The sequence below is a fragment of the Coffea arabica genome, chromosome 3c (assembly GCF_036785885.1).
Source record: "Coffea arabica cultivar ET-39 chromosome 3c, Coffea Arabica ET-39 HiFi, whole genome shotgun sequence".
Taxonomy (NCBI): domain Eukaryota; kingdom Viridiplantae; phylum Streptophyta; class Magnoliopsida; order Gentianales; family Rubiaceae; genus Coffea; species Coffea arabica.
In genome coordinates this window covers 19744543-19816631 of record NC_092314.1, presented here as the reverse complement: position 1 = coordinate 19816631, position 72089 = coordinate 19744543, and the positions used below count along the sequence as shown (strand labels likewise).

Genomic DNA, 72089 nt, shown 5'->3' with positions numbered 1-72089 from the left:
AAGATTGAAGTAAGAAATTGGAGTGAAAGATGAAGGTTTTTCTCTCTCTCTTGCTCTCCAAGTTTCAGCCATGAGAAGGAAGAAATGGCTTGATTTTTGGTCAAATTTTGGTTTTAGTAAAGTTAAGGTAAGATGGTCAAAAGTCCAAGAGTGAATAGGATAGTGACACTTGTCACCTTTAGGTGTAAAACTTATCTTTTTGTCTCTCCAATACAAATATCTTAACACTTTGTAAAATAATATCACTCAATACAAAATTCCTACAAGTTGTCAAAAATATAATGCATTTTCCGCACTAGCGGGTCCCACGTCCAAAATACGCTCTTAATTTCTCAAAAACTAACCGATACTAGAAAAATCATTTTAAAACTATCTTTGCTCATAAACTTTATCTGGGGAATTTTTCTAATCAAGAAAATGTAGAAAAGGCGGGCGATTAAAAAAAATAAACCCTAGAAAATTAGAAAATTTCCGGATTCTCAAACTCATTTTTTTCGGGGCGTCACAATTTCAACCTTTTAAATGATATTGTATGGCAGATTTGGACTCCAACCAAGGAGTTACCCCTGAACGTGATTTTGACAAGTACTAAATCTTTGGTGAGTGCTTCCAAATACATGATTGAACTTGACACTTGTTTTCAATACTTGACCAATATGATCGAATGATATTTGATTGGTTTGGTCGGGCAATGGTGTACATTATCGCACTTGCCCTAACATGATATATACTTGTTTATTGTTACAATTGATTTGATATACTTGTATTTGACTTGTAAGTACTAAGCGTCAGCATATACCACACTCAATTCGAGTGGGAGGTGCCTCTCATTCCTGTCTCCGTACTTTTATCTTGATTCAGTCGATTGGAAATGTTATCTCATCGACTTCTTGGGGATCCAAACCCCACTAGCTAGTTAATCGAGTCGAGCCGGCAAGAACTTGGTCGATTAGAGGCCGAACCATGGGTATCTAGTGTTGTCGAGTGGAGTGTTATCTCCTCGACTAATCAGTATGCTCGAGTATTACCACCAGTGTTTATTGAGGATTTTGGACCCAGTAAGGGGTTTGGATGGTGAATGGGGATTGTAGCTAAGTGGTGCTCTACTAGACTGATTACTTTACTTGAAAGTTGACGAAGTGTCAACTACTACTTGATCAAGCTCTGGTGAAACAATGGGAACTTGGCTCTTGAGAGCCATCCGTATCCTTATACTTTGACATGATTATTACTTATCAGGTTATTGTTTCTTTTAAAAAACTTTACACTCGCCCATTTTGAGATTTGCTACTTGAAGTGTTATTGCTCACTTTTATGAACTTGTTATGCTCGCTATTTTGCTACATTGAGACTTGTACTTTTAAATAGTGTCAACTTGCTATTTGGAACCTCATTAGCCTTTTAGCTCATTCCACGCCATTTGTTTTCCTTACAGGGGATACGAGCGAGGCGTGAGACTGGTACAAGCTAGCGTAGTTTAGTTTTTAGAAATTTTGTAATTGTACTTGTACTAGTCGCTCGATTAGAGTTGAATGCATTGAGAACTTAAATCTTTTGATATATTTGGGATTTTATGGATGTTTGAGATAGAAATTAATGTATTTGTATGTTCCAAACTTGGGAACTGGTATTTCCTTTACTCTTGAGGTTGCACCCTATTTTCTTGACGTGAGTGAATGAGTTATGGCGAGAGTTGGATAGACGGTCCGCTAAACCCTGGGGTACGCCCTAGGCGGAGGTGGGGTCGTCACACTTAGGGTTTGTAATACCATTCTCAAATGCTATTCATGTTCCTCTCTAGTTCTCGAATAAATAAATAATATCATCAATGAATACCACTACAAACTGATCCAAATAAGGCATAAAAATTTGATGCATTAGATCTATGAATGCTGTTAGGGTGTTAGTTAATCCAAAAGACATCACTGTAAACTCATAATGTCTATATCTAAAGTTAAAAGCAGTTGTTGGCACATCTTTGTTCTTGATTCTTAATTGATAGTACCCATACCTAGGATCTAACTTAAATAACACAACGGCTTCTTGCAATTAGTCAGACAATTCATAAATATGGGATAAAGAATATTTATTTTTAACTGTAACCGTATTTAAACCTTGATAATCGATACATAATCTTAAAATCCCATCCTTCTTCTTAACAAAAAGTGCTGGAACTTTCCATGGGGATTCACTCTCCTAGATAAACCCTCGCTCTAATAAATTCTGCAGTTGTAACCTCAATTCCTTAAGTTCAACAGGTGCTATCCGATAAAGAGTTTTCGAGATGAGTGTGATTTTAGGTGCCAAATCAATCTTAAATTCTATCTCTTTTTCAGGAGGCAATGACACTAACTTATTAGAAAAAATATAGGGATACTTGTTTACCACCAGTATATCTTCTAGTTTCACCTTATTTCCCAGGGTATTTACTACAAAGGTTAGATATCCCTGTGCTCTCTTACTCAATAATTTGCTAGTCTAAATCCTCGAAATAAGAGCAGACGAAGTTAAGATATCCCTTGTATCCAGTTTTAAGGTCACCTTTTCTGGTATGCAAATGTCAACCACTTTCATTCTACAATCTAATCGTGTATGATATCTGACTTACCAATCCATTTCTATAATGGTATCATATCCATTGATAGCTAAATTTATAAGGTCTACTACCAATTTTCACTCTCCAATCCAAACCTCACAGTTTTTTTATACCATGTTAGTGATTAAACATTAGTCACCTATGGGTGTTCTAACTTCCAAATCCTATGGGAGCCTCTCAACTTTCACATCAATTCCACACATAAAATTAAAATTTATAAAGGAATAGGTTACACCAGAATCTATCAAAATCTTAGGCAGACGATGAAATACAGGGATCATACCTTCCACCATTTTAGACGAGTCGGGTACTTGTTAATCTAACGCAGATACCCTGACTGGCATCTCGGTCTGTTCCCTCCTACATTTGTTTGCCTAGGGGTTGACCTGTTTGAGCGTTAGGCATCACCTCCATCTCGAAATATATATCGGTAGTTAGCAATTTAATGTTCGGTACTCTTGCAATGCAAGCATTTTTGTGCCTTTCACCAACAAACATCCTCGGAGTGATTCGGCTTCTTATAGTATCCACAAGTTACACGAGAAACCGATACTTGGCCTCCTTGTGAGACACCTTTTTATTGTCTTCTCCTACTGTGGGCTCCTCTCGGCGAACCTCCTCTTGGTGTCCCTGAAAGTCTTATTCCACCTGCCTCTCTTCCAACTTTGGGAGGCGGTACACTTCTATTAACTTTTCCATGACTACTACGAGACAAAACCTTTTCCTTGTTTGGAAAACCTTTACCTGCGATCTCATATTCTCAATATTTTGGGGTTGCTCAAGAGTTTTTATAAAAGTATTTATTTGATTTGCCGCCAAAACTTCATGGATTTTCACATTTAACCATTGCACAAACCGTCTTACTCTTTTCTGTTCTGTATCTACTAGTTCAGGGGTAAATTTGGACAATTTAGTGAGTTATGTTTCAAACTCGACAACACTTAGAGTTCCCTGATGCGGTCTTATAAAATCATCTTCTCTCTTCTCTCGGATCAGAGGTGGGAGAAATTTTTCATTAAATTCCCGTGCAAAATTTATTCAAATCCATAGGGTTTGTTCTCTTTTCCACTTAGCTCTGATAACGTTCCACTATGCCCGGATTGATCCCTCAAATAGGAGACAACAAATGTCACCGTCTTTCCTCCGTATAGTTCAGAGCAGCAAAAATGTTAATCATTTTCTCTAACCTATTCTAGTCTATATCAGGGTCAAGTCCTCCGAAAAATTTAGGTAGAGAGAACTTTAGAAGGTGCTCTAGGGTTCTATCTTCCCTTGCCTCAGGGTTCCTAGGTTGGTTTACAAGCGCTTGACTCTGTTGATCTACTAAGTGTGCTAAGAGATTTGTCATTCGCTAGATGGCCGTAGCTATTTAATCTCCTGTTTCGATTCTCGGTTCACGATTTTAATCAGCCGCAGATTCTCTATCATCCCTTTGTTCCTGTTGTTGCCTGGGTCTACGTCTGCGACGTCGACTACCATCCATACCTCTCACAATATGGTTATATATACATAAGCAAGAATAAATTTCCAAATCAGAAAGTAAATAACAACCAAACACACTTAGTACATATAGCACAACAAGTTCATCTCATAACTATTCAAACCAATTTACAAAACAAGACAGGTTACAAAACAACATCAAGTACTGTACATATCAACCTTAACATGTCAATAACAAAAGCACATGAAGCGGTAAAATAAGGAAAACGATGTGTCATCCCAACCACCTTATATTACGTCCTAACTACCTTGTACAAAAGTTTCAATTTTCTAAGTTTCTAACTTAGTTCATCATTGATCCAGCCGATTCTACCTCTTTCTTGGGTTCAGTTTCGTATTTAACATTAGGGGCTACATTCCTTTGACCTTCCTCAGTTAGGTTCACTTGTACCACTTCTTCAACTAGCACTACACACTCAATCAAGATGTTCTCTATTTGATCCCTAACTTCTCTCACCTCCCTTATGAGGCGATCATTGACTTCTTGAAACTACTCTTGGAATGCATTGGTCCGCTCCTACTCCTCTAAAATAATAGTCTCAAACTCTCGGATTTTAACATTTTGCATTCTTATTATCGCCCTCATTCTTTGCATTTCAGCATGGGTCATATTATTTGTATTGGCCAATCTCTGTCTCTCGTCCTCTACTGCTAGAACCACCCGGTCAGGGTAAGAGTAGATTCACCAACAATCACAATGCCTAACTCAGCACCCCGGAGTCCAATGGTGAATAGGCCACCCTGGACGTTCTTCTTACGTATCTTGACCAAACCTTCTTGTCTTCATCATTTTCTTCTTCTTTCACATATGGTGGATGAAATTTGAGAGGGAAAAGAGGGATAGAAATCACAAAATTCTAGCCTTGATTTCTTGCTAATTAGTGAACAAACAAGAGGGAAACTCGAATCTTCTCCGACACATCTTGCAACGAGCTTGGAAGGAAGCCTTAGTGAAGTTTTGGTGAGAAGAAATATCTTGATTTGCAATCCATCTTAGGGTTTTGAGGTAAAATTTTCTAGGAAACATCTCTTTTTACTTGTTTCTTGAGACTCATCCAAGATATGTCATCATTGAAACTAAAGGAAGCATGTTTATAGAAAATTTTACGATTTCGTTAGGTTTTAGTGAATTTTTCAGTTTTGATTTCCAGAAATTTATGGTGATTTTGGTAAGGTTTTTGCCGAAGATACTTTCTTAAACCTTAATCTTCACATGTATGTTGAATTTGAGCCAAGGGAGTAAGATTTTGTTAAGAAAAGTTTCATTTTCTCAAGTTTTGAGAAATCTGAAAATTTTCGCAGGAAACTCTGTGCAGTTTTGGGAATTGGCTATAATTTCGTATAGAAAAATTAGAATTGAGTTTCATTTGTTGTGTTTGAAACTAAACTCATAGAACTTCCAACAGTATAAAATTCAAGATTTGGTTCAATTTCTAGAAATACTAGCAAATCTGCAAAGTTTCTTGAAAATCATGACTATTCTGTTTCTGCACTTGTGATAGCAGTGAGTTTTAAACTTAAATTTGACTAATCTATGGGCTAAATTTCATGAAGATGTCTTCTAAAGCCTATTAGTGCTTGGAGTCTATTTTCTAACATGTAAGTTTTGTGATTTTTTGACCTACGAAACTCATGTTATACCTTTTCAAAGAATATCACCAAAGTTAGGAATTTTATTAAATGGATTGAGTGGGACTTGAAAAAACTTTAGAAAACTTTTCTTGATTTTAAACCTAATTTTCTTTGGTTAAATACTATATATTTTAATTTGAAATACTTAATGAAGTGTTAACCTTAGCATGCATGAAATATTTCACTTGATTTGAACTTGATAAGAATTTGATTTAAACAAGGAACCATGGCCCTTTTGGTCTTCTAATATTTGGGTTAAACCTGTAGTTTCTGTGGTTACTAAGTGAAGTTTTGAATCTCATATTTTCTCTTCATCTTAGCTTTAAGTGGCTAGGCACTTGATGGATTACATGATCGCCGGACTTGAGAATGTTCTAGAGGAAGAACCAGGGTGACCAATTGGTGAGATTAAGTGGTGAGTGTTCTAACTACATGTTCCATATTACTTGATCAAATGTGACTTGTTGCTAGAAATAATTAAAGATTCCAAACTATTATTTCATAGGTGAGTGTGTACTTTATCGTACTCAAACTTTATAAAGTAAATTACATGATCCTGCATATGGATTTGAATATACATGTGCATGAATGTAGGTCGGCTGTATATCTTCTTGCAGCAACTGAACTAGACTCTTCGCTGGCACTCTTATCCGAGACATCGGGTAAGTTAGATAGCCTTGAGTTACTCATGCGTATGCATGAATATAAACTGATAACGGCTGAACTAGGCTCTTCGTTGGAGCTCTTACTTGAGACCAGTCTAAACACAGTCGGGCAAGTTGTACAGCCTTGAATAAAGGAAGAATTTCCTAACCTATTTACTCGTGATTTGAACTCGTGACATGCTTAAATACCAGAGCATTAGGTGATAGCTAATGTCTCTAATTGTGACATGCTTGAGTGTTGGGTGACAGCCAACGACTCCACTCGTGAACACTTGAACACTTGGGATTTCTAGTTCAGATCATGAATATTTGAACACTTAGGGCTCTAAATCTAACCCCATAACTAGTTGGTCGAATTGAGCCGACAAGGAATTAATTGAGGAGATTGACAAACCATGGATACTTGATTGACGTGCGTGCTTGGTAGAGAGGGATGATCGTAGAAATGGGACTGGAGACAAGTGGTGGCCTACGGACATTATAATTGGTTAACGTAGTGTCAATGAACCCTGGACATGCTACTGTGGAGCTTGCTCCTGAAAACAGACTATATCCTGTGAGAACCCGCAAAACCCTAATTATTTTCCTAGGGTTTTAGTTCCCTTAATTGCATGTTTTCTGCATTTTCTGACTTAGAAATATTTTCTTGGTGGATTTTATGAGCAGTTATAGTTTTTAGATGATTTTTCTAGTATTGGTGAGTTTTTGAAAAATTAAGGATAAATAACGGACGTGGGACCCACTAGTGCGAAAAGTTCGGAAAAATTCGGCCAATAAGGTTAAATTCCGGATACTGTGTAAAATTTATCGGGTGTTAAGAGATAAGTAGAGTGTGAGATATGATTGATGTGAGAGAGAAAAGAAAGGATAGGAATGCATTTATTGTAATGCCACATGTCCCCATGTTATTGGTTAGGACTTAAGACAACTATTCATACTTTTGACTATTTTTGACTAAGTGTTAATATCTTCAAAATTCACTAAAATTCCCTCATTCTTTCTTCACCATAGCCGGCCCTCTCAAGCTTAAGAAAGGAAGAAACCTCTTCAACTTCTTGATTTCTTCTTGCTTCAATCCAACAACTCAACCATTTACACTTGTTTTACTCCATAAAATCCTCCTAGTTGGTGCTAGTAAGTGGCCTAGTGAAGTTTGTTTGAAGAGCTAAGGTGTCCAACATCTTCCTTTCTCTTGTTTACTTGGTAAGTGGTGATTGACTACCCTCCTATACCTTATGAAGCTTAAGTTATGCTTATTAGTGATTAAAGTGCTGAAATTTCTGGTTTTTATCTTGGTTTGAAGTGATTTGGTGAAGTTTTTATTTTATTGATGATTTTTCTGGTTTAATTGGATTATGATGGTGTGGTTGTTTATGATGATTGGTAATGGTCTATATAGACTCTAGTAGGTGCAAATTATGGGTAATTGCAATCAATTTTGAGTTTTGATTGAATTGTGAAAAGTTAGGGTTCATAAACCCCTAATTCTGTCCGGTTTTAGATCATAGGGTTAGAGGCCGAATTGGACTTTTCTCAAAACATGAAAGTTGTAGGTATTGATGAGTTTGAAGTGCCTACAAAATTTCAGATCATTTGGATTTGTGTAGAGTGAGTTATGTCGATTTTACTGTTGCTGGTTTGGGTTGCTCAGAATGTGAAAACTGCGCTTGTAATCGTTTGTTGTGACTGGAATTGGTTTGGATTTTGAAGTTGGTGTCTTCTGATGAAATGTATCTGGATGTCTTAGCTAACATATGCCTTTGGAATTTCGGCATTTGGACCTGTATAGACTGAGTTGTGTTCATTACAGCATAGTACGATTTGGGAACCTGCAATTACGGTTCAGGTTGTGGTATTCTGCATTTTTGGCCTAGTTGTGCTAGGATTCGGACTGAGTGGCCTTCTACATTGTTGTAGCCCTGTTCCATAGCTTCGAAACGGCGGGCCTTACACCCCTATCCGATAATCGTAGTGAAATTGACGCCATTACCGCACAATAAGGGCAAAACAGTTTTTCTATTCGGGGCCAAGACTAATGCTATTTTTAATTTCTGGTTTGCTATCATGCTTATTTATGCATATGAAACCCTATTGGGGTTGTGTTCAGCATTGTTTTGTGACTCGTTATCGAGTCTCATTGTATTTGTTTGCTTGTTCTAGGAGGAAACGGTGGTGCACGACGTTCGTTTAACGACGGTGCATGAAACATCATTTTCTCACTTGGTGAGTATACTACTCACTTAATTGTTACTATGTGGCTTTGCTAAATGTATATGTGATGCCTTGAAGGCTTACTTGGATATTGGAATTGATTAAGGTGAGGGTGTACTTGACCGCCCTCACCCCTTTTGATAGTATCACTGATTAGCTACCGTTTTACTGCATTACTGAACTTGATATATTGGTTGGTGAATTCCATTTCATGGAAACTGCTTTGGTGTCGTTTGGACGAATGTCCAACGGCCTTACTGTATTACTGAGCTCAACCCCGTTTGGTAGTCAATTGGATCGAGCCGGCGAGGGCTTGGTCGTGAAAATTGTCATGCCACGGGGACTGTACTGAGGAACCTTGTAGTAATGAGACTCTTGGTTCCGGTATACTCGAGTATTACCAAAAGCTACTGAATTGGAGTGCGGGCCCGGTTGGGGTATGTTGGGTGGAAGGAATGGAAGTGAATTGAGGTCTACGGTCGTGTATTCCTAAACATTGACGGAGGGTCAATGAGGTTGGATCAACATTGCAAGCGTGGAAATGGGCTCTTGAGAGCCAACCGTATCCTTTCACTGATTTGATTTACTTTCTAATTGCATACTTGAATTGAATGGTTATGCTTATGTGATCATAGCTGCTATTGTGATAGTTGCTCACTGGGCATTTAGCTCACCCCGTTTCTTTTGTTTTCCTTACAGGAATATGACTATTTTGGAATGAATTTTGGTAAATGGTTGCCGAATGAACTAGATGAATGCCTCTTTTGTATTGTATATAAAATGGGACCCTAAATGTATCATTAGGGCCGTTTTCACTTTTGTTTTGGCAACCCACATATGTAGTGACTTTTGTATCACTTTTAAAGGCCATTGTGGCTTGTAAATGGTTAATGTTATGTTGCATATGTATTTCGATGTTTGGTTGGGTTTCGGACGGGTCGGTTACCATTCAGGGCCGACTCTGGATTTCATTTCTTTTATTTTGGGTTATTTTGCCCTTTTGCTTTGTTTGCGCGCATTATAAGTTTCAGAACGTGATAGATCGCTTTATATTGCACCGTTAGTCCTGGCGAGAGCTGGGCAGGCAGTCCGCTAACCTCTTTGGTTCGCCTTAGGGGAAGGTGGGGCTGTCACATATCCTTTGACATGAATGTGTTTTTTATTGTATATTATTGCATGATCTATCTGGATTTGACCTGGTTCTTGATATCCTATGTATTGTATCGTGTTTACTAGTTTACTTGAATGATTCTTGGAACCTCATTGGACAAAAGTTCATTCCTTTAGTTTATTCTCCTTACAGGGGGAGAGAACGTGAGAGTAGGAGTTGGAGAAAACAGGGCCTTTGTCTAAGTTTTGTTAATTGCTCATGTGGGCACTTCTTAATTCTATATCGGACCTGTTTGATTTTATTTTGTAAGTTTGAATTCTTGGCCATATTTAGGAAATTGTCTAGGCATTCAATGTCCATGAATATGTATATATAAGGTTGAAAGTGTTATTGCTCTTGTTATTGAGATTACTATTATTATTATTTTTGTGGTGCATAAGTGAGTTCTGACGAGAGTTAGGCAGGCGGTCCACCAAACCCTTGAGTACATCCTAGGGGGAGTTGGGGTCGTCATAGGTGGTATCAGAACCACCTCGCATGGTCTTTGTGCGGGATGAGTTTGTTCAACTGATATTATGGTTCCGATTACGTGAATGAGTGTGCGCTCTTCTTGAGCTTAACCTATAAATTATTAATGTCATAGGTATAAAACCTTTATCATGATACTTGAGAAAGATAGATATGTACGTTAGGTTAGAATCTCAAATATAGGTGATTTATTCTTGGGACCGGTCGGATCGAATTGTGAATTATCTTATTTCAGATTTTTGTACTCGAGTACCAAAAAGGAGAGTACTAGGATGAGGGTCGATATTTCAATTACACTTAAGATAAGTTTTGATGGAAAAAATCAAGGCGTGGAAGATTCTAATATTTAATCCAAGAATTGAACCGATCGAGAAGATTGGATCGAGGAGTGCTATCATGGACTAATCTAGTAAATGCCTGACTAGGGTTTCTATAGACGGTAGCTAGATTGTCGTGTATGTTGAGAAGTTCGCAATGAATGTGAGGACTTGATAAGTGTTTACTTGATTTTGAGGCGGTTTAACTGCAACTATATAGGTATTTCTACCCCTCTTGTGATATTAGATACCCGTAGTTTGGTTCATGAAGAACTTTCCTTGCCTATACTTCCTTGATACCTATCATTCGATGTTAAAGTATGGACTTGGATTTGATTATTATCATGCCGAGGTTAGAGTTTTGAAATTTTATATGGAGATTTTGAGAAAAAAGGATTTGAATTCTATACCTGTATGCAAAAGCTTGAGGTAGGACATGGAACTTTTAATGTACGAAATATGTTTTAGGATTTCGTTATGTGCATAAGTGATAATGGTACCCCTTGTGTTAAGACTCCAGAATAGGAATAAGTAGCATAGTATCTTGAGATATTGCCCTACTTGTGTTTCACTTTCTCGTCTATCTCATTTGAGAGTAGTTAAGTTTAACCTTTCGTGGTTGGATTGGAAGTGAATGAATTTAGAAGTTATATGGCTAGAGTTTCCAATTATAATTAGTTACTTATTTCAATCCCTTGATTTGCCAGCAGGCTATCATTTGAGTTTAAGTGAAATTGGGAAAGATGATGGAAACAAGAATATATAGAGAAAACTAAATTATGGAACAAGAATATGAAAATGCGAAGGAAATACGAAAGGAGATTGGAGGAGTTGCGAAAGAAATGTGAATTGGTGCAGCCAACCATTCAACTTATCCCTCAAGACATTCCTAACAACCCAGTTAAAAGTGGTGAAGAAAGCTCTTGTGATGCCAAAGGGATATGTAAAGAGATTTGTGGAGATGAATTTGCTATGAAGGACAGTAGAAAGAAAAAAAGAACGAATAGACACTGCAAGAGGAAAGATGTAACTGCTCAGTGTGACATCTGTGGCAAAACCCATACCGGAGTGTGTTATCGGATAATTGGTGCATGCTTGAAATGTGGCAACTTCGACATCAAGTGAAGAACTGTCCAAATATATGGATGAAGTCACGGTGAATCTGCTGTAATCATCAAAGTTGGCAACTAGTGATATTCCACTTGAAATCAGTGTATTTGCTGGGCTATGTGTAGTAAAAGATTTATGTAGTAAGTTATGTAGTAGGTTGTATCTCCATTTATAAACCTTGAACTTGAAACCAGATGTTTACATTAGTAATATTAAATGTCTGTGTTTGGTTGGCATTAAATCCTTATCCATGAGTTAATTGCTGCAATCTAGTCTTGAATTTAAGCGAGAATTCTTCATTTATGATTAGTAAGGAAGGAATTTTGATTGGAGAGGGCAATACATGGTTAGTAATTTAATTGTACACATGAGAGGAGATGTATAGTATGGATTTTTTGTCAATGCATACAGAATGATTTCAAGATCTAGTAAGAGTAGTTAAGTTTCGTAGTTACGGCATCGAATTCTATCTTGCATCTTATGACACCTTCATTTACCTTCCTTAGTATGTTAATTTAGCTATTATGTCAGTAAGATTTTTCCTTTACGCAAGTTTGTGCTAGCACCACGAGTAAGGGGAAGCCTCTTGAATATCGGAGGAAAACCCTGTAGAATCGAGTTTTTGCAAGTTAATGTTAGAATTCTAAGGACGGAATTCTTTTAAGGAGGAGAGAATGTGATGTCCCACAAATTAGGTTCTTATCTTTTATCTTATTTTTCCTTGCTTGTGATAGCGGTGAGTTTTAAACTAAAATTTGACTAATCTATGAGTTGAATTTCATGAAGACGTCTTCCAAAGCCTATTAGTGTTTCGAGTTTATTTTCTAACGGTGTAATTTTCCTGATATTTTGACCTATGAAACTTAAGTCATACCTTTTCAAAAAATCTCACCAAAATTGGAAATTTTATCAAATGGATTGAGTGGGACTTGGGCAAACTTTAGAAAATTTTTTTGGGGTTTAAACCTAACTTTCTTTCGTTAAATCCTGTACATTTTAATTAGAAATACTTAGTGATGTGTTAACCTTAGCATGCATGAAATATTTCACTTGATTTGAACTTGATAAGAGCTTGATTTAAACAGGAAACCGTGGCCCTTTTGGCCTTCAAATATTAGGGTTAAACTTGTAGTTTCTGTGGTTGCTAAGTGAAGTTTCGAATCTCATATTTTCTCATCATCTTGGCTTTAAGTGGCTAGACTCTTGATGAATTACATGATCACAGGACTTGAGAATGTTCTAGAGGAAGAACCAGGGTGACCAATTGGTGAGGTCAAGTGGTGAGTGTTCCAACTGCATGTTTCATGTTATTTGATCAAATGTGACTTGTTAGAAATTGTCAGGGATTCCAAATTGTTATTTCATAGGCAAGTGTGTACTTTATCGCACTCAAACTTTGTAAAGTGAATTACATGATCCTACATGCGGACGTGAATGTACATGTACATGAATGTAGGCCGGTTATATATCTTCTTGCAGTGGTTGAACTGAGCTCTTTGTTGGGACCCTTATCCGAGACGTCAGGTAAGCTACACAGCCTTGAGTTACTCATGCGTATGCATGAATATAAACCGATAACTGTTGAACTGGACCCTTCGTTGGAACTCTTACTTGAGACCAGTCTTAGCACTGTCGGGTAAACTGTACAACCTTGGGTAAAGGAAGAATTTCCTAACCTATTTACTCGTGACTTGAACTCGTGACATGCTTGAATACCGGAATGTTAGGTGACAGCTAATGTCGCCAATCGTGACACACTTGAGCGTTAGGTGATAGCCAACGAATCTACTCGTGAACGCTTGAATACTTGGAGTTTCAAATCCAAATCATGAATATTTGAACACTTGGAGCTCTAAACCCAATCCCATGGCTAGTTGGTTGAATCAAGCCGACAAGGGCATGGTTGCGGAGATTGACGAACTATGGGTACTTCATTAATGTGTGGGTCCGGTATACGGAGATGATCGTAGAAATGGGACTGGAGACAAGTGGTGGTCTATGAACATTATAATTGGTTGACGGAGTGTCAATGAACCCTAGACATGCTGTTGCGGAAGCTCCTGAGAGTAGACTATATCTTTTGACATGAATGTGTTCTTTACTATACATTATTATATGATCTATCTGGATTTGACATGTTTCTTGATATTCTGTGTATTGTATCTTGCCTACTAGTTTACTTGCATGATTCTTGGAACCTCATTAGGTGAAAGCTCATTTCTTTAGTTTGTTCTCCTTACAGGGGGCGAGAACGTGAGAGTGGGAGTTGGAGAAGGCAGAGTTTTTGTCTAAATTTTGTTAATTGCTCGTGTGGACACTTCTTAACTTTATATCGAACCTGTTTGGTTGTATTTTGTAAACTTGAATTCCTAACCATATTTAGGATATTGTCTAGGCATTCAATGTTCTTGAATGTATATAAATAAGGTTGAAAGTGCTATTACTCTTGTTATTGAGATAACTATTATTATTATTATTTTTGTGGTGCGTTAGTGAATCCTGACGAGAGTTGGGCAAGCGGTCTACCAAATGCTTGGGTACGCATTTGGGGAGGCGGGGTCATCACCAGATCAATTCAAATTTAGACTCTGATACCACCCGTGATGACCACACCTTCCTTTAGGGCGTATCCCAGGGTTTGACAAGTTGTCTGCCTGACTCTTGTTAGAACTCACTCACAAACCCCAAAAGTTATTAACCATAACCTCAATAACAACAGTAATAGCAATTCCCAAATTTAAATATATACATCCATTGACATCTACTGTTCATACAGATCCACAATACAACAAAAGATTCAAACTCAAACTAAAATCGATAAACTTAAGAAAAGCACTACGACAAGTGAGAAAGGACTTAAATAAAAACTCTAGCCTTCTCCAATTCACACTCCCACGTTTTCGCCCCCCATAAGAAAAATAAACTAATAGAGTGAGTTTTCGCCCAATAAGATTCTAAGGAAACATGTAAGTAAAGTGGCAAGAGATCAATCACATACATTACCATCTCAAAATGAAGAAAGTAAATGTCAACAAGACAAAAAAATAAACATTTAGCACTTTCAAGTAGAATGATACAATTTCGCTCATGCGAACTGTTACAGAATTAATATAGGAATTTATTATGAATAGCTTGATTATAGGGATAGCTTAATTATAGGAATAGGTTGATTATATAGCTTGATTATAGGACTCTAGCTGATTGATAGTTAACTTTCCTAACATAGAGGTGTTAGTTTGTGTATATATATGTAACATTTTCTCTCAATAAAGTAGAGAAATATATTCTATCAAAAATTACGTTTTCATGGTCTCAGAGCCCTACCATCAAGGTTAGGGTCTCTGTCTGCTGCCAAAAAATTCATTAGTTATCATTCGCTTCATCTAGTTCTGTATAGCACACATCTGTATTCTATTCTTCACTCTTGTTTTAAAGAGTTCAAATCTGTCCTTTTGTTCTGTTAATTCTGAACCCATGGCAGAAACGAAATCCGTCGTTGCGTCTGATGTGGTTCCTGTGATGTCTAAGATCACGGACTACAAACTCAATAATTCTAACTATCTTGATTGGAGTAAAACGGTTCGTATTTATCTGCGAAGTAGTGATAAAGATAATCATCTGACTAATGATCCTCCAAAAGATGGTTCAAGACAGACGTGGTTAAGGGAAGATGCTAGATTGTTCCTGCAAATACGGAATTCTATTAATAGTGAGGTAATTGGCTTAATTAATCACTGTGAATTTGTTAAGGAGTTAATGGAGTATTTAGAATTTTTGTATTCTGGTAAAGGGAATATTTCTAGCATATATGAGGTGTGTCAAGCCTTTTATCTTGCAGAGAAACAAGATAAGTCCATCATGACTTATTTTATGGATTTTAAGAAAACTTATGAGGCGCTTAATTTGTTATTACCATTTAGTTCTGATATGAAAGTTTAGCAAACTCAACGGGAACAGATGACGATTATGAGTTTTTTAACTGGTCTTTCACCTGAATTTGAAGCTGCTAAATCTTAGATTCTTTTGAGTCCTGAGATCTCATCCTGGCAATATGTGTTTAGTAGGGTATTTTGCATACAGAATTCTCAATCTGTTCAGCCCAGCAGTGCTCTTGTTAGTCAAACTAACAAATATGAATTTGGAAAACAGCAATACAAAGGTGGTAGTAAAGGAATTGACATGCAGGGACAGAATGTAGAAGTGGTTGTGTGTCACTATTGTCATAAATTAGGTCATATGAAGCGTGATTGCAAGAGATTGCAGTACAGGAACCAGAGAGCACAATCTGCACATATTGCTTCTACCAATCACTACAAGAAAATTGGTCATCAGTGACAACTTTTCTCTGTGACGAAAAAAAGTTGTCACAAAAGTAGATCCTTTATTGACGACTTTCTAACTCGTCACAAATCTCTAATAGGAGCCAACTCATTTGTGACTTTCTAAGTTTTCACTAGTAAATTTCCGCCAAGATTTAACAAGAGCGCGGGAGTGTTTAGAACACACAATAGTGACGACATTAAGAACATCATCACTATTGCTTGGCCTATTTACGGACGACTTTTTGTTGTCGTCACTGATCACTAAAAAAAAAGTTATTAGTGACAATATTTTGTAGTGATGACAATAAGTTGTCACAAAAGGAGATTCTTTAGTCGCGACACCTAAAGTTGTCACAATTGCATCAAAGCAACTAAATGTTTAGTGACAACCCGTTATTTTCGTCACAAACTACACTGCAAGAAAATATGGTCATTAGTGACAACATTTTTTAGTGACGACAAAAGTCGTTACAAAACGTGGTTGTTTAGTGACGACAAGGAAAGTTGTCATAATTGCTTAAAGCAACTAAGTCTTCAGTGGCGACCTCGAAAAACGTTGTCACTAAAATGATCTATATAGGGACAACTTCTAATATCGTCACTGTCACTCTATCTATTCGGATTTAGTGACAAGAATTAATCGTCACTGTTTAAAGTACTTATTTCTAAGTCACTTTCATTAATTCTACTGTGCCACCCTAACTTTTGCGATTTAGCCTCAAATGTTGTAAAAAATTCCATTAATTCCATTATGATACCTTAACTTTTACAATTTAGCCCCATATGTAGTACACCGATTTCTTTAATTCTATTATTACTCCCTAACTTTTGTAATTTAGCCTCATATGTAATTCACCAATTTCATTAATTCTACTATGGCACTCTAACTTTTGCAATTTAACCCCCATATGTAATACACCAATTTTATTATTTCTATTATGGCACCCTAGCTTTTACAATTTAGCCCCTATTTTTTTATTAGGAAATTGCGAATGGTATCTTGATAAACTATGCATAAATATTTTATAATTTTCTCAAACTTAAGTAATAATTTGTTATAAACTCTAAAGATATATCTTTCATTACAATAGTTATAAGGCAGGCAGGTCTTTTTATCAATGAAATAAGAAATTTATGCCAGATTTATCCTTTGTACTACATGCCAAACTTTGTTAATTACAAAGTGTAGTTTATGGGCATATGAGCATAATCTATTCAAAGTACTAACTTTTTATGGGCATTTTACTCTCAAACATATAATTTATGATAAATTTATAAATGTTTGTAAGTAAAATTCAAAAAGGGTTACACTGATTTCTTACAAAACGAAAACTAGCAGATTATCTTTTCAACATAAATTAGATTATCTTTTTACTTGATATTATGAGTACTTGAGTTTAGTTGAGCGATTGCATAATGGCTGTTTACCTAGTTTTTGAGAAAATGAAGTTGAATGGTGCACATATGTTTATTTTCAAAATTTTGGATCATTGTTGGTTTGTATTTCTTAATTGCTTGAGGATAAGTAATGGTTCAAATGTAGGGGAGTTTGATAAGTGCATATTTTACGTTTTTTTAGTGTATTTTTATTAGTTAGTTTTAGTGTGTTTTATTTACTTTTATAGCTAATTAACTAGGTTTCTAGTAAAAAAATACATTTTGTGGTTTAAGTGTAAAATTGCATTTCTATGGATTTTAATGGTGAAAACTTCATGTTTTGGTAGGTTTAATGATTCAATCACCAAAAGGAGTGAATTGAGAACATATTTGGATGAATATTGATGATTTCAAGTAGTTTAAAGAAGACATGAAGCGCAAGAGAGGAAATGCAATCAAGAAAAGTTTTGCAGCTTTGACACATTATGGTATTTTGGCAATAGTTTGAGCCACAATCATCGGATTTAGGTGATTTTTGAACTATTTTGAAGGTAAGAGATAGATCTACATTTGGTATGAAAACATCAAAATCTAGTTGATGCTAGACACGGAAGCTAACGTAGGATCTTAGAGGGCACGTTGACGATTTGATGGAGTTGAACCCAACCTTGGACCACTCAAGAACGAATTCAACGATAGAGAACGCCACAATCAAGTGTGATCGCTTGATTGATAAGTCAATAAACAACCTAGGATAAACTCTAGGATGTTCAAACTAGCTTTCACAAGTTAAAGGAATTTACCATGATTAATGGATGAAATTCTAGAATTTTATTGAATAATATCGAAAAACTAAATATAAACAATGACTTAGGGCTGTTTATAGCCTTGTCTAAACTTAATAGAGCTTGGAAAATATTAAGGAAATTCGGCCAGCCCATTGGGTCTCTCTTGACCGAAAGCTAACCTATTAATTAATTAACTTAATGACTAACTAAAGTACTATTGGACCTAAGGCCCACATGGCCGAAGCCAAGCTCAACGATAGCTACTTAATCGAGACCCGATCCTCCCTTTGAGGCTTGATCACTTGCACCTTCAATTGTAAGTAATATTTTGGTAGTCTTGCAAGGATCTTCCATATTGATTCCTTCAATGGGCGGTTTCTCTTGGGTTTGGATGGCATGAACTAAGGTTTGAAGCGACTTCTTGAATCTTTTACCTCGTGCTCGTGTCACTGGGTCTTGAGGGACCTTCACGGGGTCTACTTGAACACCATGGGCCTCTTGCTCATTCGCATCATTCCCCTACTCTTGAAAAGAATTTGTCCTCAAATCTTGGGGAAAAGTGGAACTCTATGTCGGTGCGCTTATAGGATAGCAATGTGGGGATTAGATGAATGAGCACCAGCCATGTCACATGTCGCTTGGACAGCCTTATGATGCTTTCGAACAATGACATTCTCCAAGACAAGAAACATCTTGTGTAAAGCTTGTTATAATTCCAGGTTCCACTCCAAAGCTCTCTAATCAGCCTTTTGTCATGAATGGTCGAATTTGGACCTACATAAAAAATCACACAATTAGCATTTGTAGGTATAAAATCACTTGACAGCTTACCATTCACATTCACAAGATAAGGATCTTCATAGTGATGCTTAATCAGGTTAGAAAAGTCTCAAATATGATTGTGCAAAGTTACGAAATACATTGCAAGTTGTTGTTGGTATGGCCTATCTTGCACAAATGGAGCAAGATCAAGATAGGTAGCTTTTGTACCTTCAAATTGAAGAATAAATTTTGGTTGTAAGGAATCAGAATTTGGAACAATGAGGAAAGAATTATCACCAACGAAATTAGAAGGAAGTTTATAACAAGTTTCAAGTGTAGAAACTCCCTTTGAAACTTCATTCAGATCACCAACAAACAAATCAACTCTAGGTGAGAGATTGGTCATTTGTTGATAACAAAGAGATACCACATTTAAAGCACAAACTCCATGAAAGCTCTTCAATTCTCTAAAGGATGTAGGAATGGAGCATTTTAAGACTAAGGTGATTGCACTTTGCTTCACTTGTACAAAACAAGAAATACTAGATAATGCAAAGTTAAGATGGTTAATACAATAAGAAGTCATCTTCACATCCTTAGATTGTACAATAGATGTCGGCTTTCTCTCTTGTTTTTCCACTATGGCAGAATCACGCATGAAATTTTTCACACTCAACTCTTTTAAATGTTCATTCTCTCTCTCTTTAACACTTTCCTCAATTTTTACCTTAAGTGCATGCTCACCACCACACTCAACTCGCTCTTTTTCAAGTTTTTGTTGGAGGAGTTGTTGATATGTCTCCCACACTCTACTAACTCTTCCATCAATGGATAATGTATTGGCATGTTTTGTTGTCGAATGAACCTCCTCCCTTCTCCTTGAATATACTGACTTTGAAGAGGTAGGTTGGACATTGGGGTGAAATTGTGGAGAACCCCTCCTCTTGACATCCTTATTCACCATTCGGTCAAGACATCTACGAAGAGGCTCGAAAGTTTCATCCAGACTCTGCTTGAATTCTTCCATCATGGCCTCCATGTGTAGTTTTAACCCCATGGTTTGGTCTCCAATTCCACTTGACATGCTTAGGTATACCTGCCAAAACAAACAAAACAAATACCTCTCTCCTTTTTTTTTTGTATACAATATATAGGTCACTCACGCCCGTGTTTCACTCAAGTGTATCACTCTAACAATCTCACCAACAATTCCTTGGCTTGCTAGTTGATCGGGTTGAACAAACTAGGCGTCACCGCAAGATACGTTCTTGACTAGTCAACAAGTGGCACAAGATAGTAGCAACGAATGGAGGTGAATGAAGACCTAGACACGACCTAAAACTTAGATTAGGACTAATGACTCAAAGAGAAAGCAAACAAATGACTTCAAGGCTGGAATTTTGAAAATTCTAGAAAACTTTACCTGAAGACCAAATTTTCTAGAATTTGTGGAGCTGCTATTTCGTGGCCTTTTGGTCAGGGTTTTGGGGTATTTTGGGCGTTTTTAGGGAGCTCAAATGGTGTGTAAACCAGCCCTCAATTTCCAGCCAAATCGGATCTCAATTGGCTGCTCTACCGACTTGAGAATTCCAAGGAGTCAAGGCGGTTCAGGTTGGTTTTGGAAACTGTTTTGGGTGCTTTTGGGGCTGGTGAAGTCGGTTGAAAGGCTGTTAAGGTACTTGAGGGTGTTTTAGACTTTGGGTGATGGTTGTCTTGGCTGCCTCTAATCCTAAAAAAACTAGAATTAGTTATAGCTCAAGGTTGGACTTTGTTCACAATTAGGAAACTAGAGCCAAGATCTTTCTTCCCCCCCTTTTTTTCTCTTTCTTTTTCGTTTCTTTCCTTTTTTTTTTTTGGCTCAATCAGATTCTTTCAAGATGTAACTCCAATCCCAATACTCCTTGAATTCGGATCCAAGTTCAAGATTTGCAAACAAGATTGAAGGTTCTTTCAAGTTTCAAGAAAATCCTCAAGATTTGATGGATCCAAGAACTTCAAGATTTTCGATCAAGAAACTCAAGAACTATCCCAAATATGTTTTTGTATTCAAGTTTGGCAAGAAACAACACAAACGTTCAAGGAACAAAGGCAAACAGGTTCGGCAGCCACCAATGAAACAAATTCCAGCAACGGTTCAAAACAACAATAAGGTACGCAACACCTCTTTTTTTTTTTTTTTTTTTTTTTAATCTTTTGCTGGGCTGTTGGCACAACCCAAGGATGACACAAACCCACAAGACGCGACTATAATCTGACCAAAATCAATTGACTCACGTCGAACAAAATTTCTGGACAGATTTGCGACTCAAGACGCGACAATAATAATTTGGTCTTCAGGTAAAGTTTTCTAGAATTTGATCGGGCTTCTACAAAAGAATATTGATCGGGCTTTCTCTCTATAATCGGGCTTCCTCACCATTTTCGGGCTTTGCAAGTTTAGTAGGGTTTCATGGCAGCTCCCCAGCATGGGGAGGCGCCGCTTCTTGCTCGTCCTACGAAGACGTTTGCCTCCATTCTTTCTCAATCTCCGTCTTCTTCGTCCTCTGGCATTGGCCATCTCAGTACTTACAAGGGGGAGCCTTCGTTGGTGATTTCCCGTCAAGATATGATACAGATAGCAGCACCTTATTCTAATGCACTGGTTGGCAGGTTTGCAGTTGGTCGCCCTTCCATGGAGATTATTCGCAAATTTATCGTTTCTTTGGGGCTGAGGGGTGAGTGTCCGATAGGGTTATTAGATTCCAAGCATATTCTGTTACGGCCTTTCGTGGAGGAGGATTACACTAGACTCTGGTGTCGCAAGTCTTGGTACATTGGCAAATTCCATATGTCCCTGTCGAAATGGACAATCGATTTTAAACCGGGAGCAGAGTTGTCCATCGCGCCAGTTTGGGTCAATTTCCCAGGTCTTCCATTGCCGTTTTTTGAAAAGCAATTTCTGCTTAAGCTGGGTAACTTACTTGGCCGCCCATTAAAGGTGGATGAAGCTACGGCTTCGCTGAAGCGTCCGTCTGTAGCGCGTATATTGTTGGAAGTCGATGTATTGCATTCTCCAAGATCCAGGATTTGGATCGGCGATGACCAGTGGGGTTTTTGGCAGAAAATTGAGTATGAAGAATATCCTTCGTATTGCGTTTTTTGCTCGTCAATTGGTCATGTTGAAAGTACCTGTCATCAGAAATATCCGGAATTGCGGCCTGTGCGACGTGCTAGACCATCAGCTTCGACTCAAGTCAGGCAAGTCTTTCAACCAAAGGGAGGACCGGCTATCGATGAATCTCTTCCTGTGGTGGATCCGGGGGTTGTGATAGTCCCAAGGGTACAAGTGTGGGAAAACAGTAATCCCGCTGCAGATGTCTCTATTACTGGTATTCCATCATCATCGTCTAACCCTGTTAGGGGTAGCCCTACTCAGGCTAATGTTCATACTCAAGATCCCGTTCTCCCTGATTCATATCGGGGGGGTGCGGCGGATACACAGAATGATATCTCTGTACTGACCCGTTTTCCCCCAGATTCTTCTTCTCCGGTTAAAGCTTTATCGGACACAATCCCTTCTTTCGGCCGAGATGATATTTTGTTGACTAAGTCTGTGCCTTCAATGCCGCAGCGTGAGCGGGCTTGTTCACTCTCTCCTCGACGGCATGAAGGTCATGCTCGTCTAGTGCGCTATAACTCCGAAGGTCAGTTAGGGGTGAAAAGTATTTCTTTGGTTGAGTTAAAAAATTTTGGGGATCGGCTGGCCAGCAGAATCACAGAATCTAAGTTATGCGGTGACCCGGTTGTCCCTGGAGCACTCCTGGATGATACAGACACTCAATTGCTACAAAATTTGGTCCAAGGTCACAAGACTCGTGGTAGGCAGACCAGGAGAAGAGAAGGTAAGACTTCATCTGCTCATTATAACCTTCGGTCTCATAATGTTAGATCCGATTAAGTTTATAGTGTGGAACATTCGTGGTGCTGCGAATAAGGAGTCGTTGCGGCATATTCGTTGCACTTGTAGATCAAACGATATTCGTTTACTGATTCTCTTGGAACCATTAGCTAATGTCTCCCATTTGGAGAGTGTGCAGCTGTTCTTGGGTTTTGATTTTGCTCAGTCCTTCGTGCATAACAAAATTTGGATATTCTGGTGTTCAGATGCGCGATATTCTTTTGTAGAAGCTGCGGATCAGGTGGTTCATATACATGTGTCTTTCCCCTCTGGTTCTTCCATTTTTATTTCGACTGTTTACGCGAAGTGTAACAGAATTGGTAGGAGACAGTTATGGGAGGCTCTGGAGCAATTTTCAACGTCTGTTACGCTTCCATGGATGGCCGTAGGGGATTACAACGTTATTTCTTCTGCGGAGGAAAGGATTGGAGGTTCAGCCCCGAATATTCGTGATCTGGAAGAATTTAACTCTGCATTAAATCGTAGTGGACTATTTCCAGTTCAGTTTGATGGGTCTGCCTACACATGGACAAATGGGCGTATGTGGCAGCGGCTTGATCGAGCGGTCGTTAATGCTGTTTGGCTGTTTTCTATTGAGCTGACTCGAGTTGCTCATCTTCAGAGAGGGCGGTCTGACCATTGTCCGTTGCTGGTTAAGGGAGGAAGTATGACAACGCGGCGGTCTTCCTTTCGATTTCTTAATGTTTGGCGGAGTCATCCTACTTTTCAACAAACAGTGCGGTCTGCTTGGGCTCAGCCTGTTGCTGGAATTGGAATGCAGAAATTTTTTAATAAATTGAAGGTGGTTAAGAGAGTTTTAGCTGGGTGGAATGTGGATGTTTTTGGGAAGGTCTCTCAACGGGTCAAAGTGGCAGCGGATAACTTATTGGCCAAGGAATTGTTGTATGATCAAAATAGGGACATGTTGTCTAGGTCGGCAGTACATGAGGCACGGGCAATTCATTCTCGGGAGCTAGCGTTAGAATGTGAATTCTGGAGACAAAAGGCAGCGATCAAATGGATCAAAGAGGGCGACGCAAATACCTCTTTTTTCCATGCAACGGTTAAGCAGAAACACAGCTCTAATTTTATTGCACGGATTAGGGGCACCGGGGACAGTTGGTTTGATAGTATCGAGGATATTAAGCTGTCAGCGACTGATTTTTCTCCTCTTTGTTCACAGCAGACCGCGATGTTTGTTCTGGGAGCAGACCGTCACTTGAGCTGCCTAAACTTACGCAAGAGGAGAATGACATGCTACTGAAATCTCCATCGGTGGATGAAGTTTATACGGTGGTGTGCTCAATGGACCCTCAGAGTGCTGCGGGGCCTGATGGGTTTGGAGGGGGTTTTTATCAAAGTTGTTGGGAGTGTATAAGAGATGACTTCATGGACGGGGTGCAGGATTTTTTTGCTGGTGCCACAATGCCCCGCGGATTTTCCAGTACGACGATCATTTTACTCCCCAAGAGGGAAGGTGCATGTGAGTGGAAAGATTTCCGACCAATAAGTTTAGCTAATGTTAGTGCAAAGATTATTTCTAAGATTTTGTCCACCCGTATCAACCAGCTCCTTCCTAGGTTGATTTTAGAGTTTCAGACTGGCTTTATCCCGGGCAGGGGAATACAAGATAATGTTTTGCTAGCTCAGGAATTAATTCTGGATTTGGACAAGAAACTGCGTCACCCTAACGTAATCTTGAAGTTGGATATGGAGAAGGCATACGACAGGGTGGACTGGGGGTTTTTATTATATATGCTTCGAGAATTTGGTTTTAAAGAAGGTGTAGTGAATCTGATTTTTCGGTTAATATCCAACGTCTGGTTTTCTGTCCTGGTTAATGGGGAACTCACCGGCTTTTTCAAGTCGACTAGAGGGGTTCGTCAGGGGGATCCGTTATCGTCCACTCTTTTCCTTTTTGTCTCGGAATTTCTTGAGAGGGGTCTTCAGCGGCTGTTTACTAGCACTCCAGCGTTTAGATTTTTGTCTAAGAGAGGGCTGGTCCCGTTTCTTGCGTTTGCCGATAACGTGATTATCTTCACCCGGGCATCGACTGAATGCCTACAGGCTGTGTCGTCCTTTCTACAGGAATATCAAACTCTTTCTGGCCAAAAAATTAATCTCTCCAAGAGTCGTTTTCTGTGTTCGTCGAAGCTCCCTTCGGAGGTTATCCAATTAATTCAGCAAGTTACGGGATTTCAAGGGCAGCCTTGGCCTGTCAAATACTTGGGAGTCCCACTTTCTCTTGGCCGTTGTAAAAGTGTCTTATTTGATGGAGTAATTGCCTCTGTGAGAGCGAAGCTTCATCATTGGAGTTCCCGGTTTCTGTCTGCTGGGGGGAAACTCATCTTGATTCGTCATGTGTTGAGTTCAATGCCTCTTTACCTCTTGCAGGTTACTAAACCGCCTAAGGGGGTCTTTCTTAGATTGGGCAAGCTGTTTAACGCTTTTTTGTGGGATGGCAAGGATGGTAGGAGGATTCATTGGTCCTCTTGGGAAAAAGTATGCTTTCCAGTTGAAGAAGGGGGGTTGGGGTTTCGATCTCTATTGGATTTAGAGAGGGCTTTTGCAATGAAATTATGGTGGACAATACGTCAAAAGAGCTCTCTTTGGGCCAGATTTATGCACCGTAAGTACATTGGCGAGCAACATCCATGTTTGGTTTCGGCTGCTGTGGGGTTGGCAACATGGAAGAGGGTCTGTTTGGTTCGGGCTATCACTGAGGATAATATTCGTTGGCGGCTTGGTGAAGGATTCATCGATTTGTGGTATGATCGATGGCTTTTCAATGAACCTCTTAGCAGACAGGTTACTGGTGCGCCTCCTCACTTTTTGGTAGCTGAGTTTTATACCTCTACGGGGTGGAATACTGATCGTCTCCTCCAGATCCTTCCTCGACCTATTGTTAATATTATTTCCCAAACACTTGTTGATCCGAAACTTAAGGACGAGTTAATTTGGGCTCCTTCCGCCGATGGTACATTTTCTGTGTCGTCAGCCTGGGAACTAGTTCGACAGCGGCGTAACATGTCTTTGGTTTGCCGTGGAATTTGGTGTCCGTTGCTCCCGTTAAAAATGTCGTACTTAGCTTGGAGGGTTTTGTCTGATTTCCTCCCTCTGGACGACAAGCTCCGGTCTAGAGGAATGGCCATGGTTTCCAAATGTGATTGCTGTGGTAATGCGGTGGAATCTTTGAATCATATTTTTTTACATGGCAGGTTAGCAAGTGCTGTTTGGCAACATTTCTTTCTGGCTTGCGGAATTCCGTGGCGTTCATTCTCATGTGTTTCTTCACTGCTAGTGGTGTGGTTTCAATCTTCTAGCAATGGCCGATTGGATCATGTCCGGTGCGTAATACCGGTAGTAGTGTTATGGTTTCTATGGCGTAGTAGAAATGATGCTCGGTTTGGAAATATTCACCCTGTCTATTCCAAAGTTATTTTCGACGCCAATGGGTGGTTGGTTGCTAAGGGGGCGGCATGTATGCTAAACAGAGTGCAGTTGGAGGGGGATATGGATACGTATTTTGCACGTTACTTTCGGATCCAACCAGCTAAATCCTTCTGTCTGAAGGCCATATCATGGATGAAGCCGCCTCGAGGGTCGTTCAAACTTAACACAGATGCAAGTGTGATCAATGGTTTGGCTAAAGGTGGTGGGGTGATAGTGATTCTGAAGGGAAGATGCTTGGTGCTTTTTATAAGGAATTTGGGGAATATGAGGTGGTATATGCGGAGGGCTTAGCATTGTTTACTGGGCTGCAGTGGTGTATGGGAATAGGGTTGTCAGATATTTTGGTAGAGGTGGATTCCTTAGTGTTGGTAAGGTTGGTTCAGAGTCAATCTGTTGGTAAGTGGCCGTTGTGTAGCGTCTTAGGTCAAATTCGCTTGTTACTGGGCAAGGTGAAGGGGTCCATTACACATATTCATCGTGAGGCGAATGCCGTGGCAGACAGCTTAGCAGCGTTATCTCGGGAGAGTCCATATGTTACTTTCCAATCTTGTCAGCAGCTTCCAAGTAGAGTTCGGTCGCTGATTAATTTGGATGCAATAGGTTATCCATACATTCGCAGATTTACTGTGTAGGAATAGTACTCCTAGTTCTCCAGCATGTATTGAAGGTTGGGATTTTTTCCACCTTCTTGGTTCTATCCTTTACAATAAATAAATGATCGGGGGTTTTCCCCTTTTATTAAAAAAAAAAAAAAGACACGTACAAGCAATACCAAATCACGACGCACGAAGACAAATCTGGACAGAGGAAACACGGACAGCAACTAACAACAATGCAACAATGAAGACAAACAAGAAAACAGTTTCGAACTTGACAAGAAAATAACAACAACGGAACACAAAATCCCAACACTTGGACTATGAATTTAGAAGACTAAAACAGACTCAAAAACAATTAAAAGGGATATACGAGGTACCTCTAACCTTGCTTTGATTACCAGATGATGTGAGACGCGGAAGCTAACGTAGGATCTTAAAGGGCACGTTGACGATTTGATGGAGTTGAACCCAACCTTGGACCACTCAAGAACGAATTCAACGATAGAGGATACCACAATCAAGTGTAATCGCTTGATTGATAAGTCAATAAACAACCTAGAATCAACTCTAAGATGTTCAAACTAGCTTTCACAACTAAAGGAATTTGCCACGATTAATGGACGAAATTCTGGAATTTTATTGAATAATATCAAAAAACTGAATGTAAACAATGACTTGGGACTATTTATAGTCTTGTCTAACCTTAATAGAACTTGAAAAATATTAAGGAAATTCGGCCAGCCCATTGGGTTTCTCTTGGCCGAAAGCTAACCTACTAATTAATTAACCTAATGACTAACTAAAGTATCATTGGACCTAAGGCCCACATGGCCGAAGCCAAGCTCAACAAGAGCTACTTAATCGAGGTCCGATCCTCCCTTTGAGGCTTGATCACTTGCACCTTCAACTGTAAGTAATATCTTGGTAGTCTTGCAAGGATCTTCCATGTTGATTCCTTCAATGGGCGGTTTCTCTTGGGCTTCGATGGCATGAACTAAGGCTTGAAGCGACTCCTTGAATCTCTTAACTCGTGCTCATATCACTGGACCTTGAGGGACTTTTATGGGGTCTACTTGAATACCATGGGTCTCTTGCTCATTCACATCATTGATGATGTGAGATGCGGAAGCAAAGATTGGATCTTAGAGGAACACGTTGCGAATTGACGGAGTTGAATCCAAACTTGGACCACTCAAGAACGAATTCAACGATAAATGACGCCACAATCAAGTATGATCGCTTGATTGATAAGTCAATAAACAACCTAGGATCAACTCTAGGATGTTCAAACTAGCTTTCACAAGTTAAAGGAATTTGCCACAATTAATGGACGAAATTCTGGAATTTTATTGAATAATATCGAAAAACTGAATGTAAACAATGACTTGGGGCTATTTATAGCCTTGTCTAACCCTAATAGAACTTGGGAAATATTAAGGAAATTTGGCCAGCTCATTGGGTCTCTCTTGGCCGAAAGCTAATCTACTAATTAATTAACTTAATGACTAACTAAAGTACTATTGGATCTAAGGCCCACATGGCCGAAGCCAAGCTCAGCAAGAGCTACTTAATCGAGGCCTGATCCTCCCTTTGAGGCTTGATCACTTGCACCTTCAATTGTAAGTAATATCTTGGTAGTCTTGCAAGGATCTTCCATGTTGATTCCTTCAATGGGCGGTTTCTCTTGGGTTTGGATTTCATGAACTAAGCCTTGAAGCGACTCCTTGAATCTCTTAACTCGTGCTCGTGTCACTGGGTCTTAAGGGACCTTCACGGGGTCTACTTGAACACCACGGGTCTCTTGCTCATTCGCATCACTAGTTCAGCCGTGTTCATTGTCAAAAAGTCGAAATATAGAAGTGCAATTCTATTGGCGAAAGGTGAAATTGAGGTTTAACCAGTCGAGGTATTTTGGTCATTTTTTGGTTCACAAAGCTCCAAATAAGATGATTCTTGATTGGAGAGCTAACTCAAAGGGTTACAAATTTTATGTTTTGCACAAGAGCTAGTTCCGCCTGCATCATGGAGAAAATAACGGTCGAAATGGTGCCAAATTTACAGAAATGAAAACGCGACTCTTGAATACATGGCTTGAAGTCACGTATTCCAAGGTCGCATATTCCTCAATTTCAGTTGCAACTTACTCTGCAACTTGTGTTTTGTTCACACAAGTTTTTTGACCTATTTTCCTACAAGAATATCGGTGAAAATAGCCCAAGACAACTGCAAAAGAAGTTTACAACTCAAATCTATCTTGTTTGTGGGCTCACGAGGAATGTTAACATGATTTAACACTTTGCCTTTTGCATGAAATTCCTCTATAAATAGCAGTCTTTGAAGGATATTTTCACAACTTTCGAAGGCTAGAGAAACTCACAAAAAATGTGATTTTCACTAGAATTTTCTTAGTTCATTAGCTAGAGTAGTATAATATAGGTAGTGTAGTTTATCTATCTTGTATTTGTAGTTAGATTTGGGTGAAGATTGAGGTACAAAGATGGAGAGTTTGAAACTCATGTGCAAGGGTGACTTCTCTCCTATCACTTTCTCTTTTGTATTTGATTTCATGTTTAACTATAATGTAAGTTTGGTGTTTGCTTTTATGTTTAATTAAAATTTATGCCTAGAGTTATGGATGAACTTTCAATATCTTGTTAGTGATATTTATTTGTTTGTTTGATCATATTATTTTGAACAAGTTATTTATCACTTTTGCTTTTCTAATCATGATTAACCGGCCATTAGTTATGATTATCTGAAGGTGTTCAGTTTGCAATGAGAATTGAAATTTAACACTGGTTCAAGAAAGTGATAAACTTAGGAAGTACACTCACGAGAGTAGAGGTGCATCTTTGTGGTTTTAGTGACTTGTTTCATGTAATTTCATAGATGAAATGAATTTGTAATTAATTTTATAACCACGAGAGTAGGTATGGTTTAAATATAAGTATAGTTGATTCACTATGAGAGTAGGTTTTACATACATTAGGAAATTACACCATAACTAACCAAGATAATAACATTCACTTAACCGATAATTTCATTTGCAAGAGTAGTAAGGAATTCCATACCTCTAGGAGTTTTCTAGTGTTATTTTCATTACTTTTATGTTAAAGGTAGTCTATATAATAAAGAAGGTTGAAAACCACTGGTAGTTGAAAATCTTCCCTATAAGATCGACCCTTAATACCCTATACTTGCTCACGACTTGTATACTTGCAGAAAAATCATGTGTGATGTATTTAGGAATTTATAAATGTAAAACTTGATTGTGGATGAACTAATTGTTATATGTATACCTCGCCCTCACCACTGCCCCTTATAGATTGAGGTGTTTCTAGCTTTCCAGAGCTCCCAACAAATTATAGCCAGCAAAATGATTAGAAGCCACCTTTTGTTGTGCATGTAGTACTGTGGAACTACCAATGCTGGATCATATATGCTACACCACTTGTACCGCTGAGCGGGAGTTGTAACATTTGGGTAAAAAAGCCCCAAACATATGTCGCAAGGGGGCCCTCGACTAGGGCGTGATTAAGAGAGTCAATATTCCCAAAGAGACATATTTTAAATGTGAGATTCTTATTCATTATTACACGGAATACCTATCAATTAAATAGATAGTACAACAAGAGTGTAACATGAGAAGTTGTAATAGAAGATCCTTTACGCTAAAGAGTGCCAAGGTTCAAATCCTCTTCAAGTCATTAATGAGAATACTCACATATCATATCATTTATTGAGCTTGGATCAAATCAGTATTGACCAAATTGATAGCCGAAAATATTTGCAAAATGCTTTGTTTAATCAAAGAGTGTACCAAACTATTTAATAATTATTGGGGCGATATATATTATAGACTATAGCGCCAATCTTTGAATGCCACAAGATTTGTGTTATCATGCACAATCGTAGTATAGGTGCCACATAAGTTTTATAATAGGACAACACAAAGCAATTTTGTTTAATACCCACTAGAGGGAAACCAATTTAAAGGTAAAAATTCATGGTTCTTACCTCAAATTAATGTAATTTCTTCAGAAGAATAAAAGGAGCAAAGCAAAACAATCGAAACCAATAGCACTAAGCACAATAAAGTTATCCTTTCATTAAACTTTAGCAGTATCAAAGAACAAACATAGTCAAAATACATTAAATAAAAGTACATGAAAGACATAAAAAGAATGAAAAAGGGAAAACAAAAAAATTAAGGTATAGAAAATAGTCCCTTTCCAACTACACCCAAGAGAAATTTAGTTTTTAACCAAGGAAAAAAATTCTTGATTTTGCTATTTATCATTTCCCTATTACGAATAAGGCCCCAAAAACTCCCACCATAGCACATATGATCTATACAGAAACCACAAGATCAACAAATCCACTAGTCAAAAGCATCAAGCAACATTAAAAAATACAAGGAGCTGGTAGAACAAAAGCTTGTACACAAACTTTCTTGAAAAGGAAAAAAATGGTAGATTTGTAAAAGAAGGAAAATTTTTAATTTTCAATAAAAAAATGGTAGAACAATTGGATGATGGAGGCGGCAGCAATGGTCAACAAAGAATTCAAGAATGGGGTTGCTTAGCTATAAAAGAAGAGAAGTGAAGAGAAATGGACCAGACAAGAGTATTAAAAAATTTAGACTAAGAACATAATTAGGTGGATTTAGTTTTATGAATTGACATGTACACCATGTGATATATGGACATTAATTACACAGATTTTCTTACTCTATGATGCCTCACCTAGTATGAATTTTCTTGTATGGTTGTTTGATCTGCAAGCAGAACAGTAATATGTAGACCATGTAATATATAAATTAATTATATAGATTTTTGTGCATCATTATACCTCACATACTATTAATTGTGTTAATCGTCATATAATTACCTTACTATTCTATGCAAGTAATTTCCACATATGGAAGAATCTAATCCAAATAAGTTTACTTGGACAAAGAAATAGAATGAGGCTACAATTTAACCAAAACTGAAATGAAAAATTTCATCAATATATACTAGTAACTACTACATTGATGGTTTATCATGTGGGGTGGTCTGTACCTTGCCTTAATATTATTTTTAAACACTTTACCCCTTTCATCTGTCAAATTCAAGTTTGAATACAAAATAATGTCCAAGTTTCTAAAATTGCCATTGTTTCCAACCATAAAAAAGGTTAATTGGCAGTTTACTCCCTTGAACTATAACAAAATTGCATTTTATTCTATGACGACCCCACCACTCCCAAGGGCGTACCCTAAGGTATCAGCGGACCGCCTGCCCAACTCTCGACAGGACTCGTTAACAAACCACAAAATCAAACCCAATATCCAATCTTACCACAAGATATACTAAATACAACTAATACATGCGGTTATCTGTCGAAACAACTTAAAATACAAAAGAGGGTTTAAGCTTACAATTCACATCCAAAATAATGTAGTACCCTAATCACTTAGTCTAACTAAAATAAAAGCAAAGTGCTAATCCCTGAATCACGAACCAACCTTGCTAAGGAAAACAAATGGAAAGGTATGAACTTGCGCCCAGTGAAGTCTAACAAAGACATGCAATTTAAGAAAACAATTAATTCACCTATTTAATTCAACAAAAAATATAAACAAGAGGTATCATATAATTACATCATTAAAAATCGATATGTCAATCATTAAGGATACTGAGCACCAGCAAGCACTCGATCAATCAGTAATTCAAGTAGTTGACACTCCGCCAACTTTCATGTTCATGTAGAATCGCCAGTTCATACCACTCTGTCCACTTTTCACCCCTATTGAGCCCACACACTAACAAAATTTTAGTGATTGGTATTACTCGAGTATATCCAAAACAGTATGGATCAAACACATATACACTACCCAAGGTTCACTAATCGAGTTGACCAAATCCTTGCCGGCTCAACCTCGAATAACTAACCATTGGGTTTTGAGGCCCCCACATATCAATAATATCATGCCACATTCACTTATAGTAATAACAATCTAGTAGGGTCGAGTGCAATAAAGTACACACTCGCCCGTTCATAAACAAGTTAAAAAATGATAGTTCATAGTCATATCATTTTTCTCAAACTTATTGACATATCAAGTATATATATAGTACTACCACGCGCTTAGAACACTCACCAAAGTACTTGAGCATCCACAGAAGGACCCCTTGCACGTTTAGTTTGCAACCCTGACAGACAAATACAACATATAAGTGAATCCTTTAGTGTTCACCCAATCAATTCACTGTAAACACGAAAATTTTGTTTTCAAATTAGCCAACTTTAGTGTCCTAGACACTTCAACCCATTCATGTTTTCAAATCGACAATTCAGGTAAAAATACAACCTCCTATTGGGGCAAAAGCATTTCAAAAGTTTGAACAAGACTTTTCACTCCTACAAGTTTTCTAGCCAACAAATCATAGCAAAAGTTCACTTTTTCAATTACTCACTTTCGTAATTTTTGTCCCAAAATCATTTCACAAACAAGGATCAAAGTTTAATAAGGTTTCTTGAACTAGACCAACCAAAACTTCATTAAAACAAGGATCCAAAGTCAAATCAATCCATAAAGTTGTCAACCACTAAACCTTGGAGGAAATCTCACTTTCGCCCTTTTAACTTCAAAATTTTGATTTAAAATCATTATACATACCAAGATCAAAGTCCAATAGAACCTTTTGAACTAAATTCCATCCAAAATAGTTTTTTAAAATAGCAAATTAAAGCTAGAGTTTTAACTTGTAAATTTGGCCTGTTGAGGCCATATTTTCCATCTTTTGCAACTTTACTTTTTCCAACAAGCTAACCCACATCACCGCTTCATTTTCTTACAAAATTTTCAACATACTTCAACCAACATACATAGAGTCAAGTAGTATCAAATTTCCTAAAATTTTTCCAGTACAAGTGTACAAACAAGTCACAAATTCAAGGAAGGTAAAGATGAAAATTTGCCCATGATGATTGGCCATCTAAACAAAATTTCAGCATATATATATACTTCAATTTTCACCAACAATCCATCATAAACCACACTCAAATCCTATGGAGTTTCATCAATCATTAACCCTAGGATCTCAAGAGACAAGAATCCACCAAATTCTAGCCAAATATATCAAGATCTAAGCATACCAAGATCATTAAAGTATCTAGTACCAAATTTCCACAAAACTTTCAAATCCACCATAGATTTTCCATAAATACCATAAATCTTCCAAGATCTAGTCCAAAATTACTTGAAAAGCAAAAGAATGAAGTAGATTAGCCACTTACCTCTTCAAAACTTCAAACCCTAGTAAGATTAACCCAAGAAGATGACAAGATCCACTCCTAGGAACTTTTTTCTCTCAAGATCTTCGAAAAGTGCAAGTAGATTGGTGGAAGGAAAGCTTGGATCATCAAGAATTTCAAGAAGAGTGAAATTTCTCTCTCTCTCTCCCTCTCTCAAATTTCGGCCAACCAAGAGGAGAAAATGAAGGCCTTTTGGTTGCTTTTGGAGCTAATATACTTACCACAAGAAAGGTTTTTAAGTCAACTATAAATAGTGTCAAAATAGTGTCTTCCACTTAAGTTTCTTGCTATCAACCCTTAGTTTTTCTAACCTTCTTTAACTCCCAAAATCTTTCTTAACTTCACTAATGTCGCAACTTATATTCTTCTAGGGTTTTGGCCAAATTCACTAATAAGTCATGAAATCAACGATTTACAAGAAATTAATCGCTCAAAAGTTAAAATAAGCAAGCAAGAGAAACTCATATATCACTTAACAAGTAAATCACTAAATGAATACAAATTTTATAAAAAAGATAATTTAAATAGAAATGCAAATAGTTGGGAAGTGAGAAAAATAATTTTTTAAGTCATCACATATTCCCTAATAAATTTCAAAGGCTTTTTATCCCTATTATTAATTTTTTCATTATTCCTCTTAATATAGTATTTCTTTTCTCTATTTTAGTTTTTTTTTTACTTTTGTTGTTTCCTCCATTCACACTTGTCACTTCTAAATTATTATATCACTATTAATAATTAATTAATAAAAAATTCTAAGTTTACGTATGTGTGTGTGTGTGTGTGTCCATATCTGTGTGTACCTATATATACACATATATGTGTACACCCACACCCACCCACACATGCACACACATATACATAACCTTCACAATCTATATGATTTTTCATACAAGCAACAAAATAACTATAACCGAAAACAAAATTAACATTGGAGTTTGCAATGAATTGTTAATGGTAAAAATTCACACAAAAAATAGCTTTGACAAAATAAAAGAATGAGGCAAAGACAAGAAAAATAAGTCTTGTACTACAATAAAAAATATATGTTGCTTGGGTTATAAAGCATATTTAATTTAGTTTTAAATCTTGATATGGATAAAAAGCATATTTAATTTAGTTTTAAAGCTTGATATGGAGAAAGATTATGTGACGATCCCACCTCCCCCTAAGGCAAACCCTAAAGTTTAGTGAACCGCCTGTCCAACTCTCGTCAGAACTCACTCACTAACATTAAATTGAGAAATAATATTAGCTCCAAAGTAAGCATGAAACTCCTCAATAAATATTAGAAACTATCCAACTTTCCTTCATATCCAGACTTATATGTACAACTAAGTGGATCGAAATACAAGTAGTTCAATTATTTCACTAAATACAAATAGGATGGCAATTACTTAAAATAAGGACTACAACTTTTGAACACATATTTTTCGAATACCAAATCAATAACATTAAAATCCTTCAATATAACATTTACATGCTGCAAATCTCTTAAATATTCAAGCCAAAGTACAAATTAAAAGAAAAGAGCTTTAACGGCTAGTATGATAATATAGTGTCAGTTAAATACAAGCTCAAGATATCCTATTATAAACTATTACTATTCTTGTCTCTCTCATCCTCGCACCTTGTTACGGAAAGCAAAGAATGGGATAAGCTAAAAGCCCAGTAAGGTTCTAAGAAAACATGTAGTTAAATTGGCAAGATATCAATCACATATATCAAACTCTTAAAGCGAAAATAGTAAACAATTACAAACAATGTCATTAACATTTCACATATTCAAATAAACAATTTAATACCAACAAGAAAAGGATACAGTACTGATACCATGGCTCCTGCCAGAAACATAGCACCCAAGATTTAAACATTGATACAACTATTATGGTGGCTCTTACCGGATTCTCGACAGAGCACCCAAAATTCAAACATTAATACAGCTGATACGGTATCTCCTACCAAATTCCAGGTGTAGCATTTGGTTCTATTTAGTATTTCATTTGCATCTCAAGGATACAGTGGGCTTTTGCAAGCCAGTTCTGCAGTAGTGTTTTTCGAGTCCGTTGACACTTCATCAATGTTTGAAATGCAACAATAACAATGTCTGTTGATCACCGCTTAACTTCAGTTTTTGTCCACCGATCAACCCCCCTGCCAGGCCTAAACTCCATGAATACTAGAACACTGGGTGGTAGTGCTCGAGTATACCGATTCCAAAGGACACATCCAATGGATTAAACAATAAACACTAAACACTACCCACAGTTCATCAATCTCCTCAACCAATCCCTTGCTGACTCGATTTGACTAACTAGTCGATGGGGTTTGGGATCCCAAGCACTCAATATAGTCAATGTGATAACATTTCCAACTAACTTTCAAGTCATGTACATGTATATCCATTCACTTGTAAATAGTTCACTTGTAAACAGGATAACAAGAGCTCCATTAAGTTAGGTCAAGTGAGATAAAATATACACTCGCCTATGCACTAACAATTCAAGATATCTAGCAATTTTGATCAACAAGTCACAGTTCGATTAACAAGTCACATGAAGCAGCAATCAAGTAAAACACATGGTCCTAACATGCAGTTGGAACACTCACCAATTGATCTCAATCTTTTCACTTCAAACCTCGGTTCTCTCTCTTGGTTGTTTTCGAGTCCTGTGGTCATATCATATATCAAGAGCCTAGCCACTTAAAGCCAATATAATGAGTAAGCTTCACTTAACAAACACAGCAATTTGATGGTTTAACCCTAGTATAACTTCAAAAAGGGCAAAGCTTCATTGTTCAAATCAAAGGGCAAATCATCACGTGCATGCTAAATCAATGTCTTAAGCAAAATGTGGAGTAAAAGTATGTCGATTATAGTCAAGAATTTGGAAGAAAACTGATCAAGACTTTCGACGTTTTGACTATAAATCAGTTCGGAGAAATCTCATTTCTTTTCGCTTAAACCTCTTTGTTTTAGTTCAAAACCAACACACATGTGAAGATCAAAGGCAAAAAGATGTCAAAAACTAAAATACAAATTCTAGCAATAAAGCTGAAATTTCCAACTATCAAACATTTTGGGCAAACATCATTTTCCTCCTCTTATATCGCCTTGTTTTGGCTCAAATCCAACCTATATGTGAAAATCAAGGGTTTCTCAAGTAATTTGAGCAAAGATAGATCAAAACCAGTCCAAACATAAAACTCAAAACCTCCAAATCAACATACATGTAAAGATCAAAATATTAGCAAGTATCTTGAACAAAATATGCCAAAACCATCCCACTTCCTACTCAAATAAGAATTTCTAGCAACTTGTCCTTAAATTCCTTTCCTCTAATTTCAAAATTTCAACCTTATCTTCATGAAAAAATACAATAAATCATGTCTAGCATAGCATGTGTCATATGGTATATATTCTTGGCAAGAAAAACTATCCAAATCACACATATCTAATTTGAACCTAGGCTATGCACTTCATGTACCAAAGCTGAAAAATTCACAACATAACTTGAAAAACATGCAAGCCTCCATAAAATCCTTCCTTTTTTCCAAAATTACACATATATAAAGCTCTAGACTATATTAAAGAGATTATACACCAAATCTGGAATTTACAACATAACTTGACAAAATCATGAAATCTTCCATAAAGATCCTTCCTTTATCTTCTATAACATCATACCTCAAATAAACTCAAAGATAAGGGAAGAAAGCTAAGGTTCTAGCCAAGTTCGCCTCTTTACCTCCAAACCCAAAGATGGCAAGCAAATCAGAAAGGTTGCAAGGCTTCCTTCCTCCTAGAACTTCACCAAGAGTTTCCTTCCAAGCTTGATTCAAGATTTGATGGAGTAGATTTAGGTTTCTCTCTTGATATCTCACTAAATAGGTAAGGAATCAAGGCTAGGAATGGAGTTGTTTTCTCTCTTTTCTCTCCTCTTAGGTTCGGCCAGCCCAAGTGAAAAAGCAAGAAGAAGATTTGGTGGATTAAAAGCTTGGTTGGATAATTATAAAGCTTGTCTTGGTCAAGATGTTGTAGTGGTTTGATAAGTGGCAAGGTAAAGATAGTTTTGGTCAAAATTTCATGGATGAGTGACACTTGGCAATGCAAGATTAATGCCTGTCTCTTTGTCTCTCTATTTGTATCTAATTAACAAGATATCTAGTGTTCCTTCAATTAACTTTTAACACCTCTTGTCACATAAACCTTTTTGCACAAAACTACCTCTAATCCATCAAATTTATTATACCACCTCATTAGTTGATCACTTTAACATAATATACTATGAAATTCAACATGCAACAAATTGAATGGGGCAATAGGAATAAAATCATGACTCAACCATTAAATTAACCAAAAATTCAAGACAAGTAGATTAAAATACAAAATATAATAATAATTTTTGGGAATACAAAATATAAAAATAATTTTTGGGTTCTTATATATTATGACAGGTAAAATGATCTTTCCTATTTCGCATGTTATGGGGTTTTGGGTTTGGTGAGTGGTGGATTGATTTAGTCTACAGTACAATTTCCAATAATTGATTTTCAATGGTGGTAATGATAGTGCCACTGGATTCTTTAAATCTTTTAAGCAGAATACGCCAAGTTAATCCACTTTCATTAGGGTTATTCATCATTGCAGCTGAGTTTTTTTGCTGGTAAGTTGATAATCTGTTTAAGCAAGGTGTGATTATGCATTGCTCTTCTGAGGAAGGCAGTTTTCTCACCCAGCATACGCAGATGATACTATGGTGCTTACAAGATGTTCTAAGCATTGTTTTTATCTTTTTCGTCCGCCCCACTTTTTGAAATGGTGTGTGAGTAGTGTGTGAAATGTATGTGAACGTGTGCGAAAGTGAAAATAAAGGCCGTGGGATTGTGAAATGCGACGGTTTGGCCAAATAAAGTTCAAAAAGGGTTTTTGGATGAAAAATGGAGTCGCCACTTGGTATAGAGTTAGGGTGTACCAAGTCACCCAAAAATGATTTTTGTTTTGTTTTTTGAAAGAAAAAGTAAGCAAACCCTTTTAAATAACTTTTAGATCTAAGCAACCAAAGAGAGGGATCGGGGGTCACATTTGATAAGGGAGAAGGCAAAGGCAAAACCTAAGGCACTCCCTTATCCTAGCCAAAGCTAGTTGCGTGACTTAGCCCCAAAATTTGTCATAAACACAAGATAAATCAGTCCAATTGACACATAGAGCCTGTATAGTCTAAAACCATAAACAATCAACAAGAAAATTGAACCAACAGAGACACGGAACATGCTTTGAAAGTTCAGATGTTTGTGCTTGAATGGAAACTGGAGTTCAAAGAGGGAAGGCGACTTACAATGCTTTCTTGGTGAAATTCACAGGCCGCAATGGATATCCGATGAGATAGTGACGGCTCGGTGAGTTGGGAAATTTCCACTGCTGTTGCTGCTCAAGTCATCCACGGGAGAGGAGCAGGTAGAGAAGAAGATCTCTATCCTACAAGTGTCTTCTCCCCTTGCCACCTAAGTGATGTGTTGTTAGCAAATAAGAAGGGATACTTGTCAAGTTTCTTTTTTTTTTTTTCTGCAATTTAGTATAAGGACCAAAATAAACTAGAATAAAATAAAGTAAAAGACCTAAAAATAAAAATAAATAAATAAACTAAAAAACCTAAAAATTGAACACATAAATCTAAACTTAAATCAATTAAATAACAGAGTTGAAAATCAAAAATTTGGTGTCTACAGTTTGCCCCTCTTTGTCTGAGTTTTGGAAAAACTTGAGACAAAAAAATAGACACCAAACCTACCTGTGTTATTTGGCTGCGAACGATCCGAACGACGGACGCTTCTGAAACGAGGACTGACCTCTTTAACAGAAGATTTTTTTTTTTTTTTTTTGAAATGGGACTGACCCAAATAAGAAATTTTAAAATCGGCACTGACCCGAGACAAGCAAATTTTAAAATCGGGACTGATCCGAGACAGGAAATTTAAACGGGACTGACCCTAGGGGACTGACCCCAACAAAAATTAAAATCGGGACTGACCCGAATAAATATAAAATCATGGGACTGACCTGAATAAACATAAAATCATGGGGTGCTCACTAGTGGGACTAACCCACGGCTAGTGGCGGTGCAAAAAGGAAATGCTCACTAGTGGGACTAACCCACGGCTAGTGGCGATGCAAAATAAAATGCGCACTAGTGGGACTGACCCATGGCTAGTGGCTAACCAAACGAAATGCTCACTAGTGGGACTGACCCACGGCTAGTGGCGATACAAAATAAAATACTCACTAGCGGGACTAACCCACGGCTAGTGGCGATGCAAAATGAAATGCGCACTAGTGGGACTGACCCACGGCTAGTGGCTAAGCAAACGAAATGCTCGCTAGTGGGACTGACCCACGGCTAGTGGCGATACAAAATAAAATGTTCACTAGTGGGACTAACTCACAGCTAGTGGCGATACAAAATGAAATGCGCACTAGTAGGACTGACCCATGGCTAGTGGCTAAGCAAACGAAATGCTCACTAGTGGGACTGACCCACGGCTAGTGGCGATATAAAATGAAATGCGCACTAGTGGGACTGACCCACGGCTAGTGACGATACAAAATGAAATGCGCACTAGTGGGACTGACCCACGGCTAGTGGCTAAGCAAACGAAATGCTCACTAGTGGGACTGACCCACGGCTAGTGGCGATGAAAATGAAATGCACACTGGCGGGACTAACCCACGTTCCAGTGGCTGTGAAAATGAAATGGTTTGACAATCGGACAGTGGGATTAAACCCGAGCCTACCGTGATGAAACTTGATTTGATTTTTGATTTTTTCTGATTTTCGAGAGAATCTTTTTCAAAAATAATTTGCCCCCAGTGTAGGGCCCTTTTCCCTTCTTTCTTCTCTTTCTTCGGCATCGGCCTTCCACATCACCAGATGCTCTTTCGTCGATTTCAACTATGAATACCTGCACAGGAGCTTACCAAAATATAACATGCACTCAAATTTTTGTGAAAAGAAACAGCGTGATTGATTTGAAAAATGCATTATTTTGATTTTTGGACGAAATCCTCAATTGGACTACAAAAATATTTGCCCCTGTGTGGGCTTATTCTCACGAATTCTCATAATAAAAATTTGCCCCAGTATGGGCCATTTAATTGCAAAAACTTGTTTGGATGACTTTCCATTTATTTGAACACTATAAGAACTATGTTTCCTAAAAGAAAATTTCATGATGAATTTCTTGAAATAATACCAAATTACAGAAGATTTCTTCCTCACTTTTAGCATCTGTGTTTTGGGTAATGGGTCACCATTTCCAGTTGGCTCATCTTCAGGACCAATCAAGTGACTTTATTTCTGATTTTGAGGTGGCTAAGGAAAATGAGAGGTCAGGATTTGTCTTATTTTTGTGCCCAAATTGTATGTAATCCCTTCAATACCACATCTTAGTGAAAGCAAAGAGTTTGTCACCCTTATTTCTTAATAAAACTTAGTCAACGTATAAGCTTTATAGGTTTGCAACAAAATGGGTAGAAGCGATAGCTAAACCTGTGAAAACTGGTTATACCCCCATGATCACAAATGATTGATGGATTTCTTACGAGCATAATCCTCACTTTGGATTGTCATGAAGGAATAAGTCAACGATGGACTTTATTAGCTTGTAACGTGGTTTGAAACGATAGTTGAAGGATAAGTCTTTCAAGGACATTGCATCGAAAATCGCATTTTTCCAAAATTGCCCCTATTTTGAACTCAAAGATCTCAGACTTTATTTGCATTTTTTCTCATCATTCACTAGGGATTTTAGAGTCGATTTTTTTTTTTTTTGCATTTGCTTTTCTTGCTTTGTTTTTTCGCTTTCCTTTTCTTTTCCTCGACCTGGTGGGTTTTCTCATGGTGAGTAGCGTCAGCCCCATACCCAGGCAATTCAGAAATACAGCTAAAATTTTCAGCATCAGAAATTTCCTTGACAGGGCCATTGCAAAGAACAGGAGTCAGGACTTTCGGCTTTTGTAATAGGGTCAGGTGGGGTGTTTAGAAAAGTTAAGACTTGAAGGCAGATTTCAAGAGTGGTTTAAGTAATCTGAGATCGTATTGTTGTGTCAACCCTATTTTAGGGTTAAATCAAAATTTGCCAGAGTTTATGCTCAATTGAGGCTTTTCTCTTTTATTTTCTTTCTTCTTTTGATTTTTCGGCCTTCTGCCATTTTTTGAAATTTTCAAAATTTGCCCCAGTTTATTTGTGAACTGAGGTTCTCTTTCCTTCTTTTGTCTTTTGATTTTGTGGTTTTTCACTTTTCACTTCTTGAAACTTTTCCCTTTTCAACTCAAACTTGCCCCAATGTGGGGTTTACGATTCTCAGGGGTTGCCAAACGAAGTATTTTATTCTGAAACCTCAAAAGGGATAACTAGGGATAGAATGTTTGATTGGAAAAGAATAGGGCCTGACTTTTATTCTGTTCCTTACAATAACTCTGAAAGGAAACTTTCATTAATGAGAAATTTCTGGCATGTATCTGAATTAACTGACTGAGGAAGACCCTTGTTCATCCATATCTGTGAAACATAGGCGGTCCGTGCGGACAAATCTCTTCCTTTTCTTCTTTTCTTTTTTTTTTCAAAAATTGGAACCCAAGTGGAATCAAATTTCCCCAATTTGCGGTTCCCTCCTTATTCTAGCATTCTGCTTTTCCCCTTTTTAGAAAATTCTGCAATCTCCCTCCCCAATGCGGGGTACGATCGTAAGTGCTTTGAAAAGAACCACCAATTTTAGCTCAAATGAGGATGCAAGGGATGATCAATGTTTAGGTTGTAGAAACGACGGCCAAAGTATCATTCTTACCCCTCATGACAACCAAAGTAATGAAATGGTCATTGAAAATCCATTCCCCTTTTTGATATTTGAAAATTTTCCAATATAGGGTAGTGATCATTAGGGCTCTTATTTGAAACGAAATTATTCTTTCAAAGGCTCAAATGAGAGAGCAAATGATAAAATGTGTATAAGTAGAGAAACGAATGCTCAAAGTATCATTCCAAATTTTCAAAACAAACAAGAATAATGCACATTTTTGCTTTCACTTAGATGTGAATTGAATCTGGTTAAACCAATGGGCATTTTTCTAAGCAAAGTTCGCTCCAATTTGCAATTTATCAATCAATGTGACTGATTTTATTTTGGGGTAAAGTAAAGGAGAAAAGATATCTCATGGGGCCTTTTGAGTGACCTCTTTCAATTTTTGAGCACTCTTATTGTATAGCTCGGATCACCAATCTAATGTATACATTTGTGAGTTTTCAAGCTGGAGGTTGAAAAAATCCCAATTCAGTCTTATTTCTTAAAATTTATCATGAAATCTCTTAATGAACTCAATAAAGAATGAAATGTACACGAGTATTATACAAAACAAATAATTGTCTGAACAAAAGCTTCATTATTGCCAATGTTTGAAAAATTTTAAAAGTAATACATATGAGAAAAATTCTAAAGAACTCCTTTACACGTGTATACACACTTTTCTCTCTTAATAGCCCCTTTTCCCTTTGAGCAATGAAATCCCTTAGATATTTTGCGCGAGCGCTTTCAGATGAATTTTCGAATTCACATTGTAGGACCTGCCTAAGAATCAAGTAATACTTGTAATTTTCAAACTTTATCAGATCAAAATTGTTATCAGATATAGAAAGGTATTTTCCCTTTATTGAAATATTTTTATGAATGCAGGGGGAGGGGAAAAACAAAAGGAAAAATACCCAGAATCAGTAAGCAAGAATAAAAAATCGGTATACATGTCCTATGGGAGAACCCTTTTTGTGCCAAGGGTAGGCCTAGAATGAGAATGCAATCCTCCAGAGCAGACACTATACAATACCTGATGAATCCGATCAACTGATTAAGTGAAAAATGATTTGAAAAATTTGACCAATTTGGATTGAGAAGAAACATTCGTCCTAAAAAAATGAGGACAAAGTCCGAATGAATTGCTTATTTTGATCGACTCATGATGTGTCAAAAGGGGTAAAATGGTCAAATTCATTGAATGAAATTGGATTATTTATTCAAAATTGAATGAATAACCCTAAAAATGAATTAAACTAATCAAATGAATTGAATGAAATCAATTGATCAAACCGATCGAGTGAAAGGATGATTTATTCAAAATCGATCGAATTGCCCTAAAAATAGGTAAATTGGTCAAATGTATCGGATGATTTATTCAAAATTGACAAGATCACCCTAAAAAGGGTAAAGTGGTCAAATGCATTGAATGAAATTTGATTATTTGTTCAAAAAATCGACCAGATCACCCTAAAAAGGGTAAATTGGTCAAATGAAATGAATAAAATTAATAATTTATTCAAAAATCGACCAAATCACCCAAAAAGGGTACATTGGTCAAATGGATTGAATAAAATTGACGGTTTATTCAAAAATTGATCTATCCACTGGTAGTTCTAAACATTTATTGCGATGCATTAGTCTATGAGTCTTCTAAAATCAAATTTTGGCATCAATTTATTTATCGTCTCAACAGTGAGAAATTACTTGTGAATTTCTCCAAATTAATGTCCTTTAAGCAAGGGATTTTTACCAATTTTGATAAAATGGCCAAAAAGTGATTATTAGATGCTCATATTCCAAAGATCGCTCTATGAAAATGATTGGATCCTACCTTACCTTGTTCACTACCACTTTGGATGGTACAAAATGTAAACGTGTAAGTCTTCTTGGATTAAGTATCCGAGACACAAGGTGGCTTATTCCTAACACGGGATCCCCTAAATGGCATTCCCTTTCTAGGGTTTTTGCATGATACCAGTTTATTAAAGTGGTAAAATATGCAATTCGAAATGAAACGTGACCTAAGGAACCCTTTATTTGCTAGGGTAGGCCTAAAATGGTATGCCATTATTAATTTACGAATGAAATATACCAAAATTTCTAAACGTGCAATAGCCTATCTATAAGGGTAAGTCCTAAAAGAGGATCATGCCAGACCTCTTATTTCCTAACGTTTGTGAATGCAAAAGACAAGAGACAAGGAAACGTTAGTTCAACACATAATCACATAACACGTTGGACAATTAAATAATATAAAAAGCAAAAAAGATATATAAGGAAAGGGGGTGGGATCCCTCCCCTCGTGAATGATGTCCCTAATAGGGTAAGGCAGACTCTACCCTAGGTGAACTATTATGGATACATGAGGTTAGGGTTCACTAATGCATCTAGACTCGATAAGCTCAGGTCCCCGAGCCTTCAGACTTGAAAACCAAAGGTCATCACTCCCAAGGTTCCTTGTCGGTGGCTCGAGCGATTCCCCAAACACCGCTACGCACACATCGTGTCACGGCTACGTGTTTGAGTGAATCTATCAAAAATTCTCAACCTTCGACTAAAAGCTAAAGGCCAACAACCCACAGCTTAAAGCGGAAGATTGAGTGACTCATCGGATCATGCTACACACACATCGTGTCGTGATCACACGTCCAAGTGGGTCGCCTAAAATCCTAATAGGGTGGAGTGGCGTGACAAACCACTAAAAGAAAAATAAATGAAGGATAAAAAATAAAGCGTATGCACGTATGCTAGTACTCGTTTGGAGGGGAGGGATCAAGAACCAACGCGAGGCTCTAGGGTAACACACCCCCCCAAATGCAATGCAAAGCGCGAGATAAGACAAGTAAAACATATATCCAAACAACCAAATCATACATACGCGAGCGAGGGGGTAGTTTAATGCGTACGTGAGATGAAAGGTCCTAAAAATGGAAGATGCAACCCTAATATCCACATGCCATGCATAAAAAGGGTAGAAAAAGGAAACGAATGGCTAAGTCAAATGCTTGGACCCACTTAGGAAGTCCCCAGTGGAGTCGCCAATTGTCGCGCCCCACTTTTTGAAATGGTATGTGAGTAGTGTGTGAAATGTATGTGAACGTGTGCAAAAGTGAAAATAAAGGCCGTGGGATTGTGAAATGCGACGGTTTGGCCAAATAAAGTTCAAAAAGGGTTTTTGGATGAAAAATGGAGTCGCCACTTGGTATAGAGTTAGGGTGTACCAAGTCACCCAAAAATGATTTTTGTTTTGTTTTTTGAAAGAAAAAGTAAGGAAACCCTTTTAAAGAACTTTTAGGTCTACGCAAACAAAGAGAGGGATCGGGGGTCACATTTGATAAGGGAGAAGGCAAAGGCAAAACTTAAGGCACTCCCTTATCCTAGCCAAAGCTAGTTGCGTGACTTAGCCCCAAAATTTGTCATAAACACAAGATAAATCAGTCCAATTGACACATAGAGCCTGTATAGTCTAAAACCATAAACAATCAACAAGAAAATTGCACCAACAGAGACACGGAACATGCTTTGAAAGTTCAGATGTTTGTGCTTGAATGGAAACTGGAGTTCAAAGAGGGAAGGCGGCTTACAATGCTTTCTTGGTGAAATTCACAGGCCGCAATGGATATCCGATGAGATAGTGACGGCTCGGTGAGTTGGGAAATTTCCGCTGCTGTTGCTGCTCAAGTCATCCACGGGAGAGGAGCAGGTAGAGAAGAAGTTGATGAGAGCCTCAATGTCGTAGCTGTTCTTGTCCTTTTCACTGAGAACAGAAAGGTTGCCGAGGATGAGTTCTTTGGGCTTGGCGCGGACAGAGACAACGGTGAAGGGGAAGGGCTGTGGTGGAGGCATTGGGGAGTGACTGCAGAAAAAGCTTGTGTTGGAAACGGGGAAGAGCAGAATAGGAAGTGAGGGGGTTTGTGGAGGAGTCGTTTTGGGAAATTGGGGAGAATTTGAAGACAAAGGGTGGAGAGTGAGCCGTAGCAGCCAGTTGAGATGGTGGGAAATTCGGCCGTCGTCCTTCTCCCTTTTTCCTTTTCTTGATTCTCTGTTTCAGCCGGAACATTTTTCTAATCCCTCGCCGCCCTTAATTTTTCCTTAGCTCTATCTGCCCGCCGCCTCTGGTTTTTCCTTTTGCTCAGTTCCTTCTTTTTCTTTTTTTTTTTCGTTCTCTCCTCTTTTCATTCCCGAAGCTCTCTTGCCCAAAAATCCTAGCTTCCTTCTCCTCTCTTTTTCTTTTCTGCGTTTTTCCTCTCTTCCCTGCTCTCAGACCGCCGCCCCCCTTGTTTTCTTCTCCCTTTGCTTTCTTTTCCTTTTTTTTTTCTTTTTCTCCCACACGATGGTTTCTCTTTTGTTTCTTTTTGCTCCGCTATTCCACCGTTGCCCTCTCAGCTCTCTTCTTTTTCTTTTTTCTGCCGTCTCCTTTTTTCCTCTTGTTTTTTTCTCTTTTTCTTTCCAAAATTCTCTATCCTACAAGTGTCTTCTCCCCTTGCCACCTAAGTGATGTGTTGTTAGCAAATAAGAAGGGACACTTGTCCCACATGCAAGTTTCCACTTGTCAAGTTTCTTTTATTTTTCTTTTTTTTCTGCAATTTAGTATAAGGACCAAAATAAACTAGAATAAAATAAAGTAAAAGACCTAAAAATAAAAATAAATAAATAAACTAAAAAACCTAAAAATTGAACACATAAATCTAAATTTAAATCAATTAAATAAACAGAGTTGAAAATAAAAAATTTGGTATCTACATTTTTTTTAGACTTTTTATAGTTCTATCGAGAAGTTTTTGGACAGTGTGTTAAGACTGCTAGAAGCCGTTTTGTATGTTCAGATAATACCTCATTGCCAAGGTGAGGACGGTGAAGTCTTTGCAGGGATTTCATCGTCAGAAACTTCCTTTTGTTTATCTTGGAGTTCCTCTTTATAAGGATAGATACAAATCTATTTTATTCAATGGGGGTAATCTCTAAGATTAGATTGCAAAATAAATGGCTGGAATGTTAAGTTTCTTTCTACAGGGTCAAAATTAGTCTTATCCACCATGTCTTATCCTCTCTTCCTTTGTACTTGTTACAAATTTTGTCTCCTCCAAAGGCTGTCTTGGTAGCAATTGGCAAATTACTTAGTGGCTTTTTATGGAATTCTTTCTATAGTATGCAGATTCAAAATACTTCATGGGAGTCTCTTTGTTTGCCCAAACATGAAGGAGGGCTTGAGTTTCGATCTTTGGAAGAAATGGTGAAGGCTTTCAACATGAAATTGTGGTGGAGGCTTTGAGAGAACAAGTCTTGGTATGCTTTCATGCATGCTAAATACATTAAGGGTGTACACCTATTGGTGGTTCAAAGATCCATGGGATCTAGCATTTGGAGAAGGTTGCACAATATTACAGACCTGGCTGAGGAGCATATGAGTTGGAATCTTAGGGGAAGGAATGATTGATTTTTGGAAAGATAGGTGACTACTAGATGATTCTTTATGTAGCATGTATAATATGTGTGATCCTAACTATAGTCTTGTTGCTGAATTTTTTGATGATCAGGGATGGAATGTAAATTGTTTATCACAATTGTATCTCAACAGCTAGTGGAGCTGGCAATGGAATTGGATTTTGATGTGAGACAGTTCGATAACATCATTTAGAATTTGTCTCCTAATGGTGATTTTACCACGTCTTCACCTTGAGAGTCAATTAGAACCAAGAAACCAAATGCGAATACTTGGAAGATTGTGTGGAATTGATGTGGTACAATTTACTAAGGACTTTTGGACTAAGAAAGATCGTGCAAAGAAGAAGATGACGAAGCTATGCGCCTAAAGAAATTTGGTGAATACACATATAAGAATATGTGACCGCCATCATGTATTCACCCCCACGTATTGCTTCCAAAGAAACTCTAGCACCGCAATCAGCACCAAATTGAGTTTTTTTTTATTTTATTCATTTATTTTTCCATTTTTGATATAATTTCTTTTCCCTTTCAATTTAGAACTCCTATATTATATATAGGGACGTACTAGGGCTTTGTTTATTAGACTTTTATCAATTATTATCAAATTATCTTGGCTATTACCAATTTCTCAGAAGTTCCTTCAAGTTTTAATGTTTTCGTAAATTTCTCAAGGTTTGATCGTGAATCATTCCTTTTGTTCTTTAGGAATTGCTCGTGAAACAATTTCTTTATACACGCTTTGGCGTCAGTTGGAATCAAAGTGGCTTTTCCTTGTCTTGAATTATACCAATGGCCAACAACAAATCTGCTGACGAATTGTCTATCCCGAAGTCCAAGATTCAAATTTTGAGCGAACAAATGGAGCAACCAAATCTACATAGGGATCATATTAATGATAATCCTCATAAGGACCAGGAATATGAGGATGATTCGTCTAATAATGAGAGAATTCTTACTTTTGGCTGTGATAACCCTAATCGTGGGGTTTTCAACGTCAACAGTAGGAATTAGAGTAGTTCAAGGTTAAGGTCGACGTTCTATCTTTTAATGGCAATTTAGCATAGAAGATTTCTTGTATTGGATTGCCGAGACTGATAGGTTTTTGACTATATGGATCTCCCTAAGGATCGCCAAGTCAAACTAATAGCCTATAAGTTGAAAGGAGGAATTTCGGCATAGTAGGAGTCATTATGGCATCAGATGCATCAATAGGGAAAGCAACTTGTGAGGGTATTGTTGAAGATGAACCACCTTCTCGCTACTCGATTCCGCCAGATTATGAGCAATTCCTATTCTCTTAATTCCAACAATGTGTCTAGGGCAATCGGACTATTCATGAGTATCATGTTGAGTTCTATTATCTATAAATAACGTGATGGAGTCTAAGGAACAACTTATCTCGAGATTTCGGTATGGATTGAGTTGAAATATGCACAAGAATGTTGGTATTCAGTCAATACCTACATTGTTTGACGCGTACAATCTAGTTCTAAAGTCCAAATTGAATTTGACTTGGAAGAAAAACACCGAGAATGAATGATTATGAAGGAACTTTGACTCAAATAGGTTTAATTCCAAGAAGAGTCAAATGGACAATCAAGAGCCACAGTGTGCTAAGTACAGTAAAGATAAGACGCCGGTTGTGGAGCAACATAAGGAGTCGAAAAGACAACCTACAAAATAGCCCCAACCTACCAATACAAAGGCCCCCCAAGCAGGAGGAGGAGACCAGTGTCATAAACTCTTTCAAATTAGGTGCCGCATTTCCAATAAGCTTCTTGATTTGGTTATTGATAGTGGTGGTTTTGAAAATATTATTATTTTTTGACAGCTTGTTAAGAAACTTAAATTGCCTATTGAGAAATATCCTGAACCTCATAAAATTGGTTGGATTAAAAAAGTAGAGACAATTAGGATGGTAGATCATTGTAGAGGACCTTTCACTATGGATCAATACTCAGATGGTCCTGTGTGATTTTGTAGAAATGGATGCTTGCCATATATTGTTAGAGTGACCTTGGCAATATGATTTAGTGGTTGTTTTTATGTGTAGAGATAATATATATAAGTTCATGAAGGATGGTAAAAGGATCGCTTTGATCCTTAGAAATCAAAGTGAATGTCCTAAACCTATTGATAAGACCACCAGTAGTAGAGACGTCTTGACTATTAATAGTACAAGATCATAGTTTATTGTAGATGATAAGGAGTCACAGGAGATGTTTGCTATGGTTGTGAAAGGATTTTGCACTATTGAATCAAAATAAAAAAATTCCAATACCGGTGTATGATGTACTGAACGAGTTCAAGAATGTCATGCCAGATGAACTTCCAACTAGATTACCTCCTATGAGAGAGAATCAGCAATCTATTGACTTTGTTTCTAGGGCAAACTTAACAAATTTGCCTCACTATCGGATGAATCTTGAGGAGAGCGATATTTTGCAGTGGATAGTAGATGACTTGCCGGAGAAATGGCCCATTCACATGAACATGAGTCCATGTGTTGTACCATCTCATTTGACTCCCAAGAAGGATGATTTCTGACAGATGTATATTTATAATTGAGCTATTAACACGATCACTATGCATTACAGTTTTCCTATTTCTAGATTGGAGGACATGTTGGACTGCTTTTCTGGAGCATGTGAGTACTCAAAAATTGATTTGAGTGGATATCATCAGATACACATTTTGCCCAGGAATGAGTAGAAAACTATGTTCAAGACCAAGGAAGGCTTGTACGAGTGGTTGGTAATACCTTTTGGACTACCTATTATACCCAGCACATTTATACAGTCGATGAATGAGGTCTTGAAGCCATTCATTGGTAAATTTGTTATTCTGTACTTTGATGATATATTAATTTATTGTGCTAACGAGGTGGAGCATCTTGAGCATTTGTGCCAAGTGCTTCAAGTTGTGCAAGAAAATAAATTATACTCCCTTCATATCATTTTATATGTTATGGTCAACTTTGCACATAGTGAAAGAAAAATAAAATTTGGCCACGACATATCAGCTATTAAAGTAGCTTTTTCCATTATTACCCATCAATTAACATTAAATATTAAAGATACAAAACTGATTTGTTACACTATTTATTCGAATTACATGAGTTAAATATATTCTATTGAAAATTATATAAAGGGTACAATAGAAAAGCTGGGCATTATTCATTTCTATATTTAAATCGTGACAAACATTTTGGAAGAAACCAAAATAGGAATGAAGGTAGAAAATGAGATGGAGGGAGTATGTCAATTTGAACAAGTGCAATTTCATGACAATGAGCTTGTTTTTCTTGGGCTTTGTTGTTAGTACGGATGGAATTCATGTAGATAAGGAGAAGGTGAAGGCTATCCAAGTGTGGCGTAGACCTCATACAGATATTTTACATGGTCTAGCAACTTTATACAAATATTTTATCTGCAACTTCAGCTCAATTGTGGCTTCATTGACTAATTGCATGAAGAAATGGAGATTTCAGTGGGATCCAGAGCAAGAGTAGAGTGATGTAAGTTGTTGTTTATGATAGAATGTGATGCAAGCTGTACGAGAATTGGAGCATTATTGCCTCAAAAAGGGGGGGTCAGTGGCTTTCTATAGTGAGAAGCTAAGTGAAGCTTGCTAGAAGTGGTCTACTTACAAGCAGGAATTCTATGCTATTATCCATGATTTGAGAAATTAGGTGCATTATTTGATCTCAAACAAGTTTGTGTTAGATATAGATCACCGTATCTTGAAGTACATTAATAGGTAGAAGTAAATTAGCAAGATCGCATGTTTGCAGCAGTTTCCCTTTGCTTTGAAGCACAACACTAGGCAACAAAATAAAGTGGTAGATGTTTTGAGTAGGCAAGCTACCTTGTTTGTGACCATGAGTCATGAAGTCGTTGGATTTGACATTTATTGACAACTTTATGTGGATGATGATGACTTCAAGGAGGTGTGGCTTGCATGTAACACCAAAGCAACACATGATGATTTCCATTTCTTTGGTGGTTATCTCTTCAAAGCTAATCATCTTTGTATTTCTCGTGTTTCTTTGCATGAAAAGTTGATTCACGACTTGCATGACGGAGGTCTTGGTGGACATTTCAGAGTTGGCAAGCTACTTCTGGCCTTTAAGTCTTGCTATTATTGGCCTTAGTTGAAGCGTGATGTACGTCCGTTTGTGCAAAGGTACTATACTTGTTTGGTAGTAAAGAGTCGTAGCAAAATACTAGTTTATACACTTCTTTTCTAGTGCCTAAAGGAATCTGGGAGTATTTGTCCATGGATTTCTTCTGGACTGCCTCATACTCAAAGAGGGATGGATTCGGTATTTGGGTGGTTGATAGATTTTCTAAGATGGTGCCCTTCATTCCATGTTGTAAGACATCGGATACTTCACATATACTCATTTGTTTTTCATGAAGGCGTTCACTCACATGGAGCGTCCATGTCCATTACATCTGATATAGATACCAAGTCTCTCAGCCATTTTCGGTTGACTCTATGGAGAATGTTTAATACTTTATTGAACTTCAATAGCACTGCTCATCCTCAAACAGATGGCCAAATGGAGGTTGTTAATCAGCCTTTGAGAAATTTGTGTGTTGTATCTATGGAGAGCATTCCAAACAATGGGATCATGCTCTTCCCTAAGCAAAGTATGCTTTCAATAGTGTAGTAGACAGTTCTTCTAGTAGGTCTCCATTCGCAACTGTATATGTTCAATCACCTAGACATGCTGTTGATTTATTGAAACTTGCCAATATTTTGGGGTATAGTGTTGCAGCAGGAAACATGGCTAAGGATGCACAAGCTATTCAGGCAAAGGTGAGAGCGAAGTTAGAGGCTACCAATGCTAACTTTAAAGTAGCCATAGATAAATATTGTTGAGCTTCAGTGTTTGAAGTTGGAGATGATACGATGGTGTTTTTGCGTAAGGAGAGGTTTTATGTTGGCAAATACCATAGACTATAGCCAAGGAAATAGGGCAGTTATAAGATTTTTCAAATGATCAATCCTAATGCTTATATAGTTGATTTTCCTAGTTCAATGGGTATTTTGCGTACTTTCAATGTTTTCAATTTTTCTTTGTATCATCCTTTAGATGTGTAATTGTATCCAAATTTTAAAGATAACTTGTGGGTAAATTCTTCTCAAGTGAGAGGGACTAACGTAGAATGATTTGTTGAGCATTGTTTGACCAAGAAAGATCGTGCAAAAAAGGAGAAGACGAAGCTGTGGGCCTAAAGAAATTTGGTGAATATGCGGACCACAATACGCAGCCACCTTTGCATGGTGCTAGACTCCATCTGACAAAATTTTTTATTTTTTCATTTATTTTTCTATTTTTAATTTAATTTCATTTTATTTTCAGTTTAAAACTCCTATACTATATATAGGAACGTACTAGGACTTTGTCTATTAGACTTTTATCAATTATTATCAAATTATCTTGGTTTTTATCAATTTCTATCAAGTTCCTTCAAGTTTTCAGGTTTTTGTGAATTTCTTGAGGCTTGATCATGAATCATTCCCTTTGTTGTTTGGGAATTGTTCGTGAAACAATTTCTTCCTACACATTTCCGTGTCAGGAATTCTTTAATTCCTATTAAGGTTTCATTTCTAAGTTGGCAGGTAGCGCATAATTTTATCTCATTGGATGATACCATTCAAATGTGTGGTAGATCTTTGCCTTCAAAGTGTGAATGTTGTAACTCATGAGAATCACATCTATTTGGAATGGGAAGGTGGCTAGTGAAGTGTGACAGGTATTCTTCAGAACTTTCGACTTGTCGTTCCAGCCATATACATCTATTTTTTATGTTTTATTGGACTGGTTTGAAATAGTGCAAGCTACCATTTATGCAAGTCCAAATTCATTCATATTTCTCAATTCAATTATACTTAGCAATGTAGTCTGTATAACCAACAAATGTCAATGCTTACTTTTATACTCAACTTTCAAACCTTAAAGATAGAGATTGGTGATGCCTACTCCTGATTACATGTTTATTTTATTTTTTGTAAGTGGAAGGTCTTGAATCTAAAATCTTCTACTTATAATCCCTCTCCCCTTACTACTCAAGCCAACCTTCCCTCGCAAAAAAAAAATTTTTTTTTTGGTCTAATGAAAATAATCTATATTACTCATACCCTATGAAAATTTTAAACAAAGTACAATGTTTCTTTGCAATGCACTAGATAGGGTTTGAAACCTAATGCACAGGAGAGCTCTTCCTGATCATTGGACCAAAACCCTATGTTTATCTATGCCCATTTGCTCAATAAGGTACAATTTCAATTGGTTTGCCTCTTACAATTGAAGCATCATTCTATGTGAAAGCCAATATTTTTAGATAAAAACCTCCCGTTACTAAGTCAAAAGGCATAATTAGGAAATTCTCAATCCTTTACCCTTTTCAAGGGATGATATAATAAAGCAACTACAAGATAAGTACTATATTTTATCACCTTTATTAACTACAAAATGTTGCATAATATCATTAAAATCCATGAACTACTTCAAACTTTTACAAAAAGTTTGTGCATAATTACCCCTACTTTAGAAGTACCACTTAATTTAGCTAAAAATTTTATATGTAAGTATAATAACCACACCAAATCTCAAGTAGAACATAAATAGATGCACATGCAATAATGATCTAAGACTCACACGCAAAACATAGCAAAAGATAGCATTGATATCAAGCATAAATTCTACTCACCCATACTTAAAGTATGCATTGTCCACCTTTTCAAAAAAAAAATTGTCCTCAATGCGAAAAAAGTTAGATGAGAGAAACTAATATTTTCCTTACTTTGAAGCATGGTATAACATAAGGATGGCTCCTAAGTGTTGTTTAGTTTGCAACTTGGCTTCCTACGAGATGGACAAAGAAACTTGGAAGAACCATTAGTCATCACCTAAGTTATATTAAACAAACTACTAAGAACTAAAACTACTTAAGTAACTAAATGACTAAGGAAAGGAATTAAGCACTACGGAAACCCCTAAGCTAACCCTTCATACATTAAGAATGACAAATTCATCATGAACTAGGGTTTTAGAAAATTTTGAAGATCAATGAAAGTCCTTGCTCAACCAAAATAAGTCTAATTCCAATAAGCATTTAACTCCCATTTATTTCAGGCTAAATTCAAGAAGATAACTAGATTTAAAGAGCATGGACTTGTAATTCAAAACAAATAAAATTTAGATGCATACTTAACTTCATGATTTGATGATAAAGTAGAAGATTAGAAGGTAAATAAGACAAATGGAAAGATTACCTAGGGATAGAGGAAATAAAGAATCAAGATAAGTGAAGAAAAAGGAAGAAAATAAGCTTGAAAACATTAAAATGGCCTCCAACTAGTTCCAATAACTGGTTTGGGCTTATTAAGGTTCCAAAACTAGTTCCACGAACCGATTACTCTCTGGCAATTGGTCCGGTTTGCTATCAGGCCTATCCAACTAGTTTGCTGAAGAATAACACATTTTCAAGCCTTTTTCATTAAATTTCAACTCAATAAAGTTTAAAGTGAATGCCTCAAAGAACATGCAATTTAAACACATAAAGCTCACTTAAAACTTGAAGTTAAGTGACATTAACCCATACACTTGACATGATATAACTTAAAAACCAAAATAAGATCAAGAAAAACTGCCTAATTCATGCGTCTTCCCTTAAGAACATACTTTGTATATGTCTAAATGTACTTTATATAACAAAAATATACTTTATACATGTCTAAATGTAGTGAACAAGAATAAATTTTACATTAATCAGAACTATAAACTTTTGATTTAATGTTAATAGAATAATAAATATCCAATAATGTCTATCATATGACAAAAAGTAGTGGATGCAAACCTTGCTATATACTAAGTTAACTTGTTGAAATAGCCTATCTAACGAGATTTATGAAATTAACATATGAATGATTATGATTTAAAAGGATTCTATTGGCGTTTGGTGGCGAGTAACACCGCTGTAAAGTTATGGGGTATGCATTATGGATTGACAACACCTTGGGATTTGAGTTTATAAAAAGGTGATTTTGGAATCAGATTCTCAAGTTGCCATTTCCTTGGTTAAAGATGTTACAATTGAGAATCAATATTACAATATCCTCATGGAGATCAGAGCTTTATTAGAAAGAGACTGAGATTGCAAAATTGCTCATATTCAGTGTGAGGGTAACTGATGTGCGCATCGCCCAGGCAAAGGATGGGTTGTAGCAATCTGCTGGTTTGGTTGTTCTCAAGATGCCCTTGTGAACGTAGACGGCTATTGAGCCAGGATATATCGGGTCTCATACCCCCCGCTGGTTGCTGTGTAATAGGTCTTTAGACCCTCCATTGTACTTAAAAAAAAAAGAAATATTTGTAACTATAGATGTATTATAACTCAACTTCATATCACTAACCCAATACTTGGTCTTTGAAACTCAATTCAACTAATATAAATATTAATATTGTAATAACAAGTTTTTATATACAACTCATAAGGCCCTTTTTTACCTTTTCTTGTATAATGGTTAAAATCTCAATGAAATTGAAAAAAAAGAAGAACTCCAATGCTTACTTAATAAAGCATGATTGATTATCACTCAGTTGATGTTATTCTTTTAGATAGTCAAATAATATTTTAAGTGGTGGCTTAATGGGTTGGGTGGTTAGCGGGGAGAGAGTGTAAATGAGAGATCCTAAATTTGAACCCTCCCACTTACACTATAAAAATTTTTAAACAAATAATATTTTAAGTGTTTACAAAGTAAATATATGAATTAAAAAGTAATTAATACTTGGTTTAAAGTTAAATCTAACATTTTTCTAACATTTCACATGCCAAACACTTTCAACTTTCAGTGTAAATAAGTGAAATAACAGCCTAAATTAATGTGTTTTATGGTTATGCAAAAAAACGTTGTTGTCTTTTTTTACTAATCTAACAATTTTATACGCTATTTGAATTAAAGTTATATATATATATATATGAATTTAATATAATATGACTTATACTTTGCTCTTGTGACGCCTCACATATTTGAGTCCCTATTTTAGGTTTTATTTTATTTTTGTGATGCATTTTAAATTAGAAGAAAAATATAAACATATGCTTTTTGAGACTTTTATTACAATTAAGATGATTAATAAAGATCTCTATTCTCTTCTTAATATTTACTTGTTCAACTTTTAAATATTAGGGTTCCGCAAGATCCCTTGTTTTTGAAGGGTTTTCTCTCTGGGTTCGCTAGCAAGCGCCGCTGTCTGAAAGTGCTGTAGTTTAGTTGCAAGGGCTACGGCTATGGCTGCCCTCCAGCCTCCTGCTGGGGGGTGTGCGCCACCTTCTTAGGCATTTCAAAGGAAATCTTTCGCTGCGCTGTTCTCGAACAGCTCATCTCAGCCTACCCTCGCTGTCTAGGCTTCGGCTGCGACGCACAAGGGAGAACTGGCTTTGGTGTTCTCACAAGATGCTCTCGATAGGTTGGCTTCACCCTACAAATTTGCCTTGGTTGGAAAATTCTCCAAGGGCAGGCCCAAGATGGAGGAGGTGTGCAGGTTTTTTCTTATGTTGGATTTGAGGGAAGCGGCTTCGATGGGACTGCTCGATGCGAGCCATGTCTTCATTAAACTGTCCAATGAAGTGGACTTTCATAGGCTCTGGTCCAGAAGCATCTGGTATGTTCATGGGTATGCGATGCGGATATTCAAATGGTTGACGTCCTTCCATGTGGACAAGGAACCGTCGATTGCCCCCGTATGGTTCCAGTTGCCCAAACTGCCAGTGCATTATTTTAATAAGGAGGAGCTATTTCAAATTGTTTCACTGCTGGGTATGCCGTTGTTTGTGGACTCGACAGCATTAGAGGTGTTAGGCCCGAGGACAACTTCTTTTTTAGGCGACCACACAATGGAGCAATTGATGAGAAAGCACAAGTGCTTGTGAGTAGAAGAGATAAACAATGTAAAGATCACAAACGTAGTAAAAAGTAAATAAAAAGAAAAGAATTTCAAACCAATTAACTACACAACTCCTCTTGAGCTTGTAGATTAATTCAACCAAGCTACTTCAAATTGATGAATTACAATCACTCTTGTGTACAAAGGAAGGTTCACCTCCTCCTTGCCCCGAACTCCACTCGGTCAAGCCAGGACGTTTTACTATCTCTCAGGACAACCCTCACAGAGATAGACTCATGAAGTATTCACTCACAAATGAAAAGCTTACAATGAACCTCACACCACTAAGACTACAAATCTTCTTTGAAGAGTATTTTCTCACTAAAATCTCTCTAGATCTTTTGTATCTTCAGTGTGCCAAAGTTGTTTTAAAATATCTGACCAACCGCAATTTATATAGGACCAAGAAAGTGCCCTATTAATGCATCCAACGGATAGAAAGTAGCTGAACAGTCAACTATCCGTTGGCAGTGTCGGACGTCCGATAGCCCTGTTTTGTGCGTCCGACAGTAGGCAGAGAGTTTAAGAGATTTTCTTCAATTCTTTCGAACGTCCGGTAGACTGGTTTTCTGCGTCCGAAGGTATGATGTAAAACTGAGAATTTTTCTTCAATTCCTTAGGACGTCCGATAGGCTGGTTTTCTGCGTCCGAAGATACTCAATGGTTGTCGAACGTCCGATGCAGTCTTTTTGAGCGTCCGACAGCTTTCAGTAACCTTTGTCTTCTTTCAATTGCACTTGATCTTTGGAACTGATTTGCTTTATAACTGAATGGATCTTTGAAGAGATATTAGTAACATCAATTTGTTTTGTAAACATCAAAAGATAGGGATCAAGATCAACAGGAGGCAACTCGACCAAGCTGTGCGAGGGTGTGTGTTGAGACGGACCTGCTTAAACCTCGACCGACAAAAGTCTGGATCGGCAACGGCGCGAATGATAGGTTTTGGCAGAACTTAATTCTAGAAAATTTACCTCTGTATTGCTCCCATTGCTTTCGGCAGGGGCATGGGGTAGAGGCGTGCCATGTTCTGCACCCTAAACTTCGTGTTCCAAAGCCTGGGGTTACGAAGGGAGGGCGACCGAGTGTAGAGGAAAGGGCTAAGGGAATAGCTGGCCTGGGTCATCTTTCAGGTCAGGGAGTAGCAGCGCCGCTGGTCCTAGAGCTAGAGGTGGCTACTGTGGTAGAGGGTAGTAAGGTTGGAGGTGAGGGGGAGCAGGGTCCAGGTTCACCTGTGGTAGCGGCTTCAGTGGCTAGGGAGCGGCTTGCTCGGCTAGGAAGGGAGGTTGGGCTGCCCATAGAGTGCGGCAGTAAGGAGTCGGAGGCTGCGATGGCGGGGGAGAAGGATGTGGGAGCGTATCAGCTCGCTGGTGGGGTTGCGGCTGAAAACGAACTTGATGCTGGAGGCCTAGGACTGAGCTCGTCTGATCACCCACCAGGGGCAGGAGAACTACAAACCAGGCATGGATCGCTAGGGGGTGAAGCGACACAGCCAAGCAATATGCAGGTGGGTTTGGTGGATGCAGGGATGGAACATGGTGAGATAAGATTGTGGGCAGCGGAGCAGAAAGAGGTGGGTAACGATGATAGTGATGACAGGGCCGAGGCTGAATTGCCTATGGTCGCAGGAAACCTGTCGCCAAGGTTGGTGACCATGCGCGAGCGCCGTTGTTTCACCACTACATGAAAAAATCGTGTATTCTGATCCCCACAGGCAAGCTATTTAACCCGTGCTTTATGCCTCCAAAATTGTTCCTCCACTACCAGTGCCCTGTTGAGATTCGCCCATGCCCTATGAAGCTCTTCAGTATCCTACTCCAAATCAGACGTGCCCACGTTGCCCTCTGCCCTTGCTAGCCTGGTCTCCGCCTCCCTAACTGCAGTACCAACACTACCAAATTTCTGCTTGTTCCATTGCTGGATCGCTCTCCGAGTCCTCTGAAATATTAAGCACAGCATACGTAGAGGAGCGCCCTGAACGTCTACAGTCCAGGCGGATCGGATGACGTCTAATAACTCTGGTTTGGAAGTCCATACATTCAGAAATCGGAAAAATCGAGGCCCGTTGTCCATGGTATGGCTGGTGAACGCGGGATCTTGCGATTTTTTGTATGGCAACTGGTTGGAGAGTGGAGCTCTATGTCTCAAAGCTACGGTGCTACTGAACCTCTCATTCCAAGACTTCATTTCTAATTGGGCCTGGGACGTTCATCGGCTTACACGCGTCATCTTGCACGAGCTCATCCTCCCAATCCTCCAACATCCGATTCCGAAGGGGGACGGCCGAGACGAGTTGGTATGGAGCCATACGCCGTCAGGCAGGTTCTCCATGGCATCTGCCTTTCAGGAGGTCCGTCGAGCGCAAAATTACTCTGTGATGCACTTTCAAGTATGGCACTCCCGAATCCCTTTAAAGATTTCGTTCTTCATGGTGTGCTTGCTACTGGGGAAGTTACCTGTAACAAGAGCCTTGGGAAGGGTGGAGGTATAGTTGGCCTCAAAGTGTCTGTGTTGCCACGTGGGGGCGGTTGAGACGGTTGAGCACGTCTTATCCGAGGGGGAGGTTGCGCGACGGGTCTGGGAGTATTTTGGTAGGATTTGTGGGGTGACACAGCGAGGATCTTTGATGCGGGCTTGGCTTGCGGCTTGGTGGCTGTCGCCACCGAGGTCAGAGAAAGGTCAGTTCCTTTTCTCCATCCTCTCCAGTTTTTTTTGCTGGCACATTTGAAAGGCGAGGAATAAGGCTTTTTTTGAAGGTGTTCAGGTGTGCCAAGCGAAGGTTTGCCACGACATCCTGCGAGACTTGAAAGGGGTGGCCGAGGGACAGTTCAATCAACGGTTTGGGATGCATACTTTATTTCAAATTTTGGAGGGGATCGCTCTCCCGCCTCAACGTTTCAGTGTTCAGGTGCTGGGGTGGCGGCCGCCTGGGAGGGAATCCTAGCCTTGAACACGGATGGGTGTTCCAAGGGTAATCCTAGAGCTAGTGGGGGTGGGAGAGTTCTTCGTGACTCTTCCGGGTTGCCTCTATTCGTTTTCTCGGCTTCCTTTGGGAAAACCATGAGTTTATGGGCAGAGGTACTGGCTCTGGTAACGGGACTTCAATTGTGCACGCAGAAGGGTTTTACCAGTGTTTCCATACAGGTTGATTCATTAGTCCTGGTAGGGATTCTGCAGAGAAGGTTCCAGTGTCCATGAGTTTGCAAAGAGGTCGAGGAGATTTGGAGTATGGTTCCAGATACGACACAAATTATGCATTGTTACAGAGAGGCAAACAGGGTGGCAGATAGGCTGGCCAACGTGGGTGTCGCTGGACCGTACTGGACCATCAGCATCTATAATGATTTTCACGACATGCCATCTTTGGCACTGGGGGAAATCCGCTTAGATAGGATAGGGGTGCCATCAATCAGGAAAAGAAGAGTAGGCTAGCCTTGTGCCTAAGTCAGGTTGCCCGGCCGGTTTTGGATTTAAATCTAAAGTATTGGATTTAAAATAAATAAAAAAAAGGTTCCGTCTAGATAAGGTAGGCTGTGGCATGGTAACTACGGCTGCCCCGCCGCCTGGAGAAGCTAGGTAGCTGAGGGTGTCCTCGCTGACCTTCAAGTCTAAGACGTTCTCGAAGTTATTCTTGGATAAATCGATGTCGTTACCTCAAGTTAAGGGAGCCATTATGTCTCATCGAGGAGAATCTGCGATTTCCTTTTCACAGTTTGAGATCGCTGATATTATTCGCCCGTTTTAGTTTGCCCTCGTTAGCAAATTCTCCAAGGGTCGACCAGCTATGGCTGATATCCGCAAGTTCTTCTTCTCTCTTGACCTGAAGGAGACCACGGCTATTGGACTCTTGGATGGGAGACATGTGCTGATCCGCATGAATAATGAAACAGACTTTATGCGGATTTGGACTAGAAGTATATGGTACGCCCAGGAGTGTCCAATGAGGGTGTTTAGATGGACACCTGCCTTTCATGTGGACAAATAATTTTTGTTGGTACCGGTTTGGTTTACCCTGCCAAAACTTCCAATACATTTGTTTAACAAGCACTGCCTCTTCCAGGTGGTCTCGTGTTTAGGGAAACCCTTGTTTATGGACTCAGCAACTGCTACACTCTCGCGGGCAAGTGTAGCGAGGGTATGCATCAAAGTGGATCTCCTCCAAACATTACCACAACAAGTTTGGATTCGAATTGGAGATGGACCTGGGTTTTGGCAACAGTTAGTCTCCGAAAACCTCCCCAAATACTACTGCCATTGCTTCAAATTAGGTCATAGGAAGGAGGATCATCTAAAGCACCCGGAGCTTTGACCAGGACAACCTCCCCGCCAAGAGGAGCAGCATGCGTAATCTAACCGGCCCAAGCAGACAACGAACAGGGGTACTATACAGGCGGCAACGGTGCGGCAGCTGACTATGGGCAACTCTAGTCACGACCAGCTTGCCGTTGTGACAATGGAACAACAACAAGCAGTAGCGTCGATACCTATCGCGGGGGATAAGGTGCCGGCGGATGAGGGTGTCCCTTCCTCTGGGAGAAGGGCTGCTCAGATTGGCTCCAGGGTCGAGCGGCTGATTGAGGATAAGGAGGATCGGGGACCAAGGCAGGATGAAGCACCGCGGCGGGCTCAGGCAACGGACGAGGATGCACCCCATCATGTCACCTATATAGCAGAGGAGCCACTGATTGGTGCTCCTCCTCATCTGAATATAGTAACTGTGGTAGATGACGTTATCTAGTCTGCGGCTGAGCGCATTATCCGGGATGCAACTGATCAAGTGTTACGAGAGCAGGTGGATGAGGTTGCTGTTCGGAAGGAACCTGTTATAACAGAAGATGAGGAGAAGGAAACCAATGACCCAGCCATCCTGTCAGAATTGTCTTCTTCTGTAGAAAACCTATCGTTGCGGCATCCTAGGTACCATTGCACGGAGCAGGAGCTGTTACAATCTTCAATTGCACCTATGAAGGCTGATCAAATTGCAGCGTTGGATCTTAGCACAAAGTCAGCCAAGGCCAAGGGCATTCGTGCGAAATTTCCATCAGATAGGGGCTCAGGCCTGTGTCGAAAACCACTCAAAATTCTTTTATAGTGTTATCCCACAATCAAGGCCCTCTTTTGGAACATTTAGGGGATTGTAAAATCTCCAAACAACGCCGCTTGAAAAAGTTAGTTTGGTTGCATAACTTGGCAATCGTTGGGGTGTGTGAACCTAAGCTGTCTGTGGGGAAAGCTAATAAAATTCGTGTTCGGTTTAGTTTTGACTCTGTACTGTATAACTCCTCAAGGGATATATGGATTTTCTTCAATACTCCTTTTATATATTGAATTATAGGAGCCTTGGATCAATATCTCTCCTTAAGTGTGTCGCATCCACATTTTTCCTGTCCGGTGGTGGTGTCTTTCGTCCATGCCAAGTGCTCAACGAGGGAGCGTCTTCCGATGTGGAGGGACCTGCTATGTGATAAGGCTCAAGGGGCTTGGTGTGTTGTGGGTGACTTTAATGTGGTGGTGCACTCTAGGGAGAATAAAGGAGGCAGACCATATCAACCCTCAGAGGGGTTAAAACTTATTGACTTTATGAACTGCGCTGGAGTCTTTGACGTTGGATACTCGGACCAAGTTTAGTTGGTGTAATAATAGGCTAGGCAGAGTTAGGATCTATAAACGACTACACCGGTTGCTTATTAACATGGATTGTTTGGATGTGGCTAATTCAGTTGCGGTATAACATCTGGTATGGGAACCGTTTGATCATGTGTCGCTTCTTATCTCCTTCTTCTCAAGGTTGGATAACAAACCCCGACCATTTAGATTCCTGAATGTGTGGGCCTCTCATGGTGGTCTAAGGGAGGTAGTTCGTGCTGCCTGGTAAGTGGAGGTAACAGGTTCTCCGTTTCATAAGGTCTGGTTGAAATTGTGCTCTGTTGCTAGGGCCTTGCGAATCTGGAATAAGAAGACTTTTGGGGATGTCTTTGACAGGGTTAAGAAGGCTGAGGAGGCCGTGGCTATAGCTGATGCCCGTTTTCAGGGAGACGGGTTAGAGGAGGCTTATGTCGACCTTCAACGACACAGGGCAGAATTGAGAGTGGCTCTGACAGCTAAGGAACAATTTTGGTGACAAAAATCTCGGATTAAGTGGTTGCGTCATGGTGACCGTAACTCCCGCTATTTTCACTCAGTGGTTAGACAACAAAGATTTCGAGCAGTGATCCATAGGATACATGATGGCTCTAGGAATTGGATTATGGATGACAATGAAATGGGCACTGAGGGGTTTGGTATTTTGGGGAAATGTTTGCAGCGGACCAGGTGCCGAACTTTAAGCTCATGCATGTTATTCCAAACTTGAGTGCAGTGATAGATAACGGGACGCTGGAACGAGTTCCCTCGATGGAGGAAGTGAAGAAGGTGATCTTTTATATGGATGGGGATAGTGGTGCGGGTCTAGATGGGTTCACAGAAAAATTCTTCACCTTTACGTGAGACGTGGTCGGTCAAGATATTTATGAGGCGGTAGTAAGCTTCTTTTGTGGAGCATAGTTGCCGTGGTTCATTACTGCTATGTCTATTGTTCTCATTCCAAAAGTAAGTAGCCCTCAAGACTTTGGTCAATTTCGCCCCATTAGTGTGTGTAATTTTCTGAACAAAGCTATCTCACGGATTCTCGTGGACCGACTGGCCCCTATTCTCCCATGCATTATCTCTGCCCAACAAAGCGGATTTGTCAAGGGTCAGACTATATCTGACAATTTCCTTTTGGTCCAGGAGTTGATCACTGACATAGGTCGAAAGTGCAGGGAAGGGAATGTGGCGCTGAAGTTGGACATGGTGAAGGTTTATGATAGAATGTCGTGGATCTTTATAGTCAAAGTATTGCATCAATTTGGATTTGGGGAAAGATTTATTGACATGGTGTAGAGACTTATATCCAATCTCTGGTTTTCAGTGATTGTGAATGGTACGGCATATGGTTTCTACAAGTCATCGCGCGGGCTACGGCAGAGGACCCTTTGTCTCCAACACTATTTATGATTGGGGCAGAGGTGCTGTCCAGAGGCTTGAACTTGTTGGCATCTCAACCAGGGTACCGGGGCTACAGTGATCCTAAAAATTGCCCCACTATCACTCATCTAGTCTTTGCAGATGATGTTATGATATTTACTAACGGATCCTCGACGTCTCTGAAACGGGTTATGGGAGTATTAAAGTTATATCAAAATGACTCGGGTCAGTGTTTAAACGCACAAAAGAGTGGATATTTGGTTCATCCGAGGGATTCGGTGGATCGGAGGAAGGCCATTGAGAAGATTACTAAGTTCTTAAGATGGGACTTTCCAATTCGTTATTTAGGCGCGCCTTTATTTGTTGGGCGATGCAAACATGCCTATTATGTAGATTAGAGTCAGGTGATTGTGGATAAAGTGTTATCGTGGAATTCCCGATTGCTATCACATGGTGGGAGGGTGGTTCTAATCAAGCACGTGTTGTCAAGTATTCCAATCCACCTGTTGGCCTCAGGGGTAATACCAAAAGAGATTACTCGTCTTATTGAAAGGCTCTGTGCAATGTTCCTTTGGGGTTCATACCAGGGTTCCTCTAAGTTCCATTGGATTGGGTGGCAGGATCTGTGTTTCCCTTGGGTAGAGGGAGGAGTCGGGTTTCGTTCTATTCAGGATGTTTATAGGCTTTTTCATGCAAGTTATGGTGGAATTTTCGATGTAGGGAATCGTTATGGGCAAAGTTCTTGCACACAAAATATTGTTCTGGTATGCACCCTTGCCAAGTTAACAATAGATCCGCGAGCTCGGGTATATGGAGAAGAATGTTAGATATTAGGGGGCTGGCGGAGCTACTAATAATATGGAGAATTAACAGTGGTAGTTGCGATTTTTGGTATGACAACTGGGTTGGGTCAGGGGCGTAGTACTTAAAGGCTCCTGTGCAAGGAGACGTGGGTTTTCGACAGGTCCTACCTAATAGGGGCTAGAATGGCAAGCTGTTAGTGCAAATTTTACCACGTCAACACAATCTTGGAGATGGAGGTTTTGGATATAGCCATATTGGATGTCATGATTTGGTCTCTTTCTACTTCGGGGAGTTTTTCTCTTGGTTCGGCATTTCAGGAGGTTCAAGAGGTAAGAGAGTCCTCGTTTGTGTACAGCAGGTTAAGGCATTCACAGCTTTCACTTTGAGTCTCGTTTTTCATGCTCCGGCTGCTGCGGGGGAGACTCCCACTGGACGACGTGTTGGCTAGGTTCCAGATTCAGTTGCCGTCCAAATGCATTTGTTGTGTGAGTCCAAAGTGTTACTCACAGTGTGAAACGGTTGATCATGTGTTCTTGGACAGGGATCTGGCTAGGGCGGTCTGGCAGCACTTCGGCTCAAGTTGTGGTGTTCGCCTGGCAGGAACTCTTCTCCGGGGAGTGTTAGCTGAGTGGTGGCTCGGGTCAGCACAGACAGAGCAACTACGATTCGTCTTGTGGCTCTTACCTATTTTTATTTGTTAGCACTTGTGGAAGGCAAGGAATGCTATCTTTTTCCAAGGTGTGAAGGTGGAGTGTCAGGTATTGTGTCAAGCCATTTTTCAGGATTTTAAGGACACCTACGTAGTTAAATATGGTGAGCTACAAGAGAGCAAAAGCTGGCCACATTTCTTGAGGCAGGTGGAGCTGAGGCGCGCTGTTGTTCAAATTACAAAAGTTCAGTGAGTTTCGCCTCAGTCAGGTTGGGTAAAGCTTAACACAGACGGTTGTTCGATTGGGAACCCAGGAATATGCTGAGGAGGGGGAATACTACGTGATTCTCTGGGACGTTTGCTCTTGGCTTTCTCTGCGGGTTTTGGTCAGGGGACTAGTATGCAAGTTGAGGCTAGAGCCTTGTTAATTGGGGTGCAACTTTGTGTCCAACAGGGTTTCACACTGATATTGGTTGAATCGGATTCGGTGGTCCTGGTGCGGATCCTGAACAACTAATTTCAGGGTCCGTGGTCGATTTGTAGGGAGCTGGAGCACTTTTAGCTGTTCTCGTTCAACGCATTGAAGATCCAACACTGCTTTCGAAAAGCCAATAGGGTTGCTATATGCTAGCAAAGGAAGGATGCACTAAGTCTATGTACGAGACTAGTGTTTATGAGTGCCCGGAGGATTTACCAAGGCTGGCTAGGAGAGAGTATAAGTTGGACAGGCTGTCTTTTCCATCCTTTCGGATGTGACGTCTGTCTAATAGATAGGGTCAACTAGCAGGCAGGTGTGGCTGAGGTTAGGTTCATGTCCCCCTCAGGATCATTATCTTTCTAATAAAATATGGGGTGGCATCCCAACCCCTTTGAAAAAAAAACCTTCATTTTTTTTCTTTGAGAAAAGAAAAAGATGATTAATAAAGTTGAATATTAGTTGTTTGAGAAATAAGATTTTAGTTGTATTTTGTAATTTTCATTCATTTTGTGAAGCAACAAATAAAGTTTACAATCAAAATCTAAAACATTCATTGAAAGAAAGACATATTATTGAATAAAAAAAGATCATCATTAGTTTATTATAGTTAGGAAATTTAGAGAGGTCAGAGTATCCTTTGAATCTCTAAGATGAATATATTTTCTCTTATATGTAAACAACAGATATTAATATGTCAAAACTTGGGAATCAAGAAGTGCCATAAAAAAGTAAAGAGCAAAATGATAAATTGATTAATATAGTGCACCTTGTTTCCTAAAAAAATTGTAAATAACAACTACTAAATTGGAAGCATTTGGGATATATTTTCTATTTTTCATAATATTTGCATATTGAAGTTAGCTTATTGTAAAATAGGAATATTCATATTGTCCTTGTTAGACTTGTGTCATGCCAAGGAAGTATGAGAGTAGTATATTAATCATATTGGGTAAGATTAGCATTTTCATATGATAGGTAGAAACTTTCCAATTTGAAATGATACATTTGCATATTCAAGTTGAAATTAAAATATTATAATGTATAATTTTTTATGTTTCCTTTTAAAATTTGTATTTATTTCTAATTTTGAATAGAATATTATAGTTCTCTTATGTTTATATTAGGTACATTAGTACATTTAAATAGGATTGCTATACAATAAGTGAGAAGTTTCCAAGTCTAAGTGGTACAATGATGATAATATCTATTCAAATGTTGAAAAGAATTTATTATGAATAAAATAAATAGGAATATTTATATCGTGCATTCCTAAGGACCTCATCATTAACATCAAAGGGTGGAAATAAAATCTCCATTTAATTACCTAGCAGCAACATTTATCTTAAGTTCTAGTCTAGCAATAAAATTCACATCCTTGGGACCAAAATCCTTGTCCTCTTATTAAAAAAAAACCAAATTCTTGTTTGATGGATTCCTTCCATTACCTCCTAATATAAGTTAACTTGGATGGGCCTGCTTTTGTGAATCTAGAGATAGCAGGGACTGGTGGAATCATTAGAGATTCCCCATGCTGCTGGATTAAAGGTTATAGCAGGAATCTTGATATTGCTACCAACATGTTGGCTAAAATATAGGAACTAAGAGATGGAATTGAACTGGCCATCTCCTTGAAACTTTCCATGCTTGAAATTGAAGCACATTGCGTAGATATCCTTACTTTATTAAATGTTGTGGACATTGTTCATCATTATTTTTGTGCCCGATTATCATGGATTTGCATATTCCTCCTTCAACAACTATAGCAAGTTAAGATTAGACACATCTACTAAAAAGCAAATAGATGCGTAAATTTACTAGCCAAAATGGGAAGCAAACTGGAATAGAATTTCACTATTTTGACTTATATCATCAGGAACTTTCTTTTGCTTGTGATAAGGACAATAGAGGAGTTTGTCTTCCTTGCATTGCTATTTTGGATTGTAATAGTTAGGGATATTATATCTGCCACTTTATTTATCTATATAATTCACTTTCTACCCAAAATAATAGGTTAAAAGATGTCTGCTAAAGAAGTAGAGTTTGTATCACTCTAACCTACAAAAGTCATATAATCTGAAACTCTCATATGAACTAGAGATATGACCTACACAATGAACAAATCAAAGAACTAAAGATCTTGTCCTTAGGTCACTTCAACGATCAAGTTGAGTTTCGATTTAGAGAGTTTAGAGAAAGAAAGTATTAGCAGATAGCTAGTGAGTAATGTGGCGAAGGTTGAGTTTTATGAATTGTTTGGTACTTACAATGAATTGATGGGATATTTATAATCATACCTAATTCAAGCCATGGACAGGTTAATAGCACATAGCTCTCTCTAGTATCTGATGGATGACACTGAACTCCTTCAAGAGTCAACTCTATATTAGGAGGAGTTAGGTGGTTTAGGTCAATACACCCTTATACCCCAAGGGTAATAATATGGATTGTTTGAGGTTCAATAAGTCAATTTTGGATACCCTAACCAATCACATATAGAACCTCTAGGTCGGCTTAATGTGGTTCCCCACAATCAAAGGCACTGGTCTTGTCTAGGGCAAGCAACATAAATTACCACGCACCATAATCCTACAAGTCAAATTATTTGCACATCAAATTTGTTAAATAGATATCCAGCCCAAGAATCAATGTTAGATGGAATGAAATCCAAGTCTTTAGTTTATTTCGGCATTATGGGAGTTAGTTTATTAGGTTAAAAAGGTTTTTTCATCCAAAATATCTTTTTATCTAAAACAGTTAGGAACAAAATTTATCATTCCAATATGATATACAAGTCAGAATGGAATGTTCATTCATTTTTTGTTATGTTGTATAATTAATATTTAGATGTTAGAAAAGAATACAATTAATACAGATTTGGCTTAATTGAGGATATCAAAATACTTCAATTGTAGTACTAGTTTCATTCTAGCATATAGATTTTTGTGTTGAAATTTTGCATATACTAGCAATATAATTAGTAATGTAAAATATAAATTGCATGAAGTCAAACAAATATATACTATTTTTATTCTATTTTCATTTTTGATATGAAATTCAAAAACAATTCTTGGTCAGTTGTTCAAAGGTGAAAGAATAAAGTATCTTAAACATTTGTTTGCTAGGAAAAAAGATAAAATATTTCAAACACAAGAAAAATTATTACATTCAATTAATTAACAAATTCCAAAGATGTGGTAACATTATTAAAAGTTTTATAAGGATAAACTTGACATGTTGCTATTTTGAGCACTCTAAATTGAGGGTAGGAAGAGGTTTTTCTAAGTTTTTTTGAGGAATGGGTATTCCAAAAAAAATTAGAATAAATATTTCATGGGGAAAGGGTTTTCAACTTAAATGATCCATGCCAAAAATGAGAATGAAATAAATAAGTTGGAAAGACCTTCTTTTCTAAGCTATTTCTATGTACCAAATGTAGGGTAAGTGATGCAATGTGCACAGCTGATCATGGTAGCTCGAATGGCTGTCGCGCCCCATTTTTTGATAAATAAATAAATGATTTGAGAAAATGTATTTTTTGATTTTTTTATTGGAAAATGAATTTTGATTTAAAAGAAAAATGGGTCTAAATGGGGGTTTGAGAATGCGACGATTTGACCCAAAATGTAGTTTAAAAAAGGGTTTTTGAAACAATTGGAGTCGCCACTTGATAATGAATTAAGGTGTACCAAGTCACCTAAAAAAAATGAATTTTTAGAAAAAATAGGAAAAAGTAGTAAGAAACCCCTTTTAAACGACTCCTAGTCCACGTAAACCAACGAAAAAGGTTCGGAAGTCACATTTGACAAAGGGGAAGGCAAGGATAAAATCCAAGGCACCCCTTTGACCTAGCTAAGGCTAGTTGCATGATTTAATCAAAGATTTTCTTACTTTAACCAAAGAATTTATTACATTTGGATGCACTACATGAATGCAAACCCTAGACCTAGGGGTATTGGGGAAAATTTCTCTTCAAAGGTTGAGTGGTGCCAATCACATTAGTTGTGAAGCCCAATAACGATCCTTTGAAGAAGTCACGAACGATGCGAGTGGGATGCAAATGAATGGAATGCATGTATGCAATGTGAGGACATGAGTTTGAAAAAGTAATAAAAGACAATAAATATGTAAATGAAAATGTGCACGTGAGTGGGCAAGGTACGGTATGTGAAATGATAATATAAAGTGCATGTGTGCAAGTGATGATAAAAAGTGTTAGTGTGCAAGTGAAGGGACAAAAAGGTGTACGTGTGCAAATGGGAGGAAAAGTGTTCGTGTGCAAGTGAAGGGATAAAAAGGTGTACGTGTGCAAATGGGAGGAAAAGTGAAAGTGTAATGATAGAGTGGACTTAGAATGCATGAGCCTAGGGAATTCATGCATATTGGGTACGGGGAGACCTAAATCGTGACTCAATTTGCCCTTTTATAGAGGGAATACAAGTGTGCTAAGGCTTAGAAAAAGCCACACTCGTCTATATCCCATATTTAAGGGGACTCTCAAGCAAATGAACCCTATAACTAGCATGAAATGCAAAAATCCTAAAATGGAGGGAAAAGGGGTTCGAGGGGCATGCAAAATGATAAAACTAAAAAGAATGCGTGACATGTAATGAACATGCAAACATGTACTAACGAGGGGAAATCCCTAAGGGTCTAGCGTTGGACTAGCCCATTCTATGAATTCCGACT

The 72089-nt window shown here is 38.2% G+C and overlaps 1 protein-coding gene across 1 annotated transcript; it reads left to right on the top strand.

Annotated features, from left to right (window-relative positions):
• Positions 1-21368: 21368 nt before the first annotated feature.
• Positions 21369-46961, top strand: LOC140037880 (uncharacterized). Its single transcript, XM_072083035.1, has 5 exons — positions 21369-22800; positions 22847-23974; positions 24040-26516; positions 26561-26909; positions 46759-46961. The coding sequence occupies exons 1-5, from the start codon at positions 21369-21371 to the stop codon at positions 46959-46961; spliced, it is 5589 nt and encodes a 1862-aa protein (XP_071939136.1).
• Positions 46962-72089: the final 25128 nt, after the last annotated feature.

Coding starts and splice junctions, on each gene's coding strand:
- LOC140037880 (XM_072083035.1), top strand. CDS start 21,369: ATGGCAGCTCCCCAGCATGGGGAGGCGCCGCTTCTTGCTCGTCCTACG. Junction 23,975..24,039: donor GATTAGGGGCACCGGGGACA/GTTGGTTTGATA, acceptor CTTTGTTCACAG/CAGACCGCGATGTTTGTTCT. Junction 26,517..26,560: donor GTTTGGCTAAAGGTGGTGGG/GTGATAGTGATT, acceptor GCTTTTTATAAG/GAATTTGGGGAATATGAGGT.